Source organism: the organism of the source record quoted next, unplaced genomic scaffold (genome assembly GCF_019419815.1).
Source record: "Pyrus x bretschneideri cultivar Hongxiangsu unplaced genomic scaffold, Pyrus_bretschneideri_v1 Contig96, whole genome shotgun sequence".
NCBI lineage: Eukaryota > Viridiplantae > Streptophyta > Magnoliopsida > Rosales > Rosaceae > Pyrus > Pyrus x bretschneideri.
Genome location: NW_025999838.1, coordinates 138,021 through 198,968, shown reverse-complemented (window position 1 = coordinate 198,968; position 60,948 = coordinate 138,021). Strand labels below are relative to the sequence as shown.

The following is a 60,948-nucleotide window of genomic DNA, read 5'->3' as shown; positions in this document are numbered from 1 at the left end:
ATTTACGGGATCACACTAGATGAAGAATCCCATCATTTGACAACACTGCCAATCGAAAACTGCCTGACTTAACTAATTTACCTGAGTATGTTCTCGATGAGATCGTTGAACATGGACATGTAGATAACCCTTTGTATGATGACACTCCTATTGAAGATTACTCCATCTTTTATTTCCAAGTACAAGGCAAAACGTGTTGTGAGGTTCGACCAAGAGGAGACAGCTTGGGGTCATTTCGTGAATTGGTTGATTGGGTTGCTGCTTGTGATGGTGAGCTGGTGATGGATGTTTACTATAAAGCCAAGAATTGGGAAAAAGAGTTGGTAGGTTGGAAAGTAATTTCATTCTCAAGTTGCGGTTGGAATTTTGGAGTAAAAAATAATCTCAAAAATCATAGAGTTGCCACGTCGAATTTTTCTGTAGAAGACAAGAATGCCCTTGTTAAATTGGCAAGGCTCGCATTTAATCCACTCATAGTTCCAGCTCTTGAAGACATGAGCAGCTGACTACGACATCATCAAACTCTTCTGTCCATGACAAGGAGAAAAGTCAAATGCAAAGATAAGATGAATTACCAAATCCTATCTTTAATATGCTCATGATTGAAGATTAACTCAAATAAGCAAGAATTTCCAATCATATCCACTTAAGGATATTTCCAAAGATTTTCCCAAAATATAATTACTATATTTGGGATTATTCTTTTCTCTTCCATCCTACAGACGACTCACCTTGGCCAATGATGCCATCATGTGTAGGGCAAAACCCTGCACCCATGGCCGACCTCCTCCTTATGAATACATTATCTCCACCAACTTCTGGTGTCACCCTCGAGTGTTGACCAGCACGTGGCCATCCCGTTGTCCTTCGGACACCGGGATTGGGGCGTGTCATGTCCTATGCTTTTATCATGTTTGAATACTTTATAATATATTTGTCATTCTATTTTGCAGTTTATGACAAAATTATATATATTTTAATATAAGCAGACACTTATTTATAAGATAAATAATAGATTTACTTAAATTCACCTAGTCCACCTAGGTTCCGCCTAACCGCCTAGAGGATAGGCCCCAAGTTGTCACCGTCCGACTAGCGCCTAACGTCTTTTACAGCATTTCTAGTATCATAATCGAAATCTTTCATTCTCTATATTATTTATAAAAATATTCATTTAGTCATTCATATGAATCATACAAATTAATGATTTATTATAAAAATAAACGGTCATTTTGTTACTACAATTGTTGTTGATTTGTTCAACGCATACAAATGACTACGGTGTCCAAGTTAAATGAATTTGTTTAAAGATAATCTTTACGACGTTTGTGCGGAGAAATATAGTCACGTCACGGAGAGAAGTATTGTGTTTTTACCCAACCCCTCCCTAATTAAAGGTTTTAAAATGGTATGAAAAGTTACTTTTGGCCCTGGTGTTCCCAAAAATCCTATTAAATTTGAAAATTTGGCTCCATTTTAGGCAAGCTTCGAGGTCATTGAGAGTCTGACAGAAAATACAAAAATTTGAATCGAACGGTCTTTTCGTCTTCTCCCTCTCTCCTTTCATCATATATACATCTTTCTACACTGAGTAAGCCATTGACTGTTACTAAGCACCAACAAAGAGAGAGAGAGAGAGAGAGAGAGAGAGAGAGAGAGAATGGCTGTTCCTCAAGATCAGAAACAGTGCTCCAAGGTCCAATCTTTCTTCCTTTCTCTTCTCTCTCAGATTTTTGGATGTTTATTTTTACTTTATCTGAGTTTTTGACTGTTTTTTGTTTCTGCTGATATGAGTGAGTTTAGCAGAGTAATAGGGGGAGGCCACCGAAGGAGAAGGAAAAGTTGCTTAGCAAGAAATCTTCATGTCTGAAACCGACGACTAAAAGCATTGTATGAAACAACACCATATATAATGTTCTATGTTTTCTTATTGTATTACCAATTCCTGTGCACATATTTTTCTTCTTTTTTCGTATTTTCTTGTTTAGAACTGTACATGGTTTCATGATTATATTAAGTTCGAAATTTATCGAATTTTATGAAATTTTTGAAACGGGTTTTTGCTAGGAAAGTTTTGGGACAAACTGTATCTTCAAACCACCTAATCACTACAAAAACTGATAATCCAATTAAGCCTTACGAAAATCCTCAAAACTGTTTGGGTCTCAAACAATATTTTTTGTATTGGGCCGGACTAAAATGTACTAGCTCAATAGGCTTTTGTCTTTTGAAAAATAAAAATACAAAGTAGTAGCATGGAAAATTGAATTTTAAGGCTTCGAGTGTATCCATGTTAACATGGAGCTCAAAGGAAAAAAATAATTTAAAAAGGGAAATGGGTTAACTGCCTGTACGTGGTGGCTCTTTTACTTTGCAAACTTATCCTAGTTTTTTTATTTTTTTAGTTCAAATTTCAAAATAAATTGTTTTCTTTTAAAATTAAGTTAGCAATAATCTTTTGAGCAATAAGTATTTTCTTGAATAAAATTATCAAAATTTAAGTAACCACGTGTTTGTTGAGTGTCTCAGAAATCACACAATCAAAAGAAAAATACCATTTAACCACAAGTTGGTGGTCTAATGGTAAATAGCAGATTACAAAGCTTCATTCAACCACTACAAATATGTGTGGAGGTCTTAAGTTCAAAACCCGTTATTGTTGTGGAAGTCAGAATTATGGTCAGAGAAAGGCTAAAATGTCTCTGTGAGTTTTTCCAACATTCGAAAGAAATAGATAATAGTGATTTTCTACACGTTGTCCTCCTTTTTTAAAAGGAAAAAAAAATGAAATTACCATTTTACTTGCTCTACAAGTTAGGTAGACAGTAGGAGTTAGTGAGGGAGCTGCACAACTGTAGTGGCATTACTGGGCAACTGCCACGTGTTTGTTGAGCGTCGTTTATAGGTCTTCACAAGGCAAAATTTAGAATAATGCTAGAGAAACTAAATTTTTTAAATCAAATTTGCAAACTAAATGATGTGGTTGTAGATGATTGGATTATTAATTAAGTATCAATTAACGTGCTTGTTTCTTATCAGTAACACATCATTTGATTTGCAATTTAGTTTAAAAAAAATCCTCCCTAGCATCACTCCAAAATTTAATCCTCTGGTAAATTGTAGAACAAATCATTACTGCAAGTTTTCTGTTGTCTTCTCCAGAAAAAAGAACTTTACTCCTCTCCTTTCTATCTCGGTTGTAAAAAATTGTGAGCATTTTAATTTCTTTAATTGTTTTATTAATGTTTCCTCTTCCCTTTCAGTTGATGCAAATACTGAGTTAACTGAAAAACCTTGCAAATTCTTGAATGCAGGTGGTCAGTGCCAATCCTAAAAGGTCAGTGGTATATTTTAATCTCTTTTTAGTTTTAATAAATGTTCTTTACGCGACGATATCCTAAACCCTAAACTACTTAAATTTACACGATGGTTTAAACTTGAGTGCATATAGCGGATTAACTGTCTTATTTAACTGACCTGACTCGTGTCTGCTATTATAATTAATCTTAGTCTTCTTACTAACAGTAATAAAAGAAAGAGAGCTACAGTAGATAGCTTGTATGATACTTGCCAAGCACAGTCTTCTGTTCTGGAAAGAGCCAAGGAGGTGGAAGCAACCCTAGATCCTAGGCTTCCTGTCCTGCTCAAAGTTATGCTGCCTTCACATGTTACCGGAGGATTCTGGCTTGTAAACCCTAATCTCACTCTCTTCACAGTTTGTGTTATTTACATACATGGACTAGTATGAAGATGTAATTTATGGGAACTTAAATTTGGTTTGGCAGGGTCTTCCTAAGAAGTTCTGCTGTGAGCATTTGCCAAAACAAGATACAATGATTGTTTTGGAGGACGAAAGTGGGGAGGAGTTCTACACGAAATATCTTTTGGAGAAGGTGGGACTGAGTGGTGGATGGAGACGGTTTTCGATTGCTCACGACCTGCTGGAGGGAGATGTTGTCGTCTTCCATGTACTCACTCCTACCAAGCTTAAGGTTATTGGTAACTTCTTGAAATGTGTATGTGTGCATCCATTGTGAATATTCTACAAATTGTTAGGTTGCAAGTGCCTTATGATACATCATGTTAAAATTGTTGAATTGGAGAAGACAATCAATGCCTTTAGAAAATGTTGTCATAATTTTGGACCAAAGCATGCAAATCAAAATTGCTATCAATGAGTTTATACAGAAGCTAGATGCTAGGGTGGCTATTATGTTTGTGACGATAACTAGAATGTTTATCTTGCAATTTGTTAGAACAATTTCGTTAATTGTACATCCGGATTTGTCATAATGTTTATCAGGGAGAATTTAAGAGAAAGGATAACACTGATTCACTAAAGTTAAGAATTCTAGTGGATCCCTTAAATCCAGGCTGTTGAGCATAGACTATAGGAATTTCACCGCTTTAAGATGCTACTTATGTATCCATACGAACAACTCAAATTTTTTTTCCCTACTTGTTTAGGTGTACATTGTCAGATCAAATGGTTCAGATGATTTGGACGGTGCTCTTGGCCTGCTGAGATTAGATGCTTGCACTAAACAGATGGATACTGGTAAGTCCCTTCAATATTGACCAAGTTGTTTTGCTAAATGTCTTGACAATTACGATTCTTACTTTCTTGATTCCCCTGTATCATTTCTTTAAATTAAATCATGCAGGAGACATTGTTGCATGTGAAAGGGAAGATAGTGAGAATTTGGAATCTATTCCTGAGGACAACGCAATAGCCTTTGATACAAAATCTGGTCCGTCATCAGACCATTCTGGAAATGATAGTGAAAATCTCGATTTTGAAGTTCTGGATGGACTTAGACTTTCAGAAACTGTTGTCACTTTTGAAGAAGTGAACTGCATGGAGAACTTCAACGTTCTCGTCAATGGTTTAAACATAAACTCAGTGTTTTCAAAGCACATTCTGAGAAAGTACTATGAGCTTTGCTGCAGTCAGAACGCTTTCCTTCATGAACAACTTATCGAGGGTCTGAACTGCAAACTGGTTGCTGGAGTAATTTCTGAGACAGTCAACATTGCAGATGCCATCAGGGCCTGCAAAAGAACTACCTCAAAAGGTAACTTTTCCACTTGGGATACGACTTTGAAAGCCTTTGACGATTTAGGCATGAATGTTGGGTTCCTGCGTGCCCGGCTGGACCATCTCGCAAGTCTTGCTTTAAAATCAAAAAGATTTAAAGAGGCTAAACTTGAAAAGGACCGAGCAGAAGAAGAGAAGAGAAACTTGGAGGCAAAGCTTGTGGAAGTTCAGAGCGGAATTAATTGGCTCGACTCTGAGATGAAGACTCTAAATACGAGTTCAGAGAAGCTTGAGCTTATGTTTCAAGAGGTGGCTAAAGCCCCTTGGTGATGAGAAAACTTCAATGCCTCTCGTTCTTTTAAGTTCTTTTTTGGTATAAGTAAAAGGTAATTCAGGACCAGAACCGTGCCAAAGCTACATGGTGAAGAAACGTTGTGTCATGACTCTTGCCTTCTCTGTGGAGTCACATGCGCATCGATCAATTGGTAATCTTTTGCATGGAAATCGGCAAGGTAGTTACGAACTTGCAGTGATTTTGGGTAACTTGACGGTAGAATTATGTTCACCGGAGGTATCAGTAGGTACCGAGTAGGGAGGAATTATTGTTCATTCTGGTTCTCTCTTTTGTAATTTCCATATGAATATATAGTCTATTTGCCAAAGCTCCTCCTCTCTTACACAACACACAAGCGGTTGATGTGAGATCAGATACTGGAGTCAGTTGTGTATTTCCATGCCCCAAAAAATTGCAACTAAAAGCATATCCGAGGAAATATTTTTAAAGCAAATGTGTCTTTTAATGGTTGCCTCGAATATTTGTCTTAACCCGCGTTAATATGTCCTATCAGAGAAATTAAATTTGTAGACAAAATTTGTAAACTAAATATGTGTCATTAATATAAATTAGCACATTTATCAACGCTTAAGTAATAATCAAATCAATTTCTATGTCATTTAGTTTACAAAATTTTGTTTATAAATTTAACACGTAGAGCAACAAAAATAATAAAAATACCCCCATGCAGGATCAAACTACAGACCTTCAGTTTACAAGATTGACGCTCTACCACTAAGCTATAGGGGCGTTTGTGTTGTGAACTTGGATTTGTTATAAATTTAATCTACTACTTTTATTTGGTACCCACTCATAGTGTGCAGGCGACCTACTAACCTGAGTAGTTTAGAGTGTGCTTAAGGTGATTTCACAATACCATATGGTGGTGAACAAATTTCAAACACCATGCCTTGCTTGGACCTAGGCTCCATCACCAATTAATCACTTTTATCAACAAAAACTAAAATAACTGTCTGTGTGGGATAAACTTATTTATTTATATAGTTTTTATACAAGTAATACCGAGCTCTATATAAGTAACTTGAGACCAGATACTTCGATTGTGTTGATGAAGCGTTGGTTTTGTGTGAGTTTCTTAGCAAAATCTATAGTATTTTTAAAATAAGAAGTTATTAGTACTTCAAAAATCTTATTTTGTACTCCAAATTTTCTATAATTAGAAAGAAAAATACAATTGTGAGAAGTGTAGGATGAGATTTTTGGAGTGCTAATAATAGTTCCCTTTAAAATAACCTTTTAGAGTTTGTGTTTGATGAGATTTGTAGGCCACCTTCAAAAGAGTCAGAATAAAGTGCATTGGCTCGTTGAAGTCGTCTTTAGTGTTTTTTTTTTAGTTTTGTGTTTTAGGCTTCATTTGGCAGCTCAAACTGTACTGACTATTTCAGTTGGATGTGATAAATAGCCATCAGATAGTGCCAACTAAATTAGTCTGACATTTGGTGCAGTATGGCCACCTTCAAAAGAGTCAAAATAAAGTGCATTGGCTCGTTGAAGTCGTCTTTAGTGTTTTTTTTCTTAGTTTTGTGTTTTAGGCTTCGTTTGGCAGCTCGAACTGTACTGACTATTTCAGTTGGATGTGATAAATAGCCATCAGATAGTGCCAACTAAATTAGTCTGACGTTTGGTGCAGTATCAGACTCATAACCATATTATTTATACTCTATTTAGTACTATACCGGATAAGAGGAATTCAAAATATTATTACTTTTAAGATAAAAACTGGTAATTAATGGAAAAAAAAAAAAAAAAGGAAATTTTTTTTAGAGCCAATAAAATTCACAACCAAATGGATACAAAACAAGAACAAAATCTTGTTTGTCATTTTAAACTTTGATATTGCCTTCCCCAAATCTCTTTGCTACACCAGAGGAGACGAGGAGAATAGAGTCGGCCAGAGGAGACGGGGACAACATAGTTGGCGAGAGAAGGAGGCGGAGAGAACGGCAACGACAAGGGAAAGCGAGAGAGAATCAAGTTCACGCGAGAGAGAAGGAGAGGGACCCAACTAATTATACGCCTCCTTTTAACAAGTTTATTAAGAGGGTGTATGTCGTATAAAATAAGTGAAACAGATTAAATTAGCCTAGTTCAATTTAATACAAGAGGGCTCCAAACACCCGACTCTGTATTAATAATCTTATCGGATGTTATATACGGTGTACCAAACGAGGCCAGTATCTGAGGCAGAATAAGATGTATTGACTTTTTATAATAGATATGTATTGACTTTTTTTATTTATTTTTTATTTTTTTATTTATTTATTTTTGAGCTTTGACAAGAGAAAAATCATGTTGTCTAGACATTTTTGTGTACCCCGCCCTCAACTTGTATTGGCCTATGGTTAGATTATGAATAAATTTCCACAAGATAAAATAGTGACCATGTTCATCATCATTGGTAAGGTAAGGAGTATTGGGAAATTGGTTCAAAATACCCTAAAAAGTCCCTTCTGAAAATATACTCATCTCATCTGGGTTTTTATTTTTTATTTTTTTATAAACAAATGATATTATCTATATTAAATATACATGAGTGAGTTAAGCCTTATAATAGGCTAATAATAATGTGGTTCAAATTCTTCTTTAACGAGAATCGAATGTAAGATCTTTCACTTACCTGTGAAAAGAAATATTACTAGAAGTACTAAATAACATCTCATCTCATCTAGTCTTGTTTGACGGAATTTCTCTCTACTTAAATAAATGTGTAAATTACACAAAACCACCTCAACTATGTGTCGAACTAGAATCTCATATCTCATACTTTAAACATTGTAGTGTCAGATCTCTATTAAATTTTCTGTCAATTTCGCTGTTAAATGATGATGAGGTAGGATTGGGGCCTACTCATTTGCCGATGGGAATAAAAATTAAGGATCAGGATCCTCGCTGATCCCTTTTGTGGGGATCCCAGGATCAAGTAATCATGTATGTTCATCGTAAATCGTGCAGTTAGTTTTCGTTAAGTACGATTTATATTCAATTTTAAATTTTAAATGATTTTTGACCACACGATATACGAAGAATAGATATAATTACTTGATCCCCAGATCCCTACAAAATGATCCGGTGAGGATCCTGATCCAAAAATTAGCAATCAAAATTAATTAAAAGAATCTCTCACCATTTCTCCCTGTTGCCGGATTCTGCAAGGAAGAAGGCCGGAAAATTCTGGCTCCGTTCAACACTCAAATCTCCACCAAAACATACAAAAATTTATATCAAAACGTATATCAGAGAACAAGGAATATAAGTGTACCCTTCTTAGGCTAAGTCGTGGCCAAAGAATGGCCTAAGAACGGCCTGGAAGGTTGTGGGTTTCGCCGAAAAAACTGGGGAGAGTGTACCCCACGTTTCGAGTCAGAGAGCTCTGCTCTCGATTGGGCGTCATAACGTCGTTAAGACGGAAAGCGTCGGGTTTTTCTTGAAATCCACGCAGGCAAGCTGCAACTCAGACGCGAATCTCGGGTTGTAATTCGGGTCGGACTACGCCGACTTGCTGTAGTTATAGATCGAAGAGCTGAACTCGCTGCAGTGGGATAACCCGATGGTTTGAGGCCAACTGAGGTCGACCATTTCCTGGACTGAGGAACTCCTGGACCCGAAGACATTGATGAGTTAGGAGATGGACATGACGGGGCGGGGGAGGGTGCCTTCAACGACTGAGGCTTTGGAGGAGCGGCCGTCGTGGCGACCAAGGGGGACGTTGTTGAATGGGCCGCCCACCATGGTTACGAGATCGCGAGTGGCGACGGCGAGGATGTCGGCGCAGCAAACGGTATTCGGAGTAGTTATTTGTTATAAGTATGTTTTTTTTATTTGATTTTTTCTGTGTTCGACCTTCCTAAACTTCACCGAAATCAGAGAAATGGCTGCGACTGGTCCTTCTTTGAATCGGCAATCATTCTCCACTTGTTTCTCCAATCCAGTTCTTCCATGGTAGCAACTTCAAATCCCCTTTAGGTCAAAACCCCACAATCCCTTTAGCACCATGAAATTTCCATTTATCAACCAAATCCCATTTTCCTAACCAAATCCCAAACACCTAATTTCTCACTCTCACTCCTATTGAAACACTTGTCAGCAAAATCCCAGATGAAAATCTCATTTGCTTCCCAAATCCCACTTCCCGAATGCCAAAATCTATAAAAAGTTAGGATGAACCCAACACGCAGAGCATTAAGATCTGCACTCCAATTTATTTCTGGCCGCATTTAACATCCCCCATCAACCTTCTTTCGATCTCTTCATTCTTTCCATGAATTCCTGGGTCCACTCATTATTCAGCATTCTCCTTCTCATTGTGTTCGCCGCCACGCTGAGCTGCCCAAATGTGTGAGATTTGTAGGGAGGAAAAATGTTGCATGAGGAAGAAGAGGTTGAAGTTCTATAGAGCGGCGGAAGAAGCTTCCCAAACCCAGATGGGATTGTTGGTTGCAGACAAGCACAGAGGAGATGGGATGGAGTCGAACAAGAGTGGGCTCGACGTCGTGGTCACGGCAGCAGCCATGGTTTGTGTTTTCCGACGAGAACTAGCTGGATAGCTGGGTACCGAGTGTGAAGGGGTGGTTTATAATTTATATTTTAGTCCATGTGTACATATTTGACTGTCACATCATTTTAAAGGTCAAACTAACCGATTGACTAACGGATGTAAGAAATTGAAATGAAATAATAGTAAATATATGAAATTGAAATGTTTTAAAGATGTTATATGAGTCTATCTGTGACAACCCGTCCCAGAAATATTACAACGTACGTGTGAAAAGACAAAATTGCCCCTAGTTCGAATTCTTTACGTTTATTGGTTGTTTTTGAGTTTGGTTGGCATGTTGTAGGCCACACACACCTTCCCACACACCACAACCTTTCCTCCTGTTTCCTGCACACTGTCCCGAGTCCCCATTCCCTTCTCATTTCCTTTGAAACGTACGGACACACCCACACACCCATCAAACCTTCACAGATCGTGGAATCCAAGCACATATTCGAGCTCGTGAGGCTTGTAGGAGTCCAACCATACCTTTTTTAGGTAAGAACACCTTCGTTTTCACGTCGAATCCACGATGCTCGATTTCGAGTACTGTTCATGCACACGTGATTTCTCACGTTTTAGGAAATTTCAAGCTTGTAGGAAGCTTGGTGAGGTCCCAAGGAGGCTCGGGGTGGTTCGTTTGAAGGTTTTGGACGTTGGGATCACGAGTTTCGAGGTTGGCCGGAATTGGGGTGATTTTCCAGGTGAGATTTCATGGTTTTTAGCACTTGAAAGTGGTATGATTGTGTTCCTCTCGTTGTAAGCTTCATTTTGGTACCAATTTTGTGAAATTTGGTTGAAAAACGAAGAAGATATCGAAGTTTGAAATTTTCCCGATTTTTCGGCGCCGGCGACGGCGCCGGAGGCTCGCTGGAGAAGACGACGGAATATTCCGTCAAGTCTGACGGAATATTCCTGACGCCGTTGACGGAAACCGTTAGGGATAACGAAATATTCCCTTACGACGTCAGTTGATGCCGTCAGCGTGCCAGGCACGTGCCTGCGCGTGGCCGGTGTGTGTGGCCGTGCCTTGGCTGGCGCGTGGGGGCGCGTGCGGCGGTGAAAAATTATTTTAAAAATATGGGGATGTTCCTGAGGTTGAGTATATCACGTTGGTGTATTCATACACCCCATTTGAGCATTGTATGAGAAGTTATTTCAAAAGGTTGGTTATGTGCTTTAAAATTAACGTTTTTGTAGTTGTTTCGCATATAGGTGATACCTATCCCGAGGACGAGCGTGGTCACTCGATGCGGGGGGCTACGACCCTTCCACATACCAGTGAGTGGGCTTTTGGTTTTCCGTATATACCTATATACTTATATTTTCCCAGAAATTGATTTGAATTGTCATTTGCCATATGCCATGCATTAGGTTATCGTTATTTATGCATCATTAGTTGTATTATTCGTGGTATATATATGCATATGCATATTGGGTGCTGCGGACGCACAGGTAAGTGCCAGGTAAGTGTTATTCATGTTTACTTTCAGTGGCGATTTGAGATGCTTAGAGAGCTCATAACCTGCACCCCCGGTGTTAGTGCTCCCGCTCAGAGTAGGGCACAGTCCTTCACGTGATGTTCACCTCCCGCACCACACGCTCAGCTTGGATCCAAGTTAGGTGCACAGTCCTGTCGTACATACCACATTAGGTGGTTCCGACTCGTAGGTGACCCGCGATTATTCGCACAGCCTTCACGTGATCGTAGCACTAGAGCATTTATATGTATTACACCCAGGCTTGTCGTACAGACCACTTTAGGTGGTTCCGACTTGTGGGCAGGTTTAGTTATTGAGATTGAGATTTGAGCTCTAGATTCAGCCGTACAGGTCACGTTAGGTGACTCCGGCTGTCAGACTATATGATATTGATATGATTTTCACCTGAGCACTTGCATTTCATTGTGAGTTTTGGCATGGCATATCCTGGAGCATTATTGGTATATATATATATATATATATATATATATGTACATATGTTTATTTTCTGGGAAGTATACAGGTTTTACGGCGAGGGGTTAGAACTTGTTTGTTAAATGGTTTTCGAAAAGTTTTGTTTTTGCCCACTCACGCTTTTGTTTTGCGCCCCTCTAGGTTCTAGTTGTCTAGCAGGTTTGGTGGTTTCCCAAAGGGCTTTCCCGGCATTTCTGACAGACGATCACCAGCGTAGGGCCACCTTCGGGTGTACTGTTGTTGCGTCATTTTCGTTTGGACTGCTTTAGGCGTTATGCTCTGAACTTGTGTCACACTTACGTTTGCACCTATTATCATTTCATGTAAACCAGTTTTTATTTATTCGTATTACTATTTCCATTATTGTTTTATTAGCTTCCGCACTGTGCACATGGTTACGTCACCTGCGCGTGACGGCCAGCACGCCCTGATCTCGGTCGGGGTGTGTCAGTTTGGTATCAGAGCGTAGGTTTGGCAGTCCTGTGCTTTTGTGAGTATTCTAATGGTTTTGGTGTCTTCTGTCAGAATTATGCCGCCTCGTCGGGAACCACGTCGCTCTGATGAGCCTAGTTTCCCCGATATTGCCCAGCTGGGGGAAGCTATTGCTACCGCTATACAGTCGGCGATCCGCCCTCCCTAGAGGACTCCTCTAGAAACTATGTACAATTTGAAATTGGATAAGTTCGAAGGTAGCGAGGGTCACGAGGGTGCAGAGCGGTGGTTAGAGCACATTGAGAAGACTTTTCGTGTGTTGCACAATCAGGGGAACCTTCCTGTCGAGAGGTGGGTTGAGACGACATCGTGGTTTTTGGGTAAGGAGTCTACAGCCTGGTGGGAGCAGGAATCTCGCCGTTTGACTCCAGCTGAGAGGACTGATTGGGATGTTTTTCAAGAGTTGTTCAAGAGAAGGTTTGTGCCTCCTGAGTATATTGATCGAAAGAAGCAGGAATTCACTGAGTTAAGACAAGGGAAGTTGACGGCAAATGAGTACTATCGGAGATTCACTGATCTGTCTCGCTACCATCCAGATGTTGCGGGCAATCCAGCGGAGATGCTTCGTCGTTTCCGCCTAGGCACTAAGAAGAAGTGGCGTTTGATGGCGACCACTACCCACTGTGATACCTACTAGGATTTCTACGAGATATTGTTGAGGATCGAGGATTCAGAAAACATGCCGAGTGAGAGTGAGGAGGAAGAGAATGATGGTAATCAGAAGAAAGATGATAAGGGTAAAGGTCAAGCGTCGCTCGGGCCTCGTAGGACACAGAACTTCAAGAAGGGTGGCACTAGTTCGAGTTCTTCTAGCGGTGGTTTCAGTGCCACTGGTCAGGGACGAGGAGGTAGGTTTGTTGGTGGTGCTCAAGGCCAGAGACAGGGTGAGGGTGGTAGAGGCAGAGCTCCAGTTTGCCGCAGATGTAATAATCGGCATTTTGGTGAGTGCAGGCGTGGCAGCAGTGGTTGCTTTACATGTAGGCAGATGGGACATCGGGCTGCGAATTGTCCCCAGAGTCAGCAGCAGAAGCCGCAGCAGACTTTCTTGCCGCCACCTGCACCGATTCAGCAGATTCAGGGTCCGGGTAGTTATGGACAGGCAGGTCGAGGTGGTGCCTACCACTACCAGGGTGATGTTGTTCCTTACGCCCCGGGACAGTATCAGTATCCCCAGGACCCGTATTCTCAGGGTGGTTATCCTCCGTATCCTGGCAGCTATATGCCGTATCCTCCAGCTTCAGCAGGCGGTTCTCAGTGGTTTCAGGGAAAACAGTTTCAGCCGGGAGAGATTGCTGCGAGTAGTGCGGGGTCTTCGAGGCAGTCTGGTCAGCCCAGTCAGGGGCGTGGAACTCAGAGTCGTGGTAGTCAGACGAGCAGAGGTCGCAGTGGACGACAGCAGACCTAGGGGCGTATTCATAATATTTCTCTGCAGGATGCTCAGAACAATCCGAATTTGATTATGGGTACGTTAAATATCCTTGGTTATTTTGCTAGAGTATTAATTGATTGTGGAGCTACACATTCTGTGATTTCTCATACATTTGCTCAAGTGACGCAACCTTGCCCCACACCTCTAGGGTATGATTTAGAGTTTGCTATGCCTAGAAGAGAGAGATATATAGTAGATCGTGTGTACCCAGGATGTCCAGTGATAGTAGAGGATGTGGTTATACCAGCTGATCTTATCCCGTTAGACATTGTTGACTTTGATGTGATTCTGGGCACGAATTGGTTGCATTTCAATCGTGCCAATATTGATTGTTACGGGATAATAGTTACGTTTCATCGTCCTGGACTACATGTGGTTACTTTTGTGGGTGAGCAAAGTGGGGTGAGACATGGCGTTATTTCGGCTTTGCGAGCGAAAAGGTTGTTGTCTAAGGGTTGCCAGGGGTAATTAGCTCATGTGGTGTTGGTTGAGGCCGTTCCTAGTAGAGTTGAGGATGTGAGAGTAGTCAGACACTTTCCCGATGTTTTCCCCGAGGATTTACCTGGTTTACCACCAGATCGAGATATGGAGTTTACTATCGAGTTGCTTCCAGGTACTAATCTTATTTCCTTGATTCCTTATCGTATGGCTCCCGCTGAGTTAAGGGAATTGAAAGTTCAGTTGTAGGAATTAGTGGATAAGGGTTTCATTCAGCCTAGTACTTCACCGTGGGGAGCTCCAGTATTGTTTGTGAGAAAGAAAGACGGAACTTTGAGGCTATGTATTGATTATAGGCAATTGAATCGGGTGACGATTAAAAACCGTTATCCGTTGCCACGTATCGATGATTTGTTTGATCAGCTTCGAGGTGCTTGTGTATTCTCTAAGATTGACTTGAGGTCTGGATATTATCAGCTGAAGATTAGTAGGGATGACGTTCCTAAGACGGCGTTCAGGACTCGTTACGGTCATTACGAGTTTCTGGTTATGCCATTCGGGTTGACGAACGCACCAGCTGCTTTTATGGATTTAATGAACCGGGTGTTCCAGCCATATTTGGATAGGTTTGTTATTGTTTTCATCGACGACATTTTGGTGTATTCGAGGTCGAAAGCGGAGCATGTTCGACATCTTACTTTGGTGTTGAAGAGGTTGAGGGAACATCAATTGTACGCTAAGTTTAGCAAGTGCCAGTTTTGGTTAGAACAAGTTGCTTTTTTAGGGGACATCATTTCTGCTCAGGGTATTTTGGTGGACCCTCAGAAGGTCGCAGCTGTGGAGAGTTGGGAGCAACCGCGAACCGTCACTGAGGTGAGGAGTTTCCTTGGTTTTGCGGGATATTATCGGCGGTTTGTTAAGGATTTTTCTGTGATTGCTTTACCACTGACAAGATTAACGAGGACAGACGTTAAATTTGAGTGGGATGATAAATGTGAGCAGAGTTTCCAGCAGTTGAAGTATTGTCTCACTCATGCACCTGTTTTGGCACTCCTGGACGATAGTGGTGATTTCGAGGTTTATAGCAATGCTTCCTTGAATGGTTTGGGATGTGTGTTGATGCAGCATGGTAGGGTAATTGCTTATGCTTCACGACAGTTGAAACCTCATGAGTTGAATTACCCTACACATGATTTGGAGTTAGCAACTATCATCTTTGCATTGAAGTTGTGGAGACACTACCTTTATGGAGAGAAATGTAGGATCTTTACAGATCACAAGAGTCTTCAGTATCTTTTTACTTAGAAGGAACTTAATCTTCGACAGTGGAGGTGGTTGGAGTTGCTCAGTGATTATGACTGCACGATTGATTATCACCCTGGTCGTGCAAATGTAGTTTCTGATGCACTTAGCAGGAAGTCTCAGGGCCGCATTAATGCATTGTATGCCAGTCGTGTTCCTCTTCTGGCAGACTTACGTTCTACGGGAGTGAGGTTGGAAGCTGAAGATCGAGATGTGGCTTTACTTGCTAATTTTCAAGTTAGGCCAATTTTAGTTGATCGGGTGCTTGAAGCTCAGGTAGCGGATAGAGAAACCCAGGAATTAATCCAAGCTCGAGATCGAGGGAGGAGGAGAGACTTCAGAGTTCGTGAATCGGATGGCATGTTAATGCAAGAGGGTAGAATGTTCGTGCCTAATAATTTGGAATTAAAGAAAGCAATTCTCGATGAAGCACATATCTCGGCTTACGCCATGCATCCAAGAGCTACTAAAATGTATCATACCATTCGACCATTTTATTATTGGCCGGGTATGAAGAGGGAGATAGCTGAGTATGTGAGCAGGTGTACTATTTGTCAGCAAGTTAAGGCGGAAAGGAAGAAGCCGTTTGGGTTGTTGCAGCCGCTTCCCGTTCCAGAGTGGAAATGGGAAAATATCACTATGGATTTTGTGTACAAGCTTCCGCGTACACATAATGGCTTTGACGGCATTTGGGTGATCGTTGATCGGCTTACTAAGTTGGCACATTTTATTCCAGTGAGGGTGAAGTATTCTTTGGCCCGATTAGCGGAGCTGTTTATCTCGAAGATTGTGAAATACCATGGTGTCCCTGTGAGTATTGTCTCGGATCGTGATCCACGATTTACATCCAAGTTTTGGGTGGCTTTTCAGGAAGCTTTGGGTACGAGACTACTTTATAGTACGGCGTATCATCCTCAAACAGACGGACAATCAGAGAGAACTATTCAGACTTTGGAGGATATGTTGCGAGCTTCGGTGCTACAGTTTAGTGATACTTGGCACCAGCGGTTGGATTTAATGGAATTTGCCTACAACCACAGCTTTCATTCGAGTATTGGCATGGCACCATTTGAGGCATTGTATGGTAGATCTTGTCGCACACCGTTGTGTTGGTCAGAGGTCGGAGAAAGAGTCTTAGTGGGCCCAGAGATTGTTGAGGAGACTACTCAGAATGTTCAGGTGATTAAGTCTAACCTGAAGGCAGCCTAGGACAGGCAGAAGAGTTTAGCAGATCGGCATGCTACGGACAGAGTGTATGAGGTCGGAGATTGGGTATTTCTGAAACTTTCACCATGGAGAGGTGTCGTGCGGTTTGGAAAGAAAAGTAAGTTGAGTCCCAGGTATATTGGACCATACATGGTCACAGAGCGAGTTGGTGAGGTAGCTTACAGGTTGGAGTTGCCTCCGGAGTTGGCTAGAGTACATAACGTTTTTCACGTGTCTATGCTTCGACATTATGTTGTTGATCCGTCTCATGTGATACCTCCTCAACCCTTGGAAATTAATCCAGATTTGACTTATGACGAGGAACCGGTGACGATCATAGATTGGAAAGAAAAAGTTCTGAGGAACAAGACAGTAAACTTAGTGAAAGTTTTGTGGAGGAACCATTCAGTCGAGGAAGCTACGTGGGAAACAGAAGATCGGATAAGGGATTTGTATCCTCGGTTGTTCTTTGATCACTAGGGGTTGTTGTTTGGTTGTTTTGAATTTCAAGACGAAATTCTATTAAGGTGGGTAGGTTGTGACAACCCGTCCCAGAAATATTACAACGTACGTGTGAAAAGATAAAATTGCCCCTAGTTCGAATTCTTTACGTTTATTGGTTGTTTTTTAGTTTGGTTGGCATGTTGTAGGCCACACACACCTTCCCACACACCACAACCTTTCCTCCTGTTTCCTGCACACTGTCCCGAGTCCCCATTCCCTTCTCATTTCCTTTGAAACGTACAGACACACCCACACACCCATCAAACCTTCACAGATCGTGGAATCCAAGCACATATTCGAGCTCGTGAGGCTTGTAGGAGTCCAACCATACCTTTTTCAGGTAAGAACATCTTCGTTTTCACGTCGAATCCACGATGCTCGATTTCGAGTACTGTTCATGCACACGTGATTTCTCACGTTTTAGGAAATTTCAAGCTTGTAGGAAGCTTGGTGATGTCCCAAGGAGGCTCGGGGTGGTTCGTTTGAAGGTTTTGGATGTTGGGATCACGAGTTTCGAGGTTGGCCAGAATTTGGGTGATTTTCCAGGTGAGATTTCGTGGTTTTTAGCACTTGAAAGTGGTATGATTATGTTCCTCTCGTTGTAAGCTTCATTTTGGTACCAATTTTGTGAAATTTGGTTGAAAAACGAAGAAGATATCGAAGTTTGAAATTTTCCCGATTTTCCGGCGCCGGCGACGGCGCCGGAGGCTCGCCGGAGAAGACGACGGAATATTCCGTCAAGTCTGACGGAATATTCCTGACGCCGTTGACGGAAACCGTTAGGGATAATGGAATATTCCCTTACGGCGTCAATTGATGCCGTCAGCGTGCCAGGCACGTGCCTGCGCGTGGTCGGCGCGTGTCGCCGTGCCTTGGCCAACGCGTGGGGGCGCGTGCGGCGGTGAAAAATTATTTTAAAAATATGGGGATGTTCCTGAGGTTGAGTAGATCACGTTGGTGTATTCATACACCCCATTTGAGCATTGCATGAGAAGTTATTTCAAAAGGTTGGTTATGTGCTTTAAAATTAACGTTTTTGTAGTTGTTTTGCGTATAGGTGATACCTATCCTGAGGACGAGCGTGGTCACTCGAGGCAGGGGGGCTACGACCCTTCCACATACCAGTGAGTGGGCTTTTGGTTTTCCGTATATACCTATATACTTATATTTTCCCAGAAATTGATTTGAATTGTCATTTGCCATATGCCATGCATTAGGTTATCGTTATTTATGCATCATTAGTTGTATTATTCGTGGTATATATATACATATCCATATTGGGTGCTGCGGACGCACAGGTAAGTGCCAGGTAAGTGTTATTCATGTTTACTTTCAGTGGCGATTTGAGATGCTTAGAGAGCTCATAACCTGCACCCCCGGTGTTAGTGCTCCCGCTCAGAGTAGGGCACAGTCCTTCACGTGATGTTCACCTCCCGCACCACACGCTCAGCTTGGATCCAAGTTAGGTGCACAGTCCTGTCGTACAGACCACATTAGGTGGTTCCGACTCGTAGGTGACCCGCGATTATTCGCACAGCCTTCACGTGATCGTAGCACTAGAGCGTTTATATGTATTACACCCAGGCCTGTCGTACAGACCACCTTAGGTGGTTCCGATTCGTGGGCAGGTTTAGTTATTGAGATTGAGATTTGAGCTCTAGATTCAGCCGTACAGGTCACGTTAGGTGACTCCGGCTGTCAGACTATATGATATTGATATGATTTTCACCTGAGCACTTGCATTTCATTGTGAGTTTTGGCATGGCATATCCTGGAGCATTATTGGTATATATATATATATATATGTACATATGTTTATTTTCTGGGAAGTATACAGGTTTTACGACGAGGGGTTAGAACTTATTTGTTAAATGGTTTTCGAAAAGCTTTGTTTTTGCCCACTCACGCTTTTGTTTTGCGCCCCTCCAGGTTCTAGTTGTCTAGCAGGTTTGGTGGTTTCCCAGAGGGCTTTCCCGGCATTTCTGACAGACGATCACCAGCGTAGGGCCACCTTCGGGTGTACTGTTGTTGCGTCATTTTCGTTTGGACTGCTTTAGGCGTTATGCTCTGAACTTGTGTCACACTTACATTTGCACCTATTATCATTTCATGTAAACCAGTTTTTATTTATTCGTATTACTATTTACATTATTGTTTTATTAGCTTCCGCATTGTGCACATGGTTACGTCACCTCCACGTGACGGCCAGCACGCCCTGATCTCGGTCGGGGTGTGTCACTATCACCCTAAAAAAAAATTAAATTAACTTATTCGACAAAAAAATTAAATAAAATTGCTACGTTTAAAAAAATTTATAAATTATGAATGAAAACTGAGAAGAAGACCCAGAGTTCAAACAAACCGATCTGCTTAGTTTAGAGACAGAGAGACGAAGGTATCAAAATGCTTGCTTTCTCACCAATCACTTAGTCATGAATCGTATTAAATCCAGGTTCGGATCATTCCCCACCAACACATCAAATCTCGACGACCCACGTCCTCAGTCTCCATTTCTTTCAGAAAACCTCGCTTCTTTCTTGGACAATTGTTCAGACGCTTTTTCACCGAGAAAACTCCACGCTCGCATTTTCGCTCACGGCCTCGGAAACAATATATTTCCAGATGGGTTTTCGACAGAATTGTGAACGGGAATGTGTCTCTCTGGAATGCAATCCTTGTTGGGTATTTCAGAGCTGGTCAATTCGACGAAGTTCTTCGGCGGTACGTAGATTTAAGGCGGACAAAGCAAATTGGATCCGGGATTGGCTAATAATTCATCTTTAGAGTTGCTTTGTCCGGAAAATGGGGTTATAGCAGTACATAACAGTTGGCGAGCTGGGCCAACCCAAGCTAGTCATAGGCGAGCACTTTCTAAGCTCAATCTTATTATTGGCCAACTCATTTAAATTATTACATTATTGAACATAATACTTTCTTTATCAGAAAATATTAAACGTTAATACTAAGGGCTGGTTTGGTATTCTTGTGCTTTGAAAAAAAACTGCTTCTGCTGTGCTGTGAGAATAAGCAGCTGTGAAATAAAGCAGCAGAGTGTTTGGTAAACCTTTTTGTAAAAGTGTTTTTGAAAAAAAAAAGCAGTATTATAGTGTTTGGTAAACTTTTATGTAAAACCGATGTGAAAAAAAACTGGTTTTTCAAAGCTGAGTTTTGCAGCTTCTTGTTTTCGCCTTTTTTTCATCCAAAACTGTGAAAAAAAACTGAAGCTGAATGTTTACCAAACACAAAAACAGCTCCTAGTTTTTTTCAGAATTACCTCAGTACCAAACCAGGTCTAAATAACCCTCTTTTTGCATGAATTCAAAGAAATCATTGTGAACTAACCCAACCAAAATACGACTCATGTAAGTACTTACTTATTTTCTTTATTCAGCCAAAACATTTTTACAGTTTAGCCATTAACATGAGTTGAAATAAAAAAAGGTAAACAATCTTGGGAAAAAAAAAAGGTTTTTACAGAGATGATTGTAACTTGTTGATTGACATGTTGAGACAATCTTATCACAATGTAGTTTTTAATATTCTTTTATTTGGCTGCAATCAATCACGTACACTTTCTCCAAAACAAATTTTAATGTCTTTGAAACCCTTGAGGAATGGTTTAGTATTTTAATGATCAATCACTTGCTTAATTGCATGATTAAATAAGAGCTCTCGGATAACGCAAGGGTTAGTTGCTTCAATGTGGTACGTATTATCAAAACTCCAGCTTATCCTAAACACTGTTTCCGTCCAAGTTCCAAAAGGTGTAGTTTGGTATTCAAATCAAAGGCAAATATGCATATGGTGAAAAGCAAATAAATACATAGGGAAATTTGTCATTTAATCTGCACCACTATCAAACACACAATTTTACGTGGTCAAACTAAAACGGCTTTGCCACGATGATAAATTACTTTAATCATTAACTGCGAGTTTAAACGTATCGATGAACAGACTATAAGTGAATCTCATTTTCAAATTGTTGACAAGAGCTACGGGGAAATGTGACTTTTGGTCGGCTGTAATAAAATTTTGTTATGTACTCTGTCAGGAGAACACACACTAGTGCAGCACTAACATCGTTGACTCCTAAAACTCCAAATGACAGAGATATCGTTTGTACAACATAAAAGCCACCCAACAAAAAGACTCCCCCAAAAGAGAGCCCTACATGACGGACTTCTAAAATAGTTCCTCGAGAGTTCTGGCCACAGTTATGATGATATCAAATAGTCTTCAGGACCCTCTTGTCTCTTGCACAGCCCGTACACGAAGAATGTGCCATTTGCCTATTCAAACTTCCACTATAAGAAATCAACCAGAATACCTGCATGTCCTGAAAAAAGTTCGTAGCGTAATAACCTCATGTATTCTTCGAGCATGACACATTTGGTAATATCGGCACACTTGGTAAGATCTGTAGGCTCACCATGAGAACGCAGATCTCAACAATGTCTTCGACTGGTGGATTGTTCGTTACTCCATATCCTCTAATAAATCAAAGAAAATGTGTTCTCAAACTCGAAGTGCATACTTCCATCAACAGCTGCGAGAGACCCAAAGCAGGGTAAAGACCCCTGACACGTTGAATGACATCAGTTCCATAACTAATGTTTCCGACAACATACAAAACATTCATCTAAGAAGCAAGAGATGAGACATAAATCAGCCATTGCTACATACAAAACCATCAGACCTATGCTCCATTTGGATCCTATCAAAATGCAATACAATAAAAACTAGAAAGTATCGTGGGTTGCTGTATCGAAACAAAAAGAAAATCAGTCTCATACAATAATCTGTATTTGTCGAGTCCTTCAGTTCTCAATATATACGCAGACAACCTAGAGCATGCTTACACAAAAGCAACAAAAATTTCAACTTTCTTTACCTTAACATGCTAATCAACCAAATGTCGAAAAACCAATAATAAATATTGAAATCACTGAACCCATCAGAGATTTCACAACTCTAATGAAGGGTCCATTTAATTTCCAAGGGTTTGGCATTCCATTGGGACCTGATTCCTTGCAATGCCGAATCCAAATGTAAGGAGGGTCCTCAGACCATACTAAATCATTGAAACTGGGCTAATCTAAGGGCTACCCCATTACAAAATCTTGAGAAGTGAAAAAATTGTGTGGGGAAAAGCGAAGCAGCCGCCTGCAGGGCATCTTCCGCCAGCAATCCAAACGCAGACAAATCACTAGAGTGATCCTTGATTGTAGATAGAGCTTGGGTGGAGTCGCTATCAACCATGACCTCCCGTACGCCTCAGCTTTGTGTCACCCGAAGCCCCTCCAACACTGTCAACATCTCAATGTGTAACACAGACCCATCGCCCTTTTTTCTCCAAGCCCCAGCTGCTATGAACCTGCCATTCCAGTCCCTGATAACCACGCCCACCCCACCCAAGTTATGCACCAACCGAATAGCTCCATCCACATTAATCTTGACCCACCCCTCTGTAGGATCTTTCCATTTGACTTGAACTGGTTGTTTTGTTACTCTCGGCTGGAAGCTAGCCAATTTAAAGGATTGATGCCAAGTAACACCCACTGGACCACCTCCAACACGTTTGCCCTCCCAAACCAAGGAGTTTCTCCTCCTGCCACAACGCCCAAAGCAACATGCAGAATAATTCAAAATTAGTACCTTTATGTTCCACAAGAGATAGCAGCCACTCCCATTTCGAAACTCCGTGTAATGTCAAGAACGCAATGCAAAGGGGGAAGCAAACCACACTGCCCTCGCGAAACTACAATCCCTGAACACGGTCTAACCTTACTCCTTTCATCGCGAGATTTATTTTAGTCGAGAGAATGCCCTGACTAACTTTCTAGGTAAATACTTTCACCCTGGGAGGGATTTCAGCCTTCCAAATTAATTTACAAAGAGCTGAATAAGGATTACTCTCAGAATTAGACGTAGAAGCGCTAAGAGATGGAGATTCCACAATCCTTCTAGTAACCTTATAACCACTTTTGACCGTGTAAAAACAAATGCCCCCCCCCTCTCCCTCCTCTCGCGCGGTTATGCGAGTGCCACATTAATTGGTTCACCGGTGAACGGAAACTAATAAGTAGATTGCGAATTATCCGCTGTCACCAACGAATTATCTGAAATCAAACGATCCGGAACAAACGCACTCTGGTCGGACGAAATAATGGAAGACAAGATAACTTTGAGTCGATTAGCTAACACCTTAGGCTAAGATACATTTATTTTGCTTCTTGGTCCTTAGCCCCAATCTTCTCAACTAGTTCCTCATTATCACTACAAAGAAAAAGAGCGGGATGTGAAGGGGATCCGGGCTGGGATGTGATAATTTGGTATCAGAACTAATTCCTGGGCGGAAGTGTGCCGACGAGGACTTCGGGCCCCTAAGGGAGGTGGATTGTAACATCTCACATCATTCAGGGGAGTGGATCCTATAAGCGTTATAGCCTTATATGTATATTCTCATCTCTACTTAGCACGAGACATTTTAAGAGGTCATTGGTTTCGGGTTCCATGAGAATTCCGAAGTTAAGCGAGTAGTGCGCGAGGTCACTCCCATGACGGGTGACCTACTGAAAACCAGAGTCGAGTCCGGAATATGATAGGAGATGAAGCTCGGATGTGACCCATAGCTTATACACAAACTAACTGTATTCAACCAAGCAATTCCTAAATAGTTTTAGAATCCTTTTCTTTTTTGATATATTCAACCATGACTTTAAAATTTTATTATCTCTCAAATCCTTCTCCGTATACATAACCATACACTCAACCAAACCCTAAAGGGTCTTCTAAACTCTTCCCAAGCCATCAAGTTATTATGGGGTGAGGTGTACTTAATTGAGATTTGAGAAATTCTAATAGGTTTATAAATTCAAGCTTTTGTTGAAGTTTAATTGCTTTCTAGAGTTTTAATATAAAATTTTAAGTGAATCTCTCAAATTCTTAGGAGAAGAAGTGTGATTTAAGAATACTTAAAATGCACTACAAAATCTCTCAAATTTTCTCGAGTTCCCCTAACTTTTTAAAATATTTTAAAATCAATTTCTACTTGAATATACCTAAAATGTTATAAACTCTTTTTAAAATTTTGATGGGATACATCTAGATTTTTAGAGAATCACTTAAAATTTTAATTCAATACTATCTCAAGATCCCAATTGAATGCACCCCTGATATCTTTGTTGAATTACAAATCCAATTTTCTCTCAATTAATCAACTGTGTATATATCAATGGTGTCGAATTATGAAACCTACCTTCCTCGAAAGTTTTATAATCTGTTTGTTGATATTTCATTATTTCTTCCTGAGTTATCAAGTTAAGGATTGTTTTTAATTATGAATGTAATTTCTTGTCGATTAAATTCGTTGAGAACTAAAACACGAAGATAAGCCATTTAGTACTATCGTTCAGCGATATTCATTTTCAATTGTAAGTGAGAGGTCTTAAGTTATATTCTAGCTAAAAGTGAATTTGGACCACATTATTGTTAACTCATTGTGAGGCATAACCTACCATCTTCCCGTTAATATAAATAATAGTTTTTGTTCAAAAACACGAAGAGAAATAAGTTTTTTTTTTTTTTTTTTTGAACAAATGATATTAGCTACACTAAGAGGAGGGAGTGGGCTTAGTCTCACAATGAGCTAGCAATAATATGATTCAAATTTGCCTTTACATAAAAATCATACCTAACATCTCTCATTTACAGGTGAAGAATAATATCAGTAGATCGTAGGTGAAAAGAAATAAGTTTTAGACAAGATAAATTTTTTATTTTTTAAAGAGGTGGAAAAAAATATGCAACTTTATCATTGAATAATAAGATTCTTCGCTTCAACTTCTTACAGAAGTTTACATAAATACGAGGGAGAGTTGGAGACGGCGAGCACCAATAACATCAATACATCGATATACAGCCTTTAAGGGAAGGTATCTTCATTTTAAAAAAAAAGGATATCTTTTTAACTATTAGATTTGATTTTAATGAAATTTTGTGGTTGAAATTAAATTATAGGTTACAAAATCCCAACTGAAAGATTTCATTAAAGTCAAATCTAATTGCTAGAAGTTCGTATTAAAAAAAAAAAATATAGGATCCCTTCCTTAAACCTTCGTATCAATATATATATATATATATATATATATATATATATATAGACACACACAAACGCGCCGAAATTAAAAACCCCGCGAGACGTGGACGCGCATAGGCAAAGGCACCAAAAATCTGCAAAAATAAAAAAAGAGGAAGAAAGAAAGAAAAAATTAACGATCACCGTCACCGTGACCGTCACCGTCGTCGTCGTCGTCCCTGGTGTTCTTACACCTCATCAAAAGCCATCTTCTTCTGAAAATTCATGAGGGTTCGACCTCGACCTATCAGCCGCCCTAATTCGAAACGCGCCGTTTCACCCTCCTAAATTCCCATCTTCAAAACCTAATTCCACAAATTTCCAACTCAATTCCGAATTTCTCCGCCGTCATCGTAGTCCGTGGCCATGTTTCCGTGGAACATCGCGAAGTCAGCGGAGGCGATGTTCTCGCGGTGGGCCGTGAAGAGAGTGTGCAAGTTCCTGTTGAAGAAGAAGTTGGGGCAATTCATATTGGGCGACATCGACGCCGACCAGCTCGATGTCCAGCTCTCCGAGGGCACCATTCAGCTTAACGACCTCGCGCTTAACGTCAATTTTCTTAATCAGAAGGTACGCACCCGCGCTTTTCTGTGTTTCGTTTTGGTATTAGCTCGTGTTTGGCTGCCAAGAAAGTAAAAGTAAAATAAACTATGTTACTCTCGTTTTTCTTTCTAAACATGTGAATTTTGCCTCACCTGAGGTAGCTGAAGTTTGAAACCCGAATTCGGAGTAGTCTCGGTTTGATAATTGTTTAGGGATTTTGTGAATTTTAAAATAATTCCACACAAAGCTATAGTTTTGAATGGAAACTGTTATTAGCACTCCAATAATCGCAATCTACACTCCTTACATTTGTATTTTTCTTTCTAAATATAGAAAGTTTGAAGTGCAAAATGAGAATTTTGGAGTGCCAATAACAGCTCCCTTTTGAAATATGCAGAATTGATGTTTATAATGATATGAATATGGATACTGCTATTTTAAGTGGAGTAACTTGCATGTTATATTTTGCTGGGGTTTAGAAAGCTATTATACTTTTGTTAACTGCGTCTTAAGTTATGTTTGATGTTTACATGGAATTGTTAGAGTTTAATTGTTGTCTTTGGCAACTCTTTTCTTTCCCCGCAGTTCGGTTCAGCAACATCCGTGATAATAAAAGAAGGATCTATTGGCTCCCTGGTAGTTAGAATGTCTTGGAAGGGCGAAGGTTGCGAGGTTGAAGTGGACGAACTTGAGCTGGTGTTAATTCCATGCGCAGAGTATAACTCACCAGCTAGTGCCGAAAGTTGTAACATCGATAAGGATGGCAACCCAGGGAAGTTAGATGGTGACATGGCAGACGATGGTGCAAAATCTGCTTCCAGGGATGTGCATGAAGGTGTTAAAACAATTGCAAAGATGGTAAAGTGGTTTCTCACGAGCTTCCACGTAACCATAAAAAGGTTAATTGTTGCATTTGATCCTTGTTTAGAGAAGGATGGAAAGACATTAGGGTGTTCCTCAACCTTGGTGCTCCGAATTTTAGAAACTGAATGTGGAACATGTGTTTCTGAAGATGATAGTCAAAATTCTGATGTAAGATTTGACAACTTTCTTGGGATTAGTCAATTGACCAACTTTGTCAAGTTTCAAGGAGCATCACTTGAACTGCTTCAAATGGATGATGCTGATAATCAAACGTGCATTCCGTGCCAGTCAGAAAGAACATTTGATGAATTCTTTCCAGGGTGCCGTCCACCGGGTGCTACCACACCAATATTGGTTGGGAAAAGAGGTGGATTTTCAGGGAATATAAGATTAAGCATACCTTGGAAGAATGGGTCTTTAGACATCCGTAAAGTAGACGCAGATGTTTTTATTGAACCTGTAGAATTAAGATTTCAGCCCAGCACAATTAAATGGAGTTTACTTGCTTGGGAAAAATATAAAAGTCTGGTGAAAGACAGGAGCAATCACAAACCAGCAGATTCTGTTTATCTTGATTCAACATCTCACTGTATTTCACCAAGGTCATTTTATTCTACAGCAGATAAGGTGACCCAAAGTTGTGGTAGTTTTCACACTGAATCCTCTTCTTTTACACTACAAGAATCAGTGGCTGAAGCTCTGCTACCTAGGCCACATATTATATCAGATTGGGTACCCTTTTTCATCCATCAAAATAATAGGGATGGTATTGAAGAACTTGATTTTGGAGCAAGGTCAGTATCATTCTGCTATCAGTGTTTTCATCAAGGAACCGCTGTTGACATAGTTTTCAGATACGTCTAGGGTTGTTTAATTTATTAATATCTTTTATCTGTTTCTTTTCATTTGGTTATCATGTTGATCTGGCAAAAAAAGTTATTTGTTGTCCTATTGCTGAACATAACATATAAATCAAGCTACTTGTTACAAACTTTACACATCTTATTTGTCTGTATTTTGAATGTTTTGGTCTTTGTGCAGTGTGGATCAGTTTTTTGAATGTTTTGATGGAATGAGAAGTTCCCAATCAGCATTAGGTAACAGTGGGATGTGGAACTGGACGTGTTCTGTTTTCACTGCTATCACAGCTGCATCAAGCCTTGCTTCTGGATCTTTGCATGTTCCACCTGGTAGTGCAATATCAACCCTATTAACCTAGAAGTTTTAAAGTAAATTACTTAATTGCATATCTACGTTAATATTTTTTTGGGTAAGTTGTATAAAAATTTAAAAAACTGCATCAGTAATCATTGAAATGTCAGGAATATTTGTGGTGTCAAGTTGTTGTACCCAGATTGTTGAACTCAGTTTGAAACTTTGCATAAAATTGACTATGTTTTAATTGCTTTTAGATATATGATATCTAACATTTCCATTTAGGAAGAGCATGAAAGAAAGTTAAAAAATACGTGAAAATATAGTTTTCTTCTGGAGATATACAAGCACTTGATTTGTTGAGTCTTTAGCTGTTACAGTCTCCGATATTTCTCTATGCTAGTAAAGTTTTCATACTGTGTATCTTTATTTTCTTCTAGACATTTGTCACTGGAATTTTGATTTGAATCTTTGTCTACAGAACAGCAGCATGTTGAAACAAATCTTAAAGCAGCTTTAGCTGGGATTTCTGTCGTATTTTCATTTCAAGATGAAAAGCAGACGCATTTTTGTGATTCTAAGGGGGTTGATTCAGATGTTCTGTACCTAGGTGCAGAGTGCCGAGACATCCTTCTTGTTTCGCAGGTAATACCTGTGCTTGGTGAGCATTTTAGCTTTTGAGTTTGATATCTATGATATTTACTTGTTATCTGGTTCTACATGATTGTCAGCAACACTAACTTGAAACATCTGATAAGGTCCACAGGTATGCCCTCAAGAGATAAGGTTCAAAGGAACAATGAAGTATATTGAGGTTGCTAATTACTCAAGTTACAAAGAAGATACCCTTGAGTTTGGCTTTCAAGGGTCTAATACCAATATTAATGGCCGTACTCTTTCGGTTCAACATCTTCAAGCTGATGTTCAAAGTGTCCTTCCTCTGCATTCCTCATCTTCTGAAGATTCGGTTGAAGAGGTTCCATTTGGGTACAAGAATGATGTTGTCAGAACTACGTTGCTTAAAACTTCAGGTGTTACTCACTGTCAGTTTACTGTGAGTTCAAGTACATCAAATGTGAGTTTATGTGGGACAACATCATTTTCACTGAAACTGCCACATCTTGTTTTTTGGGTGGACTTCTCCTTGCTAAATATGCTATTAGAACTGTTCAAGGAAGTTGGAAAGCCTGTCAAAACGAATGGTAATCAGACTGAGTTTCCTTCTGAGATCTCTAATAAGAAGCATGGATCATCTCGTGGGGATCTTAGAAGATCTTCTAGTCATGTTAAGACCTTGTCTTCAACAGATACTCTGCGAGGTGATATATTGATTCCTAATGCAAGGATAATTCTCTGTTTTCATAAAGGTGGTAAAGATGTTAGAGGCTTCTGTTCCTGGGACCAGTTTATTGCTCTTGAGTTTTCTTCACCATCAAATTTTAACAAAGGTGTTCAAGACCATGGCCCAACTTTAGATGCAAGGTCAGATAAAAGGTATTCTTCAACAGCCACATGTTCTTTACATTTGAATGTTGGTAATCTGGACATTTTCCTTGTCAGTCCTGCAAGCAAGGATATTGCTGGAATCAGCTCTGGAAACATGCAGAGGCAGACATTTGCTGCAAAAAATATAATGTCTGTCAGCAACAGTACATGCCGTCTTTCTGTTATTAGTATGCTTTGGCAGGAGGGTTATGTGACTGGTCCTTGGATAGCAAAGAAAGCCAAGTGCTTAGCTGGTTTTGAGGAATCAAGGAGCATTTCTAAATTTGTCGGAAAGGATCATGAATTTGCTTCAGTATCAACTGTGAAAGATTTGCAAGATTTGAATTCCCAAACTCGACAGGAGATTATCTTGAGCTCAGCGTTTTTCCTATGTGTTTGTCTACCCTCTGTTTCAATAAACCTAGACTATTCTCAATATGAAGGTTTATACTGTCTTTTAGATCAAATGATAAATGACTTAAACACGGATTGTGGTTCAGTCAATGTTAAGGAAGCATCTTCCGCGTCTCAGACATCTATCCTTGTTAACTGTGATTTTGTTGAAATTTTGATTAGCCTGGATGTAAAGGAGATTGTCAAAAGCTCAATACAGAGTGAACTTCCTGGTTCGTGGCATCGGCTAAAACTGAAAATTCAGAAGCTAGATATGCTTTCTGTCTCCAATATTGGAGGTATATCAGGTGCCAATTTTTTCTGGCTGGCCCATAATGAAGGCAGATTGTGGGGTTCTGTAACTGGTGTTCCTGATCAGGAGTTTCTTCTGATTGCGTGCAGCAACTCAACATTGAAACGCGGTGATGGAGGGGGCTCTAATGCATTATCCTCCAGGCTAGCTGGTTCTGATATTGTACATTTGTGGGATCCCAAAAGTTTCCATGGTTCTACATCTGTAACTATCAGATGTGCCACAATTGTTGCATTAGGTGGTCGCTTGGATTGGGCAGATGCACTATACTCCTTTTCCATTATTCCTTCTGAAATTGAAGCGGACAAGTGTAACAAAATGGATGAATGTAGTGCACCTTGCGGATCTTCCTTTGTTCTTAACTTGGTTGATATTGGATTAAGCTATGAGCCCTACCTCAAGAATGTGGTGATAAGGAGTGAAGCTTCAGATTCTGAGCCCATTTTTTCAAATGTCAAGGAAGAGACGGGTGAGGAACATGTTTCTTGTCTTTTGGCTGCATCTTCCTTGAATCTTTCAAACTCAATGACGGCTGGCTCAGTGGAAACTGATTACAGAATTAGAGTGCAAGATCTTGGGCTTCTTCTCCGTGTAATGTCAAAGCCTGAGGATGTTGGTGGCATTTATAGTGTACAACATCTACACAAGATCGGGTATGTTAAAGTTGCCAGGGAGGCACTGGTTGAAGCAATTTTGAGAACTAATTGTAATAATGGCCTTCTCTGGGAGGTAGAATGTTCAAAATCTCATATCTATGTGGAAACTTGCCATGACACCATGTCCAGTCTGTTTCGTTTAGCTGCCCAACTTCAACAGCTATTTGCCCCTGATGTGGAGGAATCAATTGTGCACTTGCAGACTAGATGGAATAAGGTGCAGCAGGAACAAGAGAGCAGAGGTTTTCATGATGAAGCAAGGAACTGTGGTAGTGATTCTTTACAAGCAACTTCTCAATTGCATACTTCTGGTGCAGTTACAGAGAGTGAAACTCAGTTGGTTGGGTTAATGGATGAGATATGTGATGATGCATTTCTCTTGGATAAGAATCAGACCTGCCATTCTGAGTCACAAATTTGTATCTCATTTGACCAAGACCTTGGAGAGGCTCATTATTCGGGCATTGCAACTCCTGATATTCTCTCTCTTGGTGCACCTTATGATGGGTCAGTGCCTGAACCAGAGTTGGAAAGTAGTCAAACATCATTTCTACAAGAAGGTAGTGTTCTGGAGTTAATAGAAGGGTATTGTTTATCTGATTTACGGCCTCTCTCGGAATTATCTGCCAACAGACAATCATCGCATGAGATTCTAAAATGCAAATCCAAGAATTTCATAAATGGAGATGTTGGAGGAGAAAGTAATGGATGGTATGGTACTTCCATTCGAGTTTTAGAAAACCACATTCCTGAAGCGAGTGAAAATAGTATGAAAGAATCTGTAGAAGACAATCTTCCTTTTATTGAAGGTACAAAGTGCAATGATTTTGGAAAAGCCATTGGACGTGTACTTCTTAAGAACATTGATGTTAGGTGGAGAATGCTTTCTGGGTCAGACTGGCGCGATTCTAGAGCAACTGGTCAGCGATTGGTGGATTTTAGTGGAAGGGATGCTACTGTATGTTTAGAGCTTGCACTATCCGGAATGGAGTTTCAGTATGACATTTTTCCTGTCGGTGGAATCTGTGTATCTAAGCTTTATCTTTCAGTTCAAGATTTTTATGTATATGACAGGAGCAAAGATGCCCCTTGGAAACTGGTAAACCTGCTATATGCTTTCACACCAAAATTTTACTTTTTTGTGCTTTACAGAATTGATTAATTATCTTTTACCTTTTTTGTTTGGAAGGTACTCGGATATTATCATTCAAGGGACCGACCTCGAAAATCATCTTCAAAAGCATTCAAGCTGGATTTAGAATCTGTCAGACCAGATCCTTTAACTCCTCTTGAAGAATATCGGTATTCCTTCTGCTTTATATTATAATTAGCGCTTGGTTAAGTTGGTTTTACAAATCTGCTTCATTGATGGTAATGTAACAGTATTATTTGAGTCTTGATTCTTATATTCTTTCCTTTTAGGTTACGTGTTGCACTCCTTCCCATGCGATTGCATCTTCATCAGTCCCAACTTGATTTTCTCATTAACTTCTTTGTGGCCAAGAGCTCTTCAACTGATCAGTCTTCGGGTGGTCGTCAAGATGCTGATGGTTCAAAAATCTTGCCAGCAAAAAGTAACGATGTTTTAGGGCATATCATTGGAGAGGAGGCATTTCTTCCTTATTTTCAGGCAAGTTGTTTCCTTCTCCCTGGTGTTCTTTGAGTTTTAGCTTTCAACCTAAATGTAACTTTCAGCTTTATGTGTGTTTGCATGGGAAATATAGTCTTGCTTGGTTAAGCCTTGTTGGCTGATATTAGTTGAAGCAGAATTCTTTGATTAAAAGATCAAGCAAGAAATCTCATGTAATTAATAGAGTTGATTCTAAAGAGTAAATACAGATTGTAGGCAGTAGATTTGCAGCATTCATATTTGACTTATTGTATTTGGTTTCATACTTGGTCTAGATAGTTTGTTGCTATATATATCCTCTAATAATTTGGAGAATAACATTTTAAACTTGCCTTTTCCCAGTAAATTGGGTCAACTGCATTATTTTCATTTTTTGAGACTGCTGATGTCCTCAAATATGTATTACCATTGGGCATGTTTGAAGCCAATCTCCATTGTAATGATTATATCCTCTTTGCTTAAGAGGAAGAAAAACGAATGGGAAAATAGAGAAATACATACAAAAGAGTGGTATCAAATTTTTCTGTGTAGTTCATAGAATATAATAGATCCTGAGAGAACTGGCGCTCAGGTAGGGGGTGATGCCCATAAATTTTTATGCTCTTATATGTAAAGTATGTGAAGGGACGCACTAGTTTGTGTCTCTTTTCAACTCGCAGACAGCGCTTTGTAGGCTGTGAGTAGGTTGAAACTGATTAGTTGATGGTTCTTTATTAGAAATGAGAATAGTGAAGCAAGCTGACATCCAATTTGTTGTCTTTGCTGCCTGTGCATTTCTAGGTTGCTCTGATTATGTCAATTTTCAATATGTTCATTTTTAGAATTTATGCCTTGTGATTTTTCTAAATGATGATGTGAAAATACATGTTCAAACTGCTTACATTTTCGTTTTTTCCCCTTCAGAAGTTCGATATATGGCCTATTCTAGTTCGGGTTGACTACAGTCCCAGCCGTGTTGATCTGGCAGCATTAAGAGGCGGGAAGTATGTAGAACTTGTAAATCTTGTCCCGTGGAAGGTAAATGCTTTGCTTCTTATTGACATTGTGAGGTTATGTACAAGGGTATAAAAAGGCTATACTTGATACTTATTCGTCCTCGTAGAGCTGATTGTGAAAAGAGAGAAAATTGTTACATAATCTCATTAAGGATGCTATTCTTTGCTCCTGGTATTGCTTCCCATGATTTTTATTGTTCTTCCATGTAAACCATGACTCCATGATTCTGCCGCTTCTGTTTGGTTGACATTAAACTTCTGACCTTTTTATTTTTCCTATCCAGTATGCAAAGTTGAGCCATGGATCTAAAAATTTTAATATTTCTTATTTTTTTTGTTTTTTTGTCTTTATTTTGTGCTGCTTGTTCTATCTGTTAATTTGATTCAAGAAATTGGAGTTTTAGTTTCATTTTTCTTTTATAAAAAGCTTGGAAAATTTGTATATACCATTTACTGGAGGTCTGTAATTCTGGGATTAATAGAGTAAACCGAATGGTTTGAATGACGCCCACTCGATATAAATGTATATACCCCATGCACACAAACAAGCACATGCATATTTTTATAGCTCTAAAAACTTCAAAGAAGTGGGATATAACTTTTAAAAACTTTTAAGAAGTGCAATATTTATAAATTTGTAAGCAATTGAGATTTCCTTTTTATGTTTTTTTCTGCTACTCGGTCCTAGTGTTCATCTTGTTGTGCTTCCCTTTCAAAATCTTGGTATCTAATTATCTGATCTTTGTGTTCCATTGCCTGTGTTTAAATTCTTCTTTTCATTGAAATTTACTGAGGAACTTATTGGCCATACTTTCACAAATAAATGCAGGGCGTCGAGCTACAGCTTAAGCATGTTCATGCTGTTGGTATCTATGGCTGGGGTAGCGTATGTGAGACGATTGTAGGAGAGTGGCTAGAAGATATTTCTCAAAATCAGGTTTTAATGACTTTACCTTTACATTTTTTGGAATTCTGCCCCCTTTCAAATGCTAGTGTATTTATAACAAGTTACTGTATTTTGATAATGTAGGTTCGTAAAATACTGCGAGGTCTTCCAACTATTCGGTCATTGGTAGCAGTTAGTTCTGGTGCAAGGAAGTTGGTTTCTTTGCCAATTGAGAGTTATAAGAAAGACAAGAGACTACTTAAGGGAATGCAAAGAGGTAAGTTTATTTCATTCAAATGTTTTCCTTCTGTAAACATGTGCATGTCAGTTAAGTTGTTCATATTTTAGTTGAACTATGTAAAAACAATAAAACAAAAGAAACAAAATAGCTCTTAAATTTGATCCTTGAGTCAAGGTATATACAGTGTCAATTAACTGAGTTTAGATAAATGAGTTCTTTCTGGTTATTCAACAGTATATAAAGCCGTGTTGTCACTCGTCACTGGGATATTTTCATTAATTAAATAATTTAGTATTCATGACAGTCTACTTGCTTCCAGGTACAATTGCATTTCTTAGAAGTATTTCTGTTGAAGCTGTTGGACTTGGAGTACATTTGGCCGCTGGGACTCATGATATTTTGCTCCAAGCGGAATATTTACTTACAGGCATTCCTTCTTCTGCGCCATGGTCTGTACCACATAAAATGAAAACCAATGTTCGATCAAATCAACCTAAAGATGCTCAACAAGGAATTCATCAGGTGAATATTCCAACCTTGGTAGTTGCTCCTAAACTCCCAACAGTGGGGGCGTAAAATTGTAGCTCTTTCAAACTCCGAAATTTCTTCCCAGAGCTGTTCTCTTGGGATCAAACACGATATAAAAGAAAATGATCCTGAAAACAAGTTAATTGTCTCTCTTTGACAGGCTTATGAAAGCCTTAGTGATGGCCTGGGGAAATCTGCTTCTGCCTTGGTCCGGACTCCCCTGAAAATATACCAGCGTGGAGCTGGTGCAACATCAGCTTTGACAAATGCTGTTCGGGCAGTTCCTGCAGCTGCTATAGCTCCGGCTACTGCTTGTGCTAGTGCTGTGCATTGTGCTCTTCTTGGCTTCAGAAATAGGTTACTCCTGTATTCTTGATTTTGTTTTGTTCATTATGACAATATATAATCATTTCATAATATATTTGACACAGTAATTTCAAAAACCAAGATTTAATGTGGCGCTCGTGTGTGCAGCCTTGATCCTGAGCGAAAGAAAGAGTCCATTGAGAAATATCAGGGTCCCCCCAGCCAAGGGAACAAAACTAATGGTTTGGTCAAATAATTCTCTGATTAATACTGCTATCTTTTGAGCTGAATATTTCTTGCAGATCCATCACATAGCACATCCCAGATTGGTAGCTTACTTTGTGTTCGTTGTTGTTGTTTTTTTTCTTTTTCTTTTTTTCTATTACTGTAGGTGATTAAACTCATGACTGAAATGTTGAACTACTTGTATTCCTGGAGAAGAGAAGAGATCAGTAATGAGCCATCTATTCTTGCATTAGAACTTACGTATCATGTGAGTTGATCCTTCTGTCCTTGTTAAATAAAGGTTTTTGCAAAACACGTTTGTGTGAGTGTGTGGGTGTCTGTCTCTCAAATCGGATTTGATTTATTATGAACGATAATGATGTCAGTTGCTTGATTTACAAGGTAGTTACGCTTGGTCTATCAATTTCAGGTGTAGAGTTACTGGAACTATTTACCGGATTCTTTCCATTGGAGCAAGACCATCAGGTAGTTTTGTACAAAATGTAAATGTCCAAATAGTGCCCATAATTCTTAGCTTTCTGTCTGTTGTAAATATTTATTCATTCAATTATTGCATCTCAAGGAGCAAGGTTGCTAGTCAGCAAGATTTGTTGAGGCTTTGTGATAGGATCTTCTCGTAATCGTTTTTCTTGGCTTTTATAAGGCTGTTTCGTCTTTTTGTTGAACAAATCATTCATTCAGCTATTCGTACATTAGTTTAGTCCGGAGAAAGAATTAACAGCTGCATATACGTGTTTGGCAAGTTAATGATTTGATCTCCAACCGACGCTTGCTCGCCCTCTTGACATGCGGCTCCTGAACCAAAATATTAACAATGATAATCTACACTAGGGAGTAGGGGGCGATTGAGTATCTTGATGTTAATGCGGAGAGCAATGCTTTGATTGCTCTATACGAAAACGAGGCGACAACATAAACAACTTGTATTAAAATATGAACAACATAAAAACAATTGGTAATATGAGTAGTAAATCCGAACATTTCGTAGCAACCTGAAGACTGAAACCCTCGCTCAACCACGTAAGAGAACTGTTAACATGGGATGATGCCGCCATAAAATTTGACTAACTTGACAAGAGTTTGCTCTTGTTTTGGGTCTTAAGGCATGTTTGTGCACCCATACTCAGAATGAAAATAAGGAGTTTGATTCCGATTATGGATCTATCTTATGTTTACTAAGACATAGAGGAATTAAGACTGTGAGGGGCCACATGAAAAATGGAATTCGGCTCCTCCTTTTGGAGGAATTGGATTCCTTGGTGGGAGGTCGGAATTGAACTCCAAGAGCCGGAGCCACTCAGGAATACATGAGTCTTACTATTTATCCCCCATGTAGGCAGTTAATGGTTCTCCTAGCTTATTAGGACCTAACGGAAGTGATATTTCCTATATGTTGGGTATTCTTTTGGAATGTTTTGAGAGATTGAGACTAATTTGGAATCACACCAAAAGATTGAAGGATTTTAGGTACTTAATCCTAAGGATAAATATATTAATTATGTGATACCCACGTCCAAACATTGTCGTAGACTCCAAATTATAGTGCAAAGCAATATATTTTTATCTTCAAAATTATATGATTATTCTGGATTTTTTCCCTAAGGACAATTGATCGGATTGGTAAAAAAGATAAAGGATCATTTACGAGTCAAGTTTCAACGAATAAGTCAAGTTTTACAAGTTGTCATGTAAATGATACAAATTGTTTAGGAGCTTTATGAGCCGAAAATATCAAAACTTAAGCTTGGTTCATTTTTCTAACCAGTTTAATATTGGGAGTTTTAACAATACAAATTGTTATTGTTCACTTGTAACGAAAAATCACATTTTTACCTTTGCCTGATACTATTTACTACACCATTGTTTGTCATTTTTTATTAAAACTAAAGTTTTTTTTAGACTTTTCATTAGTTTTCTCTTTAATATTTTGTTCAAGCGCTCATTTGACGTAGAAAGTGAATTTGAACAAGCCAAAAGCAAGCCGAACTGAAATCGTTTGAGCCGATTCACGGTCCTAAACCACGTGGATGATAAGTGCAATTCCGCCAAAGTTGCACTGTGGTCAAGAGTCCCTTGTTTAAATTGATGCTTGAACAGAATCTAAAGGACTCAAAGGGATCCATCATTTCGTGATTCTTCCTTGAAGAGAGTGGCCATTTGGTTGGAAAGTTCGGTAGCTGTAGCACCCACTTGATCAATTCCCATGACATGAGGGCTTGCAAGAAAGGGATGCCCATGTATTTATGCATCACAAGTTCCAAAGGATCATGTAGGACAATGCTAATACTACTAGCCTTTAATGCAACGTAGCTAATGAGTTGGGCATTTGAGATACTTTACAAAGATAAAAGAGAAGAAAAGAGAAAAACTGGTTTAAATGATCTGAAATCGAATTTCAGTTGTTGAACTGAACAAAACTATATATCTATGACCTAGCGAAAAGTATCGACAATATACTTAAAACTGACCAGTTCAGGAAATGAAATTTGAAAAATGATAAATTGGGCCAACTTGTCAGGAATTATAATGTGAAACAAAAGAAACCACAATCAGATAGATCAACACCATAGATTTAATTACATAAAAACTCAGAGAACTTCTCCAACAACTGCAAACACTTGTACAAAATGGAACAGCCAAATATACCTTCTTCTTGTTGTTCATCATCTTCTACTTCTTTGGAGAAGAGAGGATGAAAATGTTGTCTAGAATTAAACGGAATAAAAAAAATAGAACTGGGAATTGCTAAGCCAAAGAAAAAAAAAATAGAACTGGGAATTGCGCCAAACCCTAAAACTCATACAATTCCTCATAAAAACCACTCTCTAATATCAATATACCTAAAAAGTTAGCAGGAATTAATTTTCCTTGCATAAAAATACCAACTTTCCATATCATCAGATTCCATCATCTCTGCAATTGAACCCTCCAAATAGAAATTCCTGCAAACCACAAATCGTACATTAGAGGATTTCGATTAGTTTCCGTGTTACATAAAAACACCAAATGGACAAAAGAAAAAAAAAAAAAAAGCATCTTAACTGTTTACCTGGCTTTCCTTGCTAATAAGCACAGCCTCATGAACAAACACAGGCCTCCTCTCTTCAGCAATCCTCTCCAAAACCGAATGACCTCTATCGCCTTTTTTCGGAACAATTTGAGCCCTCTTGAGCCCCAAACGCTTCTTCCATCTGTTCAAACTATTTGTTGCTCTTGGCAACACATCCCCATAATCCTCATCATCAGCAAGTAGCTCATCTCTCAAAGTAGTAGTCTTATTCCCTGGCTGGTTGTTGGCACCGTTATCCTTTAAGGGCAACAATGTGCCCTTGAATATGATCTCGTCCGCCGAGATCATACCAAAGTTGTCCACGGAGAATTCGAAATCCGATGAGACGGGTGCTTCTCGGTAGCTTGATTCGTGCTTGATGGCCTGTTGAGTGTCTGCAAAGTCATTGGAGAAGGAGATTCTAGGATCCATTAGAGCTAATTAGATAGAGAGAAGTGTAGGAGCAGTACTACTAATAATACAACTACCAGTGAGTGAAGGATGCAAAAGGGTTATGTTGCGAATTGTTAAACATGTTTAAGCATGGCAATGAACGTTGAAAGGATGCCCTAATTATAAAGCCCTTTTAAATTTGTGGATTTACTTGCATACAGGTAGAATCCACATGGAGATGTTTGCATTTATGTTAGGGAGAGCTTGTTTTATGCGTATGACTTGTAGACATCTCATGTTACTCAGATTCATCTTTTAAATTAAAAATGCAAGTAAAAAAAGATTTTAATCTCTTTGCAATAGTATAACGTCAATTAGCATTACAGTTTAGTAATATCATTTTTTTTCGGAATGACCAATTCATTACTAAATTATTATGACTTTACATACTGTATTGCTTAATTCAAATTTCACAACGGTAAATACATCTTTGTATTAAAAACAGAAAATACTTTACAGATAATAACTAAAATTTCTTTTGCTTGGGGCTGTGGGTGGCCAATCTCATTCACTTGTAAAGAGGGATGAGTGGATGATAATTGATGGAAAAGGTTTCATATTTCCACATTAGTCAAATGTGGCAGACACTTTTATAAGCTTTTTTTTCTTTGTTTTATGCAAAATGGGTTAAATGCTGTGTCTGTCCAAATAAGGAGCATGTGTGACTGTCACATGTCATGATGTGGGTGAGATCGCAACTCCCATATGATCTTTCCAACGCAGCCCTTGTCTGGTTTTTTGGTGGTGGTAGAACAAAAAGGAAAAAGAAAATATGAGAATATGTTATTCCCACAGGTTTTTTATTTTTATTTTTATTATTTTATTGTATTTTTTATATATAAATTTTAAATTTGCACACAACATCATTGAATTAAACATATAACTGCTTGATACTAATTTGAGAATGCCTAGAATTACAAGAAAGGTCAAGTTATCCAACATTGTTTCCTTGAGTTAATTGTAGCTATAGCGGTAAAGAATGTTTACTTGCTCTCACAGTCCTTCAGTCTAGTCATTAACGAAGAGATATGTACTACATCATCACATCAAACAGATAAAAACTTCAGCGTGATAAAAGAATGCTCCTTGAATTGAAAGAAAGGTCAAGTTATCCAACATTGTTTCTTTGAGTTTAATTGTAGGCATAGTGGTAAAGAGGAGCGTTTACTTGCTCTCACACTCCTTCAACGTAGTCATTAATGGATAGATATGCGCACTACAACATCGTATCGAGCAAATAACAACTTCATAGTAATGTAAGAATGCCCCTTGGGTTGCAAGAAAGGTCAAGTTATCTAACATTGTTTTCTTGAGTTTAAGTATAACCAGCAATAGAGAGCATTTAGTTATTCTCACACTCTTAATTACTATTCAATTCTCATCCTCATCTTTTCATTTATCTTAAACGTAAACAGAAGATACTGGGATCCAATGTCAAGTTTTTAATTAAATAAATAAGTGAAACTCACATCATCACGCTTTGATATTTCCTATATATATGGTTTGACATATTATTTTAATAGTTTAATTCTCATATTACTTGTCCTCTATTTTAAGCTATTCCATATAATTGGTGTCACTAGATCTCCCAATCAAGTTCACCTAGTCTCTTTTTAGTGTACAAGTCAAGTTTTTTCCACTAATCTCTCACTCATCAAGATAGAAAAGCTCAAATCTAGGACCTTGGATTGCCCTAAACTGTACTGAAAGAATAAACGTTTGTTTATTCCAAACTTGTCTTTTGCCCTCTAGTTTAAAGGCTACCTTCTGTCTTCTTAAAATTAATCCAATTTTCAAGGCTCATTTTACAATGTCAGATCAGGATTTAAACTGTTATGTTGGGTGATATGAACGTTACCCTAATTATACATGCTTATACTTTTCTAACATGCTTTGTGTAGAAGTATTACAAAATTTAAATAAGTGGCTCGCCACCATCTCATAACCTTATATGCTCTGGCTTCATATTTTTTAATTTTAAAATTATATGGCAAATCACATATTCAAGACTATGAGAGTTGTCAAGGAATAATCAAAACCCTAATCTTTTGTTAGAAACAAATGAGTGTCATTTTTATTTTTTAATGGAAAAATTTGGAGGCTATTGGGTCAAGCTTAAGTGGTGAAGGTGAGTGGGAAATGGATCAGAATTAAGCTACGTTAAGAGTTTACTTTTTAAGTAAATATACTCATACGTAGATAAATACTCATGTTTAGACGTTAACATCATTTTATTTGAATTTATCTTTGACTCCTAGTTCTCTTGGCCGAGTTTGTCATATTTTATGTTGTTAGTTGCATCTTTATTCACCTTGCATCCATTTCATTGCCTTTTCCCTAGGTTTTACCCGTTCTACACAGGTTGCCTCGTTTAACTATGCATTTGAATGAGAGATTTTTGAGTACCTGTTTAGGTTAATATTTAACACTGGGCTTTGTAATAATGAAGGCCCAAAGGCGCGAAAGTAAATGAAGACTTGCCCGAGCCTAGTCGATAGGCCTGAAGCAGATTGAAAGCCCTTTTAGCCAAAACTTAGGCCACATGCCTATGATTGAAGTGATGGGTGACAGAGACCAACTCACCATCAGCCAAAAAACACTTTTTAAGGGCATGACAAGTAAGTAAGTGATGACTCACTACCCTCCAAATGTTATCAACTAAAGACAGAGATGAGATAATTGGGTCAAATGGTCTATAAAAGCTGAGAGAGGCACCATAGACAAGGACACTCAACCAACCAATCAAAAGACATACAAACTCTGCTCGTAAGCTAGTTCGTACCCAGAAAGCTGAATCTTGTCCAGATCCAGTCCATTTTAACTATAGTTCCCTTATAGAAAGCTATCTTTTGTCAAGTTTCGAAGCTTTGCTACTTTCCCTTAGTGTTGTAGTATCGATTCCCTCCAGTAAAACCTATTTATTTTTCATTCTTCACTGCGTACAAACCTTTGTAAACACAAAGAGAGGTGACTGCAAGAAGTTCAACTTTGCTCGACAAGGTTAAATCTTGCCCGATTCTCTCTTCTTTGTCATTACATTTAGTAGATTTGTCATTTAATGTACTTTCGTTCATGTATTTAAGTCACTTTCAATTGTTTTTTACTTAAGAGTTCCATTTCTGTTCAAATCTGATTAAGTTATTAAGCTAGTTTTCATTAAAATAAACTTTGATCGAGAAAATGGTTAAAAGGGCCCTAAATCCCTTTCATTTTGGTCATACAAGACTATGTATTAAAAGTCCTTTTTTACAAGGTAAGAAAAGAACTTAATACAAACTTAACCTATCTGTGACAATCATTTGATAAACAAGAAGTCTAAGTAACTTGGGACGCAAGTAACCAACTTAAATCACTTCCATTCAACAATCTGTCATACAAAGATAACAGTGGCACACTCAGATCCCTGTTAGTTTTGATTGTGAGTCTCAAGGCCTATACCAAAGGCCCCATAAAGGCACATTTCAAACTAACTGTAAACTTATCTTGCAGCACACTAAGCCGCAAGATCTTGCCTGACAGGCAAGAATGAGCCACTTCCTCAGGAGTTGTGCGAGGGTCCAGGTCTAGAAATCCAGCCTAAACATAATTTTGGCATGCTCGGTGGGGCATATCTTGCGATTTTGTATGCTAAGAAGAAGGAAAGAGCGAATGTTCAAGTGGAAAGTAGAGTACGGGCAACCTCTTTGTCCAACAAAAGCAAGTATGACGGATCATCCAGAAGATTTCCCCCCATCACACATCCCAACAATTTTAGAATGCCCGACTTTTTCTGAGAAGTTAGGTGGAAAGGTTACTAAACTAGATTTGCAACCTACCATGATTCAAGTGCTGAGAAACATGGAAAAGATCTATCTCGAAACTAGAGGAGAAGTTAGTCGGCTCTGTTCCTTAACAGGATCGTTGCAAAGAAGGTTAGAGTTAAAATACTCTTCACCAAAAGATGGTTATGTCAGTGAAGCAACCACAGAGGTGAACTTAATAAAAAGACCAGTAGTACCCTTGTATCCAGTACTTGAAGAAAAGAAGGACAAGGGGGAAAAAGAAGGAAGAAGCTGAAACCAGCCATCGAAAAAAAGAATTTAAGGATATGAGCTTGCCTGATCTTTTCCCAAATGTTCGGAAGCAGTTCGGGCAAGAAGGACTAAAGATTGGGGCGCCTAACTTAGTAGGAGAAGATAGTGAAAAAGGTTTGTTTGCAGCTGGGGGCAAGCCTTTACCCTACAGGCCACCACCTTTGGCTAAAAAAGGAGGTGACAGATGGAGACAACCAGATCTACAAAAAGGAAGCTTTCTCAGGCGTTGATCGTAGCCCGAAGTGGGGGACTGCTTACACCCCACACAATAATGTGGCTAACCAACAACTCAGAAATGAGTTGGCAGAACTAAGAAGGATGGTGCTGCAGAATGCTCAACTGCAGGCCCACCCGATGTTTAGTATAACCTACCAGAAGCTTTACCTTGAGTATATCGATGAGTATAAATTTTTCGCTCTCAATTTCAAGATGCCCGTATTCCCAGCCTATAGTGGGGGATGACTGTAATGTGTCTTCCAGAGATCATATTTTCAAGTTTTCAAACCATTGTGTGGCGTTTGAAGACAACCCCAACTATAAGTTGAGACTGTTTAGGAATTCATTGGTAGGCTTGGCCTCTCAATGGTATTCTCTGTTACCCCTTAATTCCATTGCCAATTGAGGGCAAATGGAGATGGCCTTTCATGAGCAATTTTATAGGGTGGAACTAGAGATGACCATCATTGATCTAGTGGAGGTGAATCATATGAGCATGAGTTTATCGAGGATTTCATGATGAGGTTTAGAAAAACAAGGATGAGGTGCCAGTTCCCAATCAATCACGCCCAACTCATAGCCATTACCCAAAAGGCTCTGAGGCTACCTTTGAGGAAAAAGTTCTATGGTGTGCAATTTAATGAGCTTCAGGAGTTAGTGATTGTGAACTCTAAATATGAGAAGTTGTTGGCTGAGGAGTAATAGGTGAAGCATTCATCCAAAGTACCTATTTTCTACAAAATTAAAGCCCCAATACACCAGTTACAGTTTGAAGGCTTAGAGCCGGGATAAAATGAAAACAGCTTGGGAGAAGGGATTAAGTTATGTGCAGTAGAGATGACCACTCATTTCAAACCTTTAATGGGTGAAGGGATTGGTTCAACCTATCAAAGACCAGAAGATAGTGATAAATGATGAAGGGTTTGTGCCTATGAAACCCCCAAAGTGCCAGACATACTCGTTTGATCTAACCAAGGCAGTAAATATTTACAAGGAACTAGTAAGGGCTAGGGTGATTTTTCCTGATAGTACTAAGAAGATGCCTAAGCCTGAAGAGCTTAAAGGGAAGAAGCATTGCAAGCTTCACTACATCTTCAATTATTCCATAGCCAATTAGGTGCAGTTTAGAGATTGGATCCAAGATCTCATAGTCAAGGGAAAACTGTTGTTGGAGAAACCTCAAGCCAACATAACGATTGACACAGATCCATTCCCTAAAGCCCCAATCAAAATGATCAACCTTAATTGGGTTGAGAAAGGAAAAGGAAAGGCTACTTGGGATGAGAAGGGAGAAAGAATGCAAGCTATTAGGCCATCAGAAGGTGCTAGAAGGTTGCCTGATAGGCCTAACGTAACTATGGTCAATAATGCTAGTGTGAGTGCGAACTCAAGGTGCCAGCATTAGGCACCATTATTGGCCAGGAGTTAGCCAGAAGAAGAGAAATAGAAGAATAAGATGCCCGCAAAGGTAGTTGAGAAAGAAACCTCCAAGAATGTGTTCCAAAGATTAGGGGAGATTCAAAACCTAAAGGCCTTTCTGAAGTGTTTAGAAACTATAATGCCTCTAAAGAAGCCGAGGATAAAGATGAAAAGTTACCAAGATGGGTGTATGTGAAACCTCCTCGGCCAAGTTATTATAGCAGTATAAGGCAATGGTGGTGAGAGAAAACCATGAACCTAATTTCCTCAGTCACTAAGAAAGATTCAGCTCGACTTGGTCCAAAGTGGTTGATGTGAAAATTAACTTAACACACAAATTAAACCCTCTTTTGACAATTGTAGTATATATGTAAGTAGAGATTGTTCTTAAATCGGGGATTATGAGGGATTGCTAAACACTTTAAACTGACTCAAATAACTAAAACTAAACTTTAAAACACTTAACTCAACTTAAAAGACTCAAAACAAGTTCACAAGACCCAAAATAAGCTAAAAACACTCAAAACTGCCTAAAAACACAAACTGAGCAGATTTGACTCTAAACACAAATTTGGACGAATTTTGGTTCTAACTTGACTCAAAACACTTGAAAACACAATCTAAAACAGATTTTAACTAGTTAGACACTCTAAACTAAATGGGGATTTGGTTTTGGACGAAAATAAATAAACAAAACAAGAATTTAAACTAGGCAAAATTCACGAATTTGATGGAATTAAGTGGATGGTAGGCTAGCTAGGAGGTCTTTCTCCACACATGACATACTTGCATACAAAACAATCTCCAGTTGCTTTTTCAATGAATCATTAACCTCAACACCCCAAGTTAATTAGGTATGCTTAAATTAACCTTCAAATTTTCCTTAAGTCATTGAATTGAATGGAATTAGCGCATTGCAATCAAATTATTCCTCAAAAGTTCTCTACATGAAAGTGTATAATAGACAAACAATCAAAGATCATTAAATTCTATGAAAATCATAAGTGTTGACGAGGCGTTCATAATTATGAAAGCGCATGATACTTATGCCAATAATTTACTTAACATGATTGTGACTAACAACCTTTACTACTTATGAATATAAGTTCACAACGATTAGGTGAAGCTTCCTTATATCCTAGCATCAGCTTTATGCATGCAAATTAAGTGTGCACTCTCAACCCACATACACAAACAAGTTTTAATTCAAACAGATAAGTAAATTGGATTCTCAATTCATGAAATCACAACTGGAAGTAATCAAATCATATTGCAAATATAGCCATGGTTTCGAAATTCCCCCTAGCCAAAAGGGGATTAGTTCCTCATACTCGCAAAGCAAAGATTCTTGAAATTAAACATTGAAAAATACAAGAACGATTACACCTAAAATGTTCCAGCAACTCCAAGTTGAATGGCATGCACAGCTAGAGCTTTCCTCCTTCTTCCTTGCTGCGGTAGAAGGTGTGGGTGATGGTTTTGGGGGTTATGAATGATGTATTCTTGCTTGGGATGATGAATGATGGCTCATTATGGTGGTAGAGTGCGGCAGGTTGTATATGGAAGTGTATGGAGTGAATGAATGATGGAGAATGGAGGCTAGGGCTTGCGGCAAGGATTTTCTAAATGGCATAAGGGGTTCATCCGAATTTGTGACTAAAAATATGTTTATATAGTCCTAGGGTTAATTAGATTAGGGTTACACTTAGCAGATTTATTGGATTAGGGCCCTAGGGTTCGGCGCAAGTGAGTTAAATCTACTTAGGAGAGGGTTTGGCCCAATTAGTTTCATAAAAGGATTTGTGTAACCCAAATCCACAAGGAATGAGGCCCTATAAATCAGAATCCAAAAGGGAAAATGTTTAGGAAATTCGTCCAAAATTGGGCCTTCTAGAAACTAGGTGTTTTGTGGCTGATTTTGGGTTTTCTAGAAGAGATAAAAGGGGGAAGGGTGCAACACCCTTTTAGGGTTAGATAAGGCTTCTAGAAATCATGTTTTTAGGTCCACTTGCAGCTAGGATTAAGGTGGAACAAGATTAGGTTAGGATAGGATAAGATAAGATAAGGTTTTGGATAATGTTTCCTCTTTTGAGCTAATTCCTTATCCACTTTGTCTTGAGTTTAATTTCTTCATCTTCTTATCAGATTTCTAGCCTTTTGAACTCCAAATTCGTCCATCCATGTTGGCCCATATACAAGCTATCCATTTAGTGCCCAAAACTGCTCCAAAATGCACCAAAATGCACTTTCTTGGTACTTTAACCCTTTGGACCTACAAACACACGAAAATGAGTTGAAATACTACATTAACTAAGAAATAATAACACAAATGCACAAGAATAAGCTAGCTAAGTCACCTAAATATGCTCCTATCAGTGGTACATAGTAAGGAAAGATGGGAGACCTATTAGATAAATGGAGGCATCTATGATAAGAAGGGTTCAAAGATAGCATAAGGCTCATATGACCTTGTTGAAAATTCCTACTATGTCAGAAGCTTTCGGAAATGTCAAGTTTGAAGAGGTCACACTAAGAGGAAGAAGACAAATTCACTGGAGAAGTAAGAAAGAAGTAGAGAGAGCTAGCAATAAAGTTGAAGGTGAAGGCGATCATGTACCTTAAAACCCTCACCCAGGGAAGTACAGAGTGCTGAGGAGAGCTTAAGAGATTGTAATAATGATGCCTACACCAAGATGGAATCCAGAGCCTATCTGTTTTGGGATTACTTCCCCTGAAAAGGGGATACCTTCACCTTTACTGGTAGACACTCCCTGTGAAATTCCAAGGCAGTTGTATAACTGTGATATAACAAAGGAAGAGGAAGTGCCTAAGCTAATGCTAACCAACGATGCATATGCATGGATGGATCAATTTATGTATTAGTTTGGAGGAAAAAAAGAAGAAGTGCCCAGACCAAGTAATTTCCACGTGAACATGACCTATGTCTTATCGGCCATGTTTTACGCAGAACCTAATAGGAGCATATTTATGCGACTTAGTTAGCTTGTTTTCTTGCATTTACATAGCTTATTTCTATTTATTAGAGTGTTGTAGACTATTTTCGTGTGTTTTCAGGTTTAAATGACAAAGTTGGCAAGAAAGTGCAATTTGGAGTTTTTAGAGCAGTTTTGGGCTTGGAATGGATATCATATGCATGGAGTAAGGTGGATGGATGAATGTGAAGTTCAAGAAAGGCTAGGAATGTGCTTAACATCCGGAAGAATTAATTCAAGACATTGAAGATAAGGAATCAGCTATAAAGAAGGAAACATTATCCAAACAACCTTATCTTATCCAAACATTATCCAAAATCTTATCTTATCTTATCCTAACCTTATCCTAATCTACCTTAATTCTAGCTACAAGGAGGACGTCCAAATGATATTAGGATACCTACAAATCAGGTTTCTAGAAGCCAAAACCCTATCCCTAAATCTATGCCGCACCACCCCTTCTAGAAGTTCTAGAACTTGCCGCAAGGATCATTCCTTGTCTTCCCTGGAATCTGATTGAAAGTGTCCTTGTTCTTTGTTGATTTGGAGTCCTAATTTCTTTCCTTTTCAGCCCATGCCGTGCTTCCCTTCTCCCTATAAATACATAGTACCACAACCTTTATTCACTACCCATCTTTCATCGCAATTCACACCAAACATCCATCATACACATAAATCTCTCATTGTGCCGCATCCTTGCAAGGAGAAAGGAGATGAGACCCTTGGAACCGTGCCTTGCCATTCAAGGTTGGATTGCTGGAACGTTCTTAGGTGTATTCTATCCTTTGTTTTCAATGTTTAATTTAATTTATCTTTGTTTAAGTGCAAACATGAGGAGCTAAACTTGTTTTAGCTAGAGGTGGATTCAAAGCCATGAACACATATGTGATATGAATTGATTTCCTCTAGTTATTGTTTCGTAAAACATGAATGTGATTTACTTATCTATTTGATTGATAACTTATTCTTGTATGTTGATTACGGATGCATACTTAGTTTGCATGCATGAATTTGATACTAAAATATAAGGGAATTTCACCTAATCGTTATGAACTTATATTTATAAGTAGCGGAGGTTGCTAGTCACAATCGTGTGTTAGAAGTATGCCCACAAAGCCACTCATTTGATGTAATAGCTTTTTGGAATACTTAATGTATTAAACTTTTATATGTTTAATAAAGGGCAAAACTTATTGTTAATCACTATTTATTGTATCTTGTGTTTAAGCAATAAGGGAATCCAAGGAATGTATTTGATCTAAGAGATAAGTGATCTAAGTAAGTTAGATTTTCGAGACCTTTCTCTTATGTTCATTCCTAAAACGTTCCTAGCCATAGGGTTGCCAATTGGGCATTGACAATCCGCTAAGGTTAGTATGTGTTATGTCGACTCAAGTATGGATATGACAAGCCTCAAGTCATTTAGTGTTGGACACTAAGACAAACACATAGGTGCGCGAAAGAGTAATCGAGTACATTGAACTACGATCAAAAGAGAGTTCAAACATACATGTCATGTAAGAACTCGATGGTTACAATATGCAAAGTAGTCCTTTGACCTGAGGCATCATAGATGTCTAATGGTTAGGTCCTTGATCTTTGATCGTGTCAAATGGCATTCCTTTGGAGTGTCCACGGCATGGTTGGGGTCAAGTTATCTAGTCATGTAGGCATATGAATGCACAACAAGGGATCTCTAACCTTCCATGGTGGAAGGAGAATACTCTAAGATATGATTCGAGAGTCTTTGGCCAAAGCATATGAATATGACTTAGGAAGTTTGTTCCAAATCTTATTCAAGCGAATCGTATAGGGAAGTATCACATTGGATAGTAGACATGAAACAAACTATCACTTCAACAATGTGATTAAGAGTATTGTATTAGAGAAGGACCGTATTGCATTGTAGTTGTAACTGGATAGGTTCTCCAACCACTTCTACTTAGCTTGGGTAACCATGACATGCTGCTAGGTGTGACTCATGGTTTGTGGAAGCCCTAAAGATTAGCAAACACTAATCTTAAGGGAGAATTGAAATATGGTTTCAATTCACAATCGATAGTTAAGAGTAACATCGCCCACTGCCTCGCTAATTGGAACCTAATGGATCGTACATCGAGTAAGGATGAAAGTGAAGTAATTAAATGAAATGGATAAGCAATTAAATGGTTAATTGAAGTATGGTCAAAGTTAATTAATTAGTTAATTAATTATACGAAACGTTCGTATTGGACTTCTAAGTTGGTTTTGGGTTTAGGGGCCCAAAAGTGTTTTGGTCCACAAGGCCCATTATGTTTAAGTTGTATGACAACTAAAACAAAATGGGCAATTAGCCCAAACACTTAGAGAGAGGCCGGCCATTAATAGTGATGGATACCAAACTTGTGTTAATTACAAGTTTGCCACTCACAAGAAATGAAGTATAAATTCAAAATTATAACTTTATTTCATTTAGGGTTTTTCTTGATGAAATTGGGTGAAATTATTCTCTCTATTTCAACAAGGGAGGCCGGCCACTTAGGGAGGGATATCTAGCAATTTCCTCTCCCCTAAGTCATCCATTTTTATCTTCACAATTAATCTTTGGTGTAGAGACTTGGAGACATCAAGCTTTTGGTGTTTTGGAGAACATATCCTCAAATCGTCAAGGAAGCAAAGGAGGTGACTTGAAGGCCCTCCACTTGGGTGAATCCCTTGTGTAATCAAGGTTGAGCTACAAGGGTAATGATTCTCTAAATCCTTTCTTCTCTTTAATGTTGTTAAAGATTTATGGTTCACCATATACTAGGCTTTGAAAGTCATGGGTTTTATGAATTGTTTTTGGATGCATGCCTACTTTAATTTGTTAATAGTTTGCCTATGTATTCAAATGTTCTTTACATGTTCTTAGCTAGGACATAAATTTTCCTTCAAGTGGTATCAGAGCCTAGGCCTAGTTTATGGTGGATCCTTTTGGGTTTTGTGATTTTTCATAATATGTGATTTAAATGTTGTAAATGTTACAAGCTTTGTTCTTGCTTTGAATATAAATTTTGTTTGAAAATTTAGCATCTCAAATGTTGTAGATGTAGTTCATATAAGCATGAATATTGGAACTAAAATTTGGTGCCAAGTATTTTGGGATTTTCGGCCAAATCCAAAGGGTGATTTTTTGGGTTCATGTTAGGCTTGTTAAAATGGTTTTAAAGTGCTTTTTGGAACCCCTAAGTACCCTAGGATATTAACCCTCTTTTGAGTTGTGAAAAATTGAGTTTTGGTAAGTGAAAACATTCATGGAGCTATTATGAGTTTTCATGAGTGTTCTTCAATGTTCTTGAAGTTCTTGCCAAGAACAAAAAATTTTGAACTTTTGATTCAAAAGTTTTTTTTTGTTTTTCATAAAGTTTTGATTATTAGTTGATGGGTGATGATTATTGGTGAGAAATGGTTAAATGGCTTTAATTATGTCAAAGTGGAAAATGATTAAATGACTTTAATTATGTCAAAGATATATTTTCTTTTCAAACCATCCCCACTATCTTTAATCTCACCCACCAAAATCCACTTACAAAATTTTTTTTATCAAAAATCTCAATGATAATATCCTTGGCCGGCCACCCCTCTAGTGGGGTACTTTTGTGCAATTATATAAAATTTTGATACTTTTGTGTATTTTTATTTTGGCCCAAAGTTTGTGTTTTTTGCAAAATGGCCCAAATAAAATGAGAACAAAAATTGTTTTGTCTCTTTAATGAGAATTGGATTTTCATTATATTTAGTTCCATTTAAATCAATTCTATGGATCCAAAAACCAATTGTTTAAAGTTGCTTTCTTAGTTAATTTGATTGATTAAGAAAATGGTGATTATGAACCAAATGCCTCGATAATTGAGCTATGTGATTGGCCGCTTAACGTTATGAATGTTTGGGTTTAGTAGTATAGATTTGAATGTAATTTGATTAATTCAAGTTTGTTGTAAAGGGCATAAGTCCTCCAATGTGTTGTAAAAGGGCATAAGCCCTTCTCTTTATTTCATGTATTCCTATTTGTTTAATTGTATGCAAATTGGAATAGTTGGGTCCAACGCCCAATAGGAAATAACGGTTTAATTAGATTAAACGCGTAACTAAAATCAACAAACTATCTACCTAAAACCCAAGGTCCAACACAAGGCTTGTGTTGGATCAAATCAATCAGTTCATAATCATCCTAAAACCTAAAACGACTATATAGTCCATATGAGGATGAAATGCGTTCGTTAGTAGTTCCATATAGTCTCGCTTGTTTCAACGAAACAGTGGGAGTATTATATGCTACTAATTCATATTAACTTGGACCAATAGTTGTGATAGGCCCATGTTCTTTTAATATGATTAAAATCTTTTTGATGTAGCCCAACACTACTCCCTCAAATAAAATGGATATTAAGTTGATAAGCGAGAGATGCTTTGAACATCTCTTCGTAGGCCTTCCACCGTGGTGGACTCCAATCGTTTGTGACTCCTACACCGGCTTCACCCTATCATGGGGAAGTTCAAAGTATGTGCTTACATTCAGGAGGAGTCCATATGTACATACATGATGTGGTGAGGTAGGCAATGAGGATAGCCAACATCGTATCATCGTGAGGTTATTCTTGAACCCCTACACGAACTAAGCATGGTGGGAATAACTTAACTAAGTGCAATGGTGCCAACATCGTATCATCGTGAGGCAACATTCTCTAGAGGCCAAACAAGATGGGTAATTACAAACGTTGTAAATGAGTAAAGCGTTATTCTCTCATCATTAATTTTGCTAACCAACATTGTATCATCGTGAGGTGGGCTTGGTAATGGTGAGTCTCCCATACCCCGCTAAGAGTTCAATAGAACTCTCGGATTCTATTGAGGGATATGGAATTTGCCAAAAATAGTGGGTGGTACTATTTGATTCAAGACCCAATCAAGTAGTTTATCAACAATCTAATACGATTTCTGTTATGTTATGTAGTGAACGACATGCCTAAAATTATACCCACCATTATACTTGACAAAAGGGGCCTTAGGGGCCAACGTTTCCTTGCTTGGTATCGCCACATTGAGAATGTCTCAAAGGTGAAAGACATATTGTATGTGCTTAAGCAATCCCTTCCTCATGTACCTCCTAAACATACATGTCATGTAAGAACTCGATGGTTACAATGTGCAAAGTAGTCCTTTGACCTGAGGCATCATAGATGTCTAATGGTTAGGTCCTTGATCTTTGATCGTGTCAAATGGCATTCCTTTGGAGTGTCCACGGCATGGTTGGGGTCAAGCTATCTAGTCATATAGGCATATGAATGCACAACAAGGGATCTCTAACCTTCCATGGTGGAAGGAGAATACTCTAAGATATGATTCGAGAGTCTTTGGCCAAAGCATATGAATATGACTTAGGAAGTTTGTTCCAAATCTTATTCAAGCGAATCATATAGGGAAGTATCACATTGGATAGTAGACATGAAACAAACTATCACTTCAACAATGTGATTAAGAGTATTGTATTAGAGAAGGACCGTATTGCATTGTAGTTGTAACTGGATAGGTTCTCCAACCACTTCTACTTAGCTTGGGTAACCATGACATGCTGCTAGGTGTGACTCATGGTTTGTGGAAGCCCTAAAGATTAGCAAACACTAATCTTAAGGGAGAATTGAAATATGGTTTCAATTCACAATCGATAGTTAAGAGTAACATCGCCCACTGCCTCGCTAATTGGAACCTAATGGATCGTACACCGAGTAAGGATGAAAGTGAAGTAATTAAATGAAATGGATAAGCAATTAAATGGTTAATTGAAGTATGGTCAAAGTTAATTAATTAGTTAATTAATTATACGAAACGTTCGTATTGGACTTCTAAGTTGGTTTTGGGTTTAGGGGCCCAAAAGTGTTTTGGTCCACAAGGCCCATTATGTTTAAGTTGTATGACAACTAAAACAAAATGGGCAATTAGCCCAAACACTTAGAGAGAGGCCGGCCATTAATAGTGATGGATACCAAACTTGTGTTAATTACAAGTTTGCCACTCACAAGAAATGAAGTATAAATTCAAAATTATAACTTTATTTCATTTAGGGTTTTTCTTGATGAAATTGGGTGAAATTATTCTCTCTATTTCAACAAGGGAGGCCGGCCACTTAGGGAGGTGATGCGTTAGTTTATACGCACACAAACTAAACCCTATTTGTGACAATTGTAGTAATGATGTAAGTAGGGATCGTTCTAACCGGGGATTAACTAGGGGTGCTAATCTAATTTGAATTGACTTTAAAACACAAAAACTAAATGTAAATACTCTTAACAAGACTACTATGACTCAGAATGGCTTTGAAAAACTCAAACTGCATAAAACAATCAAACTGACTCAAATAGAAACTAGAACTTGATTTAGACGAATTTGAAACTGTTTATGACTCCAAAAGCTTAAAGATACAAAAATAAAACAAATACGAATGATTAAGACTCAACGAAATATGGGGGAAATGTGTTTGGACGATATTAAATTAAATGGACAGAATATAATTAAAGGCAAAATGTAAATATGAATGTGATGAAAATATGGATGATGGAATAGCCAAGGGGTTCTTCTCCACACATGTTACACTTGCATACAATATTGATTCTCAGTTGGTTTTTCGATAAGTTGTGAAACTCAATGCTCCAAGTTAATTAGGTCCGCTTAAATTAACTTTCAGATTTCCCTAAATTCGTTGGATTGAATGGAATACGCATTACAACCAAATTATTCTTAATCAAAGTCCCTAACTATGGAATACGCATGATAGAGACATTCAACAAAGATCATTAAGTTCAATGAAAATTATAAGTGTTGACGAGGCATTCGTTACTATGGAATACGCATGAAACTTATGCCAAGAATTCGTTTAACGCGATTGTTTATAAGCAACCTCCACTACTTGTGAATATAAGTTCATAACGATTAGGTGAAACTCACTTATATTCTAGCGTCATATTCATGCATGAAAATTAAGCTTGCAATCTCAATGAACATACATAAATAAGTTATCAATCAAACAGTTAAACGAATTGAATCCACAACTTATGAAATTCCAACCAAACGTAATCAATTCATATTGCAAATATAAACATAGTTTCGAATCACCCCCTAGCTAAAGGGGGTTTAGTTCCTCATAACCTTGAAATCAAAGAAACAACTAAACATTCCAACAACTCAAACTTGAATTGTATGAACGTTTAGGCACTCTTCTCTTCCATTACAAAACAAAGAAAATTGAATTCAAACATTGAAATCAAAGAAACACCTAAACATTCCAACAACTCAAACTTGAATTGTATGAACGTTTAGGCACTCTTCTCTTCCTCGTTGTTGTGGCACAAGGTCTAAGGTGAGCTTTGGGGATTATGTGAAGTGTTTTGGAGGGATGGGAAGGGGTTGTATAGTGGCTGAAATGGAGGATAAAAACTGCACAGATTGGAAGGATATGCACGGCAATGGATGTGTATTTGTGTGGTGTGTTGTGTTGTGAATGAGATGAGATGTCCCTAGGTGATGGGAATGGAAGGGTATTTATAGGAGGAGTGGAGATGTATATGGCTCTTTGTTTAAGGTGTTTGTGGCTGCAATGATGAAGAGTTAGAGCTGAAAATGAAAGGGAAAGCTGGAATGTGGAATGGTGCCCACGGCAAAGTGTTTTGGTGCATGTGTTGGCTGTTTTGTTTGTTGGTTAAAGCTTGTGTTTGCATGTGAATGTTGTTTGTGTGAAGTGTGTGTGAATGCATGTGGATTAAAGAGTGAATGGTGGTTGAAATAATGATGGAAAACAGCTAGGAGAAGTATGGAATGCATGTGAAATGTAAAGGGAAAAGCTGGAAATGGCTAGGAAGGTCACGGCATAGACTTGTTTGTTTGATGATGATGCATGTGATGGGTGGGAACAAAGGGGGAAACATGGCACAAGGGTGCTTGAGTGAATGATTGAATGTGCATGTGGATTAAAGAATGAGTGGTGGTGTAATGATGAAGTGAATGCATGTGTTGATGACTAGGTTAGTGGGTGGAAATCTGAAAATGGCATAAGGGAATAGGAGCTCACGGTTTTGGCTAGTGTTTGAATGTGTAAAGTGTGTGTGAATGCATGTGAATATGCTAATAAATAATGCATGTAGGGTTAGGAAATAAAATCATAACTTAAAGGGGGATGATTAAAGGGTGTTGAAAGGTTTTGCATGGCTTTGAAGTGATTGTGGATTGGGCTAGAGTTTAAGTACATGAAATGGACCCAAATTGCTCATCCTTGCATGGCAAGGAATGGTGTTTGTGTTAAGCCCATGGCAAGGTGTTATGTGATTGGGTTAGGGCCATTGTTTTGTGTCTTCAAGTGCATACAAGGCCTTCAATTTCATCCAACACTTGGGCTCCAAGTATAAGCTGTCCATCCTTAGCCCAATAGTGCTCCAAAACACTCCACAATGCATCATTTCGTCAAACACGTCTTATTATCCTGAAAACACACAAAAGAAGCATAAAGGACTAAAATAACTAAAGAAACACAACGTAAATGCACGAGAACAAGCAAAGTAAGTCGCCTAAATATGCTCCTATCAAATACCCCCACACTTATCTTTTGCTAGTCCTCGAGCAAAACAAAACAACAAAAGAACACGAAACTAGACAAAACGAACAAAACACCACCTACACCTTCCAACAATTGTCTCACGGATTTCCAATGCACATAACAAGTTAAAAATTATTATTCCCACAGATTTTAGCCATCTCTACACTTAAGTACATTTTTAATCATAGTCACCACATACTAGTTCACAATTAAGCATTTAAAACACCTTTCGAATGTAGTAACATGCCTTAGAGAATTTGCTCAAATCCTTACAAGATATACTCTCGTTTTTCACACAGATTTTCTGACTACACACCCTACACTAGGTATATGTGAGAAGATTGATGTAAACATAAAAATGAACACTCACATATATGTATTTCAAAGGAAGCAATTTCTGGAGTTAATAAGCATGTTTAGGTATGATCTCATGAATGGAATGCTACTACTTAGATGCAAGAACCAGTGACACCATATGCTCATATCAATTCCAAACTCCACATTATTGAACACATAACGATCAAGATAGAAGTCAAAGGGGTGTAACGGGGCTAGGGTATTGGCTAACAATGAAAGGTGAAGGATAAACAAACATTCTTAAAGCAATAGTGAGCAAAGTATTTGAATTAGGCACTTAGAATTCCCTTTAGAACGCAAAAATCAACTTTGAACACCCAAGGGAAAGTCACACAAAACTTAGGGCCATATTCAACTTTTTGGACCCTTTCTTCAACCATCAACGCTCGTGAGTTCATTCTTACTTATTTTCACTCTTCTTTTTCTTTTGAATCTCGGAACATACATATAAACGTAAGAACAAACTTTTACTCCCCCACACTCATTTTCTTGCATAATGTAACTCAAAAGGAATTCATTTAAGTCATGCTTACTATACTTTAAGAACAAGGGTATAGGAAAGTCCTACTCTAGGCTAGGTAAGGGGTGATGTGGTTAGCAAAGAAAATAGGATAAACGAGGCTCAACGGGGTTAAAACTAATGTATACGAAATATGGGAAGTAAGGCTATTTGGCTATGATGGCAACTACACAACTTCATCTTGATATATGTTATGCAATTCAATGTCATGCTTTGAATGAAACGGATATAAGTTCTAGCATTTAGTTCTATCATGATACAATTGCATTCTAAGTAGCAACCAAGCAAGGAATAATGAGATCATGCAACAACTTTAGAAAACACAGAATCACAGATTATAACTCTCCAAAGAAGGTAATAGCTCGAGTCTCACAAGGTTGTAGCGTTTGTACGAGTTCCTTCCTTCAAGCATGTTACAAAAACCAATTTTTCTTTTATGATTGCATGTGCAGTCATACATTATAACCATAACTAAGCATATACCAAGAGTAAATCAAACTTTTCTCCATGTTTATAACTCTTTTTAACAGTTATGCAATTACAAACCAAATCCTTATCATTGTGTTGGAAGGTGACCTACGACACAAACACACAAAAACAACTTTAAAACAACTCTTTTTGGGTTTTTCAAGACAATTTTTCAAATTTTTATGGGATTTTCGAATTTTTAAGTCTAAACACACTAAAACAGTTTAAAAACATTTTAAAAACAGCAAGGAACAACACTTGAAGTTATGGGTGATAAAATTCAACGAATTTGCATCAACATACTTAGTTACCCCCCCACACTTAAATCAAACATTGTCCTCAATGTTTTAAGCATAGATTCACACAAAGCATAAGTAAATACACAAAAAGCACTTAAACATACTAAACATGGCATAATGTAATTAACAAAGAGAAGAGTTTAGAGATGCAAATCTGGTTATAGAGTGTAAATTCCATCTTCTCCTTGGTAATTGCATTGAGGCTTTTGATCTTTGTGATTCCACAGGCTTACTCTTGAACTGGTTTCTGCCCATCGTTGATTTTCCTTTGTGCTACTTCTTGAACTGGGCAGCAGGATGGTTCATTTAGTCTCCCCCGAAGGTCTGAGCATACCCTTTTGGTCTGTTTCTTTGTTCAATCTTTCCAATTCGTATTGAAAAGGGTTGGAGGATAACTTAGCCTATGTTTGTCTCCACATGCTTCAATGTATCATTTTCACTTGCCTTACTCGCTCCCCTTTGCAGAAGTGGTCCCTTCTCCGGAAGTGTATCAACCGTTGAAGATGACTACTCGAGAGCAACGCTAGGTAAGCAATCAGGAATAGATTCCAGGCAGTTGGCTCCAGAACGGAAGACTGACTCCAAATGCCGGCTGATTGCTTCGTTTACTTTGCCATGCGAGTAAGAACAAGGACAAAGAAAAAGACAGGGAAAGAGCATGATATGAGATACTTTTGCTTTTGACCTTGATGATATGAGATACCTTTGCTTTTGAAGAAGCGGTGAATGAATCAGCACATGTATTTGTTGTGCTGTTTCCTCCTGGGTCATCTGTACTCCAGACATCTGGTATCATCTTTGGGGAAGAAGAAAGAATTGAGTATTTCGAAAGGCTTTGCTGGGAGTGCGCCCTCAAAGGTGAGGGAGAGTTGGGCATTTTCTTCAGGTTTGCCCTGCCATAAAAGACGAAGGTCGACATATATAGAGATAATAGCAAGTGGTGGTACTTTTTACCTTTGTCGACAAACGTTTTGATCCCGCAACTCCGACTTTTTGAAATAGTGGCGCCTCTTCGATCTTTGAATTCGCCTCTTCGATTTCTGAGCAGGCGCCCCTTCGATTTCTGAACGACGCCCCTTCGCTTTCTGAACGACACGTGGTAGTGCAGATGCGGCTCCTTTTGACAAAGCTGCACGTGTTTTCTGAAAAGCAGAGAAAGCGTCGCCGAACTTTGCGCTTGTCGGCTAAAGATGTGTAGTTGCGATGATGGCCTCCACGTGTTTTCAGCTTTGTCAGAAATCTTTTGACAAAGTTGAACGCGTCTTCTGAAAAGCCGAGAACGCGTCGCCTAAATTACGCCGGAAATTCCGGCTTTTTGAATTGGTGGACGCGTCGCCTTGGCTTCTTATAGAGCTATCGATCACCACAACAAACACACTCTGAAGAATTCCCATTCTTGAAAATCGACTCCGACCCTTTGAAAATTTACTCCATCAACCCCTATCTTTGAACACCTTTAAAAAAAATGGCAAACTCATCGAACCTTAGCTTGGAATTGAGCCTTAGCAGTGATACGGGCGCGCCGCGTCAAGGTAATGTATGGCGCCCTTCTTTTTTATCTTCTAACGGTCCTCTTTCAGGTGAAGACTCTGTGATGCAGGACGCCACAACAGCTACAATAGTAGCTAGGAACCTCCTCACTCCAAAAGATAGTAGGCTGCTGTCAGGACGGTCTGATGAGTTGGCCGTTCAAGAGTCCCTCGCACTTAGTGTTCAGTGTACGAGCTCTGTGTCCAACATGGGCCTACGCCTGCTTGCCCGCTCTCGTCAGGTGGAATCGTTGATGGCAGAGGTGGAAAGACTTAAGCAAGAGATCCAGCAGCTTAAGTACGAGAATAGAAGTTTGCATGTGCTTGCAAATAACTATTCGTCGGGGATGAAAAGGAAGCTTGATGAGCTGCAAGAATCTGAGGGTCGAATTCACAGTGACCGTCAAAGGCTTGCGTCTTATCTCCAGAGGCACCTTTTTCCTGGGTCATCCAGCGCTTGGCCAAGTATTGAGGCCTGGAATGCTCTAGCTCCGATGCCTCCCGCTCCGATGGCTTCCGCTCCGATGCCTCCCGCTTCTATGTCTCCCGCTTCTGCGCCTTCCGCTTCTGCGCCTCGTAGTGGGGCTTCACGTAAACAACCTTTGTGAAGCTCCACCTTTCTCCATGTTTAGTATCTTTCTTTCTTTTTTTTTTTATTTTTTATTTTTTTTTATTTTATTTTTTTATTAACATAAATAAAATCAAACGGCATGGAATTTATCTTTGAATGGGCGGTGATACTTGAAATGATCCGGTAATAGTTTAAATTCCAGATTGGGTGCCTGAATCATTAACCACATGTCAGTATAAAAGAAAATTGAAATTCGGGGAGGCGGCTTACCTGTGTGCTCCAAAATGAACTCCAGAATAAACACCCCTTCGAAAGTTATGACTTGTCCCGTGTCATAAAATCCAACTTCCTTGGGAATTGTGGTTTCAAATTTGTCCTCTTTGATGCCTTCTACATCTTCTCCAGCCACTACCTTCTCTTGAATCATTCTTCTTGGTGTACAAAGTCCTTTGAAGAATTCAACACCATCTAAAACTTGCTGTGTTGCACCAAGAATTTGAATAGCATTTTGCACCTTTGGGAAGGCTTCCACGATGTCCTTTTTACTCTCTTCTTGGTTGGGAATCAAAAACCTGCTAGGAAAAGGGACATTGGGTGGAACAACATCAGAATAACATGAAATTGGGACGTCCTTACTGGTGGTGGGTGGTTTAGAGGGCTTAGGGGGCTGCGGCAAGGGTTGTTCTACCCTTGCCGTGTGCATGTCTTCTTCCTCCTCCTCAATTAGCAGCTCTTCATCCACTTCTAGGCTATGTTTGGACATTTTTA

The 60,948-nt window shown here is 38.8% G+C and overlaps 3 protein-coding genes and 1 non-coding gene across 4 annotated transcripts; 2 read left to right on the top strand and 2 right to left on the bottom strand.

Moving 5' to 3' along the window:
* The first annotated feature begins 1,578 nt into the window (after positions 1–1,578).
* LOC103936520 (B3 domain-containing protein Os01g0234100-like) lies at positions 1,579–5,538 on the top strand. Its single transcript, XM_018644817.2, has 7 exons — positions 1,579–1,696; positions 1,807–1,890; positions 3,315–3,337; positions 3,526–3,688; positions 3,786–3,992; positions 4,468–4,558; positions 4,665–5,538. The coding sequence occupies exons 1-7, from the start codon at positions 1,661–1,663 to the stop codon at positions 5,366–5,368; spliced, it is 1,308 nt and encodes a 435-aa protein (XP_018500333.2). The 5' UTR covers positions 1,579–1,660; the 3' UTR covers positions 5,369–5,538.
* Positions 5,539–6,050: 512 nt separating this feature from the next.
* Positions 6,051–6,122, bottom strand: TRNAT-UGU. The gene has a single exon. It is a non-coding gene; the product is annotated as a tRNA-Thr (tRNA).
* Positions 6,123–25,512: 19,390 nt separating this feature from the next.
* Positions 25,513–36,237, top strand: LOC103942081 (autophagy-related protein 2). The gene is made up of 15 exons (XM_048577046.1): positions 25,513–25,960; positions 26,519–27,591; positions 27,839–27,987; positions 28,434–28,597; positions 28,719–31,898; positions 31,989–32,101; positions 32,222–32,429; positions 33,333–33,446; positions 34,254–34,361; positions 34,455–34,587; positions 34,871–35,073; positions 35,240–35,436; positions 35,554–35,627; positions 35,777–35,878; positions 36,041–36,237. The coding sequence occupies exons 1-14, from the start codon at positions 25,757–25,759 to the stop codon at positions 35,782–35,784; spliced, it is 5,928 nt and encodes a 1,975-aa protein (XP_048433003.1). The 5' UTR covers positions 25,513–25,756; the 3' UTR covers positions 35,785–35,878; positions 36,041–36,237.
* A 1,923-nt stretch (positions 36,238–38,160) lies between these two features.
* Positions 38,161–39,278, bottom strand: LOC125473775. Its single transcript, XM_048577058.1, has 2 exons — positions 38,681–39,278; positions 38,161–38,573 (listed from the first exon to the last, which is right to left on the bottom strand). The coding sequence occupies exons 1-2, from the start codon at positions 39,110–39,112 to the stop codon at positions 38,529–38,531; spliced, it is 477 nt and encodes a 158-aa protein (XP_048433015.1). The 5' UTR covers positions 39,113–39,278; the 3' UTR covers positions 38,161–38,528.
* Positions 39,279–60,948: the final 21,670 nt, after the last annotated feature.

Excerpts from the sequence above, each read along its gene's own strand:
- LOC103942081 (XM_048577046.1), top strand. The coding sequence starts at position 25,757 with ATGTTTCCGTGGAACATCGCGAAGTCAGCGGAGGCGATGTTCTCGCGG. Across the intron at positions 34,362-34,454 it reads AAGATATTTCTCAAAATCAG|GTTCGTAAAATACTGCGAGG; the intron begins GTTTTAATGACT and ends TTGATAATGTAG. Across the intron at positions 35,074-35,239 it reads CTCAACAAGGAATTCATCAG|GCTTATGAAAGCCTTAGTGA; the intron begins GTGAATATTCCA and ends TCTCTTTGACAG.
- LOC125473775 (XM_048577058.1), bottom strand. The coding sequence starts at position 39,112 with ATGGATCCTAGAATCTCCTTCTCCAATGACTTTGCAGACACTCAACAG. Across the intron at positions 38,574-38,680 it reads TTATTAGCAAGGAAAGCCAG|GAATTTCTATTTGGAGGGTT; the intron begins GTAAACAGTTAA and ends TGTGGTTTGCAG.
- LOC103936520 (XM_018644817.2), top strand. The coding sequence starts at position 1,661 with ATGGCTGTTCCTCAAGATCAGAAACAGTGCTCCAAG. Across the intron at positions 1,697-1,806 it reads ATCAGAAACAGTGCTCCAAG|AGTAATAGGGGGAGGCCACC; the intron begins GTCCAATCTTTC and ends TGAGTTTAGCAG. Across the intron at positions 1,891-3,314 it reads AACCGACGACTAAAAGCATT|GTGGTCAGTGCCAATCCTAA; the intron begins GTATGAAACAAC and ends TCTTGAATGCAG.